We start from the raw sequence: 70,075 nt of genomic DNA on the forward strand, positions 1-70,075 counted from the left end.
AAATCGTTCCAGTACTTAAAGAGGTCGACTCCTGCCCAAGTCACAACTCTCCTACGACTGCAATCGGCCATATCATTTCCACTTGCCACTTACGAGGCTTGAGAACCTTCAGCAGAGATGCAGGTTTCAGCTGGTCTGGTCAAGGCCTGCACAGTGTGTACGGGGCATTCTGGGGGCTCAATCCTGCAGCACAGCCTACTTGCCTGATCAAAGGAGGTTCAGTAGTTGGGTACCATGGTGGTGAATTCATTTTATTAAAGGAGGATTCAACTCCTTTATGTTCCCCATGTAATCTGTATATAGGACAAAGTATTTCTTACTATTATAAATTTGCAATATAAACACCAAGACTGGTGTGGTGATATGTTACTTAAAAAAGTCATGTCTTTCAATTTTTCAAGTTTTTATGTAAAAGCACTTTGTGGTGACAATCACATGGATCACCTTCCAGGTTATCAGCATCAGCCTGGAGGCTTAGCACTCATGGCACTGCATTTTTGAGTGACTAGAGTTAAAAGGTTATTATCCCTGTCTTCTATAATCAACAATAACGCTGTCACTCTGCAAGAATTTAGATAAGCAACAGCTGATGTAAAATAGTATTTCTTAAAAACTTGAGTCTACAAGTCATTGATCATATTCTAGCCAAGCAACCAGCATGGATTTCATATGGTCTCTTTTCCTTCTTTCTTTCTTTCTTTTCCAGTCAGTAGCTCAAAGGAAAGATGGAATGACTGAGTTTTAAAATCCTGCCAGATTTTTTTATGGTAACCATTGTAGATGAACCATGGTAGGGTCCTACTGAAGTATTAGAATCTCATGCAAAACTCTAACAAATGCCTCATTACAGAAGGCTATTCTGTTATTTTCTGTACTGTAAAAGTTCTAACAAGAAAGTGGCAGTGGTTACTTTTCATTGACTTCAGCATGTGATCTCAGGGACTTAGATATAAGTCTAAGTTCTATTCTGAGTTTTAGCAACAGAGCAGTGACAGATATTCCTGAATATGCAATCTTTAGGTGTTTTTAGCCATTTGAAAAGTATTGCTAACACACTATTTGGTGTCAGCTCAACAGTCACTTTGTGCTGAGAATTAAAGAACCCTAAAGTCTATAAACATCTGACTTCACCAAGACTAGAGGGGTTTACTACTTGTCCAATAAAAAATGACACAGCAACTTTTATCCAAACAGCAACTACTACAAAAGGAATGGCAAGAAAAAAAATATGACTTCACAAAAATACACTGAAAAATCTGACAATTTTATGCAGGAACCGCCAAAGTTTTAGTGTTTAATAATGAACAGCACAACTGACCAAGGTCCAAGATGTGAAGATACCATGTTCAAGAAACTGGGGGGCAAATCGCTCTATAAACTAAGTATATAGAATGTGATAAGAATGCACACATTATAATATAAAACCTGTCTACACATAGTAGTTAGCTGCAGAAAGCCATTCAGTTTTCTCTTGGCTTGGAAAAATGGTGTTCCAGATTCCGGTATAAATTATTAGCAACCTTCAGCTCTTTTGTGTGGCAGGTATCTTGTTTTCACCTTCCAGTTCTTCCACCCCAGCCTGTGTCATGAGGTCTGCAATGTTCTTCTCCAGATCATCAATGCCACTACTCATGTCATCGATTCTCCCAATGATCTGGTCAGACATGGTCTGAAATTTATCTTGCATCTGCTGCAGCAGTGTCTGCACCACCGAGGTGAGATCCTGCACAGTCTTGGGGTCAGTCTCGGCCATCTCCCCGACGCCCAGCTTGGCGGTGATTTCTAGAGATCTCACTTTTATTGTAAGATAGCTTCTTACATGGAAACATTTACCACTTGTGCCCATATATATATACACACACACACACACACATGCACACACACACCCTGTGTATTAAACTGCCTGATAAACTGTATCATAAACTATGTTGAGTAAACTCATAAATGAATCTTTTACTTATCTCCCAGGGTAAACTGCCAACTTTCAAATATTCTTTGGTTTTCCCACGTGAGTCATACACCTTCCAGCATTTGTAGCCCCAGAGCTGCCTATGCATGTGACTGCGTCTTAGCTCTCGACCTAGAGAAGGTATACTTAAGTCTTTGCTGGAGCCAGCATCTTTGCCAGGTGCCCTCATTGTGTTTTTGTCATACACACCTGAAGGGAACTGCAGGATGCTGTGTCCAGATGTGCACACCGGTTTACAGACCACCCACATCCGGTAGAGCGATCCCACTGAGGGGCCGTGGCAGACGTGAGGGGCTTCCTGCCTCCATTCCAACCTTCCTCCGAAACGCTGGTGTGTGGTGGCTACTTTGTTCTGAAGCTTGAGCCTCCCAATCAATGAAGCACGAGAAGGCGCAGCCTACCCTAGTTACAGGCAGCTACGTGCAGGTTACTAACGGCAGGTAAATTAGCCACAGGCACCTTTGGAACCAGTGGCAGGTGTGGCACATCACAGCCTCCTTGGACTCAGGAGCAAGTGCAGGAGCGTCGCACGGCAGGCCGGGACTGCTGCCTCCCAGAAGGCCTGCTCCGGGGTTGGCCCTTGGCTGCTGTCCCGGGACTTGGATTTCAGGAGGGTTCCTTCTACTCTAGCTGGTAACAGTGGCTCACTGTATCTAAATAATGTGTGCAAACAGTGTGGTTTATGCTGAACACGTGCTTTCCTCTTCTGGGAGTCTGGAATTTTTCAGAACATGCCAGGCAGAAGGTGCCTACATGGCCAGTGCCCGCCATAAAAACCCGGGCTCTGAATGTCTAGTGAGCTTCCCTGGTTGACAACATGTCAAATGTATTGTTGCAATTCACTGATGGAGGGATTCTGTGCTTCCTTTGGGATTCCACTGGAGAGGACTCTGGGAGCTCGGGCCTGGCTTCCTCCAGACCTCAAGCATGCATTTTTCCCTGTGCTGATTTTGCTCTGCATCTTTTTTGCTGCAGAAAATGAACGCAATTGTATGGCAAGTCCTGTGGTCCCTTCTGCTGCGCAATCACTGAGCCTGGGGTGTTATTGGGGCCCCAACTCAGAAAGGGATAGAAATTAACGCACCTCTTAGAGCACACAGATGAGCAATGTTCTTCCAGCTTTCTTTCCCTGAGATTTTCTCTTCCAATAAACTCATACTGTGTCTATTTAAGGCATTTCTAACTGAGTGCTGGGATAAGGAGGGCACTGCAGCAGCATACGATTTCCCCCTTACCTCAAGAAAAATTCAGTGAAATAACTCAGAATATAGAGCAAGTACCAAATGATGCTATAAAGGTTTCAGCATAACTGGAGTCCAGTGTTTTTAAAATGTGGGTCAGTGAAGGCCGGAGTAGGAAAGAGGGTAAGATTGAAGGTGGATCTTAAGGATGATGTGGCTGGCAGAATAATGGCCCGCAGAGAGGTCCAAATCACAGCCCACCGAAGCTGGGATTGTGTGAAGCTACATGGCAAAGGGAAATCAGGTAGTAGATGGAATGAAGGTTACTAATCAGCTGACCTTACCATAGGGAGATCATCCAGGTGGACTCAATATAATGATTACATGGTCCTTACATGTGGAAAAGGGTGGTGTGCCTGCAGTCCCAGCTTCTCAGGAGGCTGTGGTGGCAGGATTGCTTGAGCCCACTCCAGCCTGGGAGACAGAGCAAGACTCTGTCTCTTAAAAAACATAAATAAGTGTAAGATGGGGGCAGGAGAGAAGGAAAGAGTGATGTAACATGAGAAGGACTCACCCGGTATTGTGGGCTTTCAATATGGAAGAAGAGGCCGAGAGCCAGGGCGGGCAGCTGGGGAGAAGCTGAAAAGACAGGGAGCAGATTCTCCGTTGCAGCCTCCAGGAGGAGTCTGCTCTGTGACACCTTCATTTTGTCCAGTGACACCGTGTTGCACTTCTGACCTGCAGAACTGTAAGACTGTAAACCTGTGCTGTGGTAAGCCATTAGGCTTGTGATAATTTGTGACAGCCACCCTAGGAAATGAGATTTATAGTTATTTTTGGAGGTGAAGAGGAGACCAGCAAAAGGAATGGATGAGCCTGTCTAGGCCCCGATGGAGATTTAATGAAGATTCGGAGACTTCGGATGCCATCGAGAGCCCTGCGTCCCCAGTGCCCTGCAGACACCAGTGAGATGAGGTGCTGGGAGAGTTTGCACATGGCTGGTGGTTCTGTGCCCCCCAGGCCTACACAGTATGTAATGTTGTCATCAACAATTCAATGTCCACAACCCTAAGAGGCAGGAACCATTGGGTTAAGCCATAGTAACAGGAAGAAGGATGGTTAAAGCAGCTTCACTCAGGGCAGTCTCGGGGCTCCCCCGACTTTCCCCACTGGGAGCCTGTTTTCTGCCTTCACTCCAACTGAGGCATCTTTTTCCAGTCGCTACTTGTGATACAGCCCCCAGTGCCTGAGGACACGCCTTCAGCCTCTCTCTTCTGAGGATCCCCTGCCTTTCCAGGAGGCCCTGGAGGGCAGGACCCCCTGCTGGCTCTCTGAAGCGTGGCCCAGCTCTGGCCTGTGGGAAACACATGTGTGCCCCTTGCCCAGCACATGCTGGGGGTGCCACTACTCCCAGAGCAGATGGCACTTGATGCTACCACCCAAGGGCCTTTCTAATTTCCAGGACAGCAGTCAGAGCCCCATCTGCAGGTGAATCTGGCGTTCTCAGGAGTGAGCTGACACCTGTGCTCTCAGTAAACCTGTTGCAAGCACCCTTGAACTCCTTGCTAAGCTTGGCTTGGAAAGCGTCAAGGGAGGGTGGGGCCCGCAGCTGGAAAGGCTCTCACCTCCTCTCTCACCTGAACCCATTTTATGTCTCTGCTCTGGCCAAGGGGCAAATCTGCACATGTGTCTCATACACTTTGGCTCTTCATGGACTTGGTCTCTGTAGAAGCCGGGCCAAGAAGAGTGTAACATCTTTCACTATAATTTACTGAGCTTTTACTTTGTGTCAGGCACCATTCTAAGGAGTTTATATGTGACAGTGGATGGATTTCCACCATTCTTGTTTCCATCTTGAGAAAGAGCACCCTTTCCCCAGGATCAGGAAAAACAGCCAGGGCCACAGAGGAGGGCCTTTTGTGAGGCTGTCAGACATGAAGAAGGGGTGCCGGCATTCCATTAGCAACACGCAGCGGAAGAGTCATGCTGGGTTCACTGCTCCCTGCGGGCGTTATCTTCCTCAGCCTGGCTGCCACTGCACGACCTCATGGCTTGTGTGGCTTAAGCAGCAGACATATTTTCTCACTGTTCTGGAGGCTGGGAGTGTGAGATCAGAATGCCAGCATGGTCCGTGAGGACTCCCTTCCTGGCTTACAGGCAGCTGCGTTCTCGCTGTTTCTTCATACTGGCAAAGAGTGAGTGACAGCAAGCTCCCTGGTGTCCCTAGTCCCTCATGGAAACTTCATTACCTTCCGAAGGTCCCATCTCCAGATACCATCACATTGGGGGTTAGGGCTCAACACATGTATTTGGGGGACATTGTCTGGTCCATAGCAGGCGCTGTCTGAGTCAGAAGGCCTCCCAGGGATTTGGTCCTGAGGTGGGTGTGGCAGGAGCCCTTCCTTCATCACTTCTGCACCTGCTCCATCGAAAGAACTAGACAGACAGATTGGCAGCTCAGGCCAAGCAAGACAGATGGGAAGGAGGGTGAACAGGGAGGTTTCTGGAGATCAGGAAGGTAGGAATTAAGGAGGTTGGAGAGAAAGAAAAAGGGACCCCGTGAAGAGGAGAGGGTCTCTAAAAGCCAGGAAAACAAGTGAGGAGGTGAGAGCCAGTGTTTAGCACGCACCTGTGACCTGGTGGTGGGAGCCAGGGAGCTGACCAGATCGGAGGAACCCTTCCTATCCTTCATAGAGGCAGATTATTACTGGTCTGCAATTGTCACTCCTAGAGTAAGAAATCACTGTGTCCATTTTCTAGACTTCTCTCACGGGTGACGATTTGACCTCTTCCTCTTGCTCAAATGAGCAAGGTGGAGGAAAGAGGTCTCCCTCTCACACACACATATACTGTCCCATTCAATGCCCACCAATCCTAAGAGGCAGGAATGATTGGGTCAAGCCATAGTAAACTGCCCTTCTGTAGGTCAAGAAGTGGAACATAGGTGATGTCACAGAATTTAACCTAATACTTCCATCAATGCCATTACACAGACGGGGGGACCGAGGCTTTGGAAGGTTAAGTCATCTGCTCAAGCTCACGCATTTGGTGACTCAGGGAGCTTGGATTTGAACTGGGGCCTAACTCCCAAACCTGCTGTGGCAGGCTGCCAGCCATGGAAATGGGTTCCTGTGGGAATGTGTAAGAGACGAGGTTGCTGACTATGACTTTGAGATGCCAGGAGGAGACCTGTGCAGGTGCCACTGGGAAGCCCTGAAGACAGAAAGGCAGAGTGGCCAAGTGGAATCAACGGGGAAAGGGCGAGGAGGCAGGAGGGCAGGCAAGCCACTGCGAGACTGGAGGAAATTTACCGGGATCGTGAGGTGCTGGAAGGAGTGATCAGAGAACCTGGGACCATGCTCTGCATGTTTTTGCTGCAATAAATGGTATTGCATGAGATACCATTTATTGCCAGGTGTCCTCATTGTGGTCATTTTTGGCATTTTATATGACAAAAAAAGTGATGGGGTGATTTTTCCGTATGTGCACACCTATTTACACACTACCCAGACCAGGAGTGCTGATCTGAGCTCACTCGATATGCTCATTAGGTAATAATCAATTTAGGTGGTCAAATTGGTCACCCAAAGCAATTTTGGTAATTGACATAAATTAAGGCAAATATATACAACAAAATATACGCAGCTGTTAGAATGGGCTAGATTCCAGTGGACTAAAATGGAAACGAAGCTCTTCGAAACCTAAGAAAACTGTGTTTCCATTACATAAGCAGAAATCTGGTGTACACAGAAAAATGGCCTTCCTTTCCTTTCCTGGAGTCCTGCTGTGGTGCCCAGGCTGGAGTGCAGTGGTGCCATCTCTGCTCACTGCAACCTCAGCCTCCCGGGTTCAAGTGATTCTCCTGCCTCAGCCTCCCGAGTAGCTGGGACTACAGGCATGCGCCACCACACCCAGCTACATTTTTTGTATGTTTAGTAGAGACGGGGTTTCATCATGTTGGCCAGGCTGGTCTCCAACTCCTCACCTCAGGTGATCCGCCTGCCTCAGCCTCCCAAAGTGCTGGGATTACAGGCATGAACCACCCTGCCCAGCCAGAAAAATGGTCTTTCAATGGGAAATATAATTCCACGGAATAAAGAATAGAACCACACTGTAATATAACAAGTAATAACATACACATGCACTAAAGGATTTTTTTTTCCTCCTAATATCCGAGGGGCAGGCTCCATGAAGTCTCCAGGCTGAGACTGCAGTGCAGGCTGGGTTCTGGATTCTAATATTCCCGGGCAAGAGTGTCTTAAAGGATGAGCCATCACATTCATTCTTTGGGTCTCCTGTTCTTGGCACCCTACCTAGCACATAGTAGCTGCTTCATAAGTGCCCATTAAATAAGAGCAGAGCTAAACAGAAATTGTTCCTAGGCAGTGAGAAACCACCACGTGGAAAATACGGGGTTTCTGGAGCAGTTTTAATGCAAGCCAGTTCCTGTAATGTACATAGTGACACCTACTGCCAGTGACACGTGCTGGAGCCCTTCCACTGTCACTTTCCTATATCCACTTACCCTTGTCTTTATCTAAGTGGAGGCATCTTTGTGCAGTGGCAGCATTTGTAAGCAAATCTGTGTAGGCTTAACGGCAGATTGCTAACAATATATGAGAGTAAACATATACTGAGTCTGTTTCAACACCTTCTGAGGCCCTAGGTCCTCCGATTTTTGGAAGCTCCATCTCACATCATAGCAAATACATTAAAAACACTCACACTCTCTAAATACTCTTAAATAGTGTGAGCGTTAAAACAATAGTTTTATTTGAAATATGTGATAATGGGGAACTTGCTTTGTAATGACTTATGACTTCCAGCCAATGATGGCATTAGGGAATTCATACCAAGTAACATATAGTTTCAAAAAATAATGACACGCTGATCAATACCCTAGAATTATAACGTTAACATGTTTTGAGGACCTTCATTTAAACATTTACTAATTTCAAATTTGCAGTGTACTTTTGTATTGTGCAGCCAATAACATTTTCACTCTCAAACATGATTTTCATAGGTCCCTGAAAAGCTCAACGCAAAAAACAGCCCCGATGTGCGATTCTCCACTGGGCGAAAAAAGCCAACTGCGACCCTCATTCCGCCCCCCATCCCGATTCCAGGGCTCCGCTGGGATGGAACACGGAAACGCCTCTTCTTCCGTTTCCAGGGCTGGCTTGCTTTTTTCCAGTATTGTTCTCCCCACCCCACTTCGTTTTACAATAAACGTCAGTTCACACCCAGGAGCAGCTGGTCCCACAGGGGACCTCGTCTTAACGCTGCCACTTTCTGGGGAAAAGGAGGTATGCTGAAGATGTCCCGGGGGACCTTCCACCGGCTAGCGCGTTCGATACTCCCGTTTCCTTCGTGGCCTCAGCGGGCCGTGGCTTCATTTGGAGCCGGGGTTCTCCGGCCACGGGTGACACGGGACAGTCTGGAAACGGCCTTCGCGTCCCGGTCCCCGTCCCCGCGGAATAACGCGCGCGCGGCAGGCGCCGCCCCCCCACACCCAGCGCTCGCGGAGGCGGAGACTGGCGGGGCAGCTGGGTTCTGGTTCCGGATTCGGATTCACGAGCCGCCCCGCACGGGCTGCCCGGTCCTGCCCACCGCGGGGGGCTCGCTCCGGACTGCCGAACTCCCCGCGCTGTCTGCCTCCAGGTCATTCCGCGGGCCCCCCGGAATTCCCGGGAAAGCCCCCCTGCAGCGCCGTCCCGGGACCCCAGGTGTGAAGAGCCAGGCTCCACCCGCGGCTCCAGACGGGCCCGAACCCCCGGGCACGGCCGCTCGGGAAAGGGATTTCTCGGAAAGCCGGGCACTTCGAAGAAGGCGGGCCGCGCCAGCCCAGCTGATTGGGCGGCGTCCGTTCCCTCCCTCACGCCACTGGTCGGTGCGGCCGTCGCTCTGCGCTCCGGGCCCGCCCCCTGCACTTTTTAAAGTCGCGCGCCCGCTGGCGCATCGCCTGGAGCTCTGCAGCGAGCGTGGGAACGCGGGCCGTGAGCGCGGAACGCAGGCGGCTAGGCGGAGGCAGGTAGGCACGCTGGGTGGGCAGGGCGCCCCCGTCCCGCGCGGTCCCTTCCCGCGGGGTCCCCTACGCCAGCCCAGCGGGGCATCGGGGTGGAACTGCCATCATGTCCCCAGGCGCAGCTCGGTGGCCGCCCGTGCCCTTCTGCTTTTTGCTTATTTTCCAGCCACCTAAGTCCAATCTGAACGCCCAAGTCGGTGATTATTGTTTGCCTGCTTCCAAAGATTGGTAGACAGATGCCTTTTTAAAAATCTCATTTTTCTTAAAATCTGGTTTACGTGGAAAACGTTAGGAGAACTCATATAGGAAGGGCAATAGGGACCCCTATCTTGAACCCGGTCTGTCATCCCACTGAAATTCTACCACGTGGAAGAACGCTTGCAGGGTCGGAACTGTGGAACTGCCCAATAACCAGTCGTTATTGAGGGTCGAGATTGTGGAGGAGGGGACACACTGGTTCAAAAATTCTGATTAATGACAGCCAGTTAAGATTTCTGAGTTGCGCTTGAAGTCCTTTGCTTCAATCTCAGCCAAATCATCCTTGGCAAGAGAGTCTGTATACGGGCCACAGCTCACAAAAACAGTTTGAAAAAATGTATTTCAAGAACACTGTTTGTAAAATGAATCCCAAGACCCAGGACAGACTTTCCTAAGGTGAGATGTGTTACTTACCCGGAGCTGTGAAGGGCTTTATGGATGGAAACTAGACGCTGAATTTTCCAAAATGTTAAGAAGTCCCCCCAGCTGATGGCCCCCTACTTTCTTTTTTAAACCAAAGGTAAGAGCTAGTAGTTAAACGACAGTTCTAAGCTTGTCCTTTTGGGTTATGGCAGCTTCTGCTATGAAAAGATTTGGGAGTGATTCAGTCACTTGGGGAAGGTTGGGGCTGGAGAGAGAAATGGTTTTGGTGCTTTCTGGTCTAATGAGGAGGATATGCTGGGCCAAAGCAGGTGCCCTGGGGCTCTCCCAGGCGGGGGAGAAGGTGGGTTCTGCTCCTGCAATCTGGATTAGGTGGGCCCGGGACAGCCTCTTATGTCCCAGCTGGAAAGCCTGACTGCTGGGTACGTTTATAGGGCTGCAGATAGGGCTTGGCTAATGGATTACCTCAAAATCAACAAGAGGAAGTTATAAACATGTGACTGGACTTATTAATTTTTCCTGGCTGGGCATTTGGTGGACTTAATTTGTTAATGTTTAATAAATCCTCATGGATCATAATTGTAATAGAATCTCTCAGACGTTTGATGTTACTTAGAATCTCTGGAGGGGACCATGAAGGACACTCAGACGGGGCTGCACATGTGCAGAGATCTTGTAAGGTGACCATAACTTTCCCCTGTACCATGTGTGAAATAAGCTGCTGGTGGGCTGTGGCAGTGGCATGGGTTCCAACACAGCCTCCTGGCTGCCTTGGTATTCGCTGTGCCTCTCTGGGCCTCAGCTTTTCCTCTCTTGAATAAAGAGGGGACTGGATTAGATTATTTCTAAAGTGTTTTCCAGCTTTCAGATGCTATAATTCACTCTTCTCTTTTACCTTTTAAAATTTCTTTTTCCTGTGAATCACCAGGACAGTTGTCCTGAACAGTTTAGAGATTATGAATCCGTTAGGAATCTTGATGAGAAAGTGTTGACCCTCTTTCTAGAAAAATGCCTGTATTAACGAAATTTCGCTTTTGGTTGCAGGAGGCTCAGGGACTGTGGATTCTAGTTGAAGAACCTTGTAGCAAGGAGATGAAGGGAAATGTCTCATTTAATTGAGATTCTCGGATGCCAACCCCTCTCTTGTGTTCTGGCCAGCTCATCTTCCTCTATGCAGCTCATTCCTCAAGCTAGCAGAAATTTTTCTAACTTGTCCCAGGAGACACCTGCTAAGTTGTTTTCTGGGGGGTCCTGGCTAGCGGGGTTCCATTGCTCTTCTCAGGTACCCTCTCCCAAGTCTGTCCCTTCTTTATGATAAACATAATGGCCTGCTTTAGAATTCTGGGTTTCTTGAGATACATTCTCTCAACTTACAGCTGAGGAAGCCTCCGAGAGAGGTTCAAGCGACTTCCCAAGGTCTAGTTAGAGAAAAGCCTTTGCCAGGGTTCAGAGTTTTCAAACCAAGGTCTAATTTGGATGGGCACAGTGGCTCACATCTGTAATCCCAGCACTTTGGGAAGCTGAGGTGGGAGGATCACTTGAGGTCAAAAGTTCAAGACCAGCCTGGGCAACATATTGAGACCCTGTCTCTAAAAAATAAAAAAAAAAAATCTGAGTGTGGTGGCACATGTCTGTAGTCCCAGCTACTCAAGGGGCTGAGGCAGGAGGACCTAGTAGTTTCAGGCTGCCACGAGCTATGATGGCACCGCTGCACTCCTGCCTGGGTGACAGAGCAAGACCTTGTCTCTAAAATAAAAAAAAATAAAAATAAATTCACCTTCTTTTAAATCCATAAATGCACAACTGAGGTTGTTGGATGGAGAATTTAAGGGATCCTGCCTCCTCCCTGAGACCTGGCCCCTCTTCCCATCTCACAGCCACCTGCAGAGTGGCTGGAGTTTCCAGAATGTGTTCTTCTTGCAAAGGTTCTGTTTGATATTTTGCTTTCTGGACCAGCAGGGTTCTACCGTATTTTGAAAGTTATGTGTTGTCACTGCCAATGGTTTCAAATTCACTTGCCCAAAGAGGTCACATTTTCATCAGAAGAATAGAAATGCTATTTTTTTCTTGGGTGGGCGTCTATCCAGCTGTCTGGGGATTTCCAGCACTGTTCTTGTAAATGCTGGCTCTGAGTCGCTAGGTCATGTTAGTTCTCTCTCTCTTTCTCTGTGCTGTGAGGAAGCTGTCTGCCTGGGTAAGAATGACCTTCCAAAGGATGTCTTTGGGTGCCCTGGGGTGGTTGGGTCCCTAGAGCGTGACATCTTCTGGAAAAGGACCCCAGTGAACTTTGTCCTATTCTGTAGCTGAAGTTCATTTTCTCACTCTTGTCCCCATCTCTCAGTTGGTCTTAGGAGTTGTCCAGGAAGGAAGTTTAGATGGTAATGACCTATGGCATGGAAGGTCCGGGGTCTGTCTCAGTTGCCTTCTGTGTACCATCTGAATTCTCGCTGCACCCAGTACCAGTAGTTTCCTGAGTTTCTTCTGGGACCAGTAGCTGATGCCCCGAGGTTAAATGAGATCCGAGATCTCCCAGCTGAGCAGTGGTGAGACTTGAATAAGATCGGAGTTCTATCTCATTCTCAAACCCCTGCTCTTATCACTGGGAAGGGACAGCTGTTTAGACGGGCTAGCCCGAGGGCCTCCTCTTTCTTAGATGGCACAGATACTGTATTCTGTCAGGGAATATGGGGCCAGCTGGGCATCTGATAACCCAGTTGGTTCCCAGGATAATGGGCTGCTCAGTGAAGGAATCTGATGCTGTAAAAGTGATTCTCCCGGCCGGGCGCGGTGGCTCACACGTGTAATCCTAGCACTTTGGGAGGCAGAGGTGGGCAGACCACGAGGTCAAGAGATCGAGACCATCCTGGCCAATGTGGTGAAACCCCGTCTCTACTAAAAATACAAAAAGTTAGCTGGACGTGGTGGTATACGCCTGTAGTCCCAGCTGCTCTGCAGGCTGAGGCAGGAGAATCGCTTGAACCTGGTAGGCAGAGGTTTCAGTGAGCTGAGATCCTGCCACTGCCCTCCAGCCTGGTGACAGGGTAAGACTCCATTAAAAAAAAAAAAAAGGCGATTCCCCCTTCCCTCCCAGTCTCATGCTAAAACTGGAGCTGTTTACTGTGGCCGTGTCTGCCTGAAAGGAAAGGTCCGTGAACGCTGGAAGGGGCACAGGCAGCATGGTGGGAGGGGCCTGCATGGGGCTGCTGGTGGCTTCAGGTTTCCCATGAAGCTTTCAGTTTTCATTTAGGGCTGTGAGGTCATGGAGACCAGCATTGCTTTCTCATGGCAGGTAGCCCAGAGTCCCTGGATGTGTGGGTTTCCCCCAAGCCATCACCTTTGCTGCAAACCTCTGAGTTTCCTGTGAGCAGTTCTTAGGTTGCTATGATGAATGAGACAGTGTCCGTAACATCACAGTGTGTGTTTCTGTCTTTCCAAGGATGTGTGACCGGAATGGCGGTCGGCGGCTCCGACAGTGGCTGATCGAGCAGATTGACAGTAGCATGTATCCAGGACTGATTTGGGAGAATGACGAGAAGAGCATGTTCCGGATCCCTTGGAAACACGCTGGCAAGCAAGATTATAATCAGGAGGTGGATGCTTCCATTTTCAAGGTGAAGACCCCAGCTTCCCCCGCCCCCGCCTGGGGGCACGGTGTCCCTTTTCCCTCGTGGACTGCTGGAGATGTTGAGTGATGTCTTTGTCATTTACTTAAAAATTAAGCCACTTTTTAAAAAGCAAACATTGGTTCAGGAGTGCTGAATGTGTCTCAAAAATGTACATGAGCTGATTTCATGTGTCTGGAATTAGGGAGTCGTTCTGTGGTCACTTGAATTCTGACGATGAGATTGAAGGCTCTTTTCTTACCTTTTCTGCCTCTTCCTTTTCCTCATGAGCCCAGTGGGAGAAAAGACTGGAGACCTTCACGCTAAGACTTTTCCCCGTGGGCTTCTTTTAGAGGTGATACATCTACCAGGGAAGGTTTCAGCCCTTGTTCCTTCAAAGCTGGGACTTCTACCTGGAGTTGTAGGGCCAGCTCAGGAGGCTGAGATGCCACCTGTCATTCCTTTGGGGGCTGGGTCATGTGGGGGGCTGTGAACCTGCAGCAGATGTCTAAAATTAGTCTCAGCTCCCTTGAGAGTAACCGGTCTCCCATGTGTGGAGAGACGTGATGGAGCGTTTGTTCTGTGCCAGGCCTGGCCCATGGCTTGTTTTCCACCTCGTTCTATAGAAGCAGTGAGAGGAGAAGTGACTTGAGGTCTCACAGCTCTTGTCTGATGGAGCCAGCATTCAAATGCAGATGGCCCAACTGTGAGCCTTTGGTCCTAACCCCAGAATAGCTGATAAACAGAGATTTCTTGCCATTTACACCTAGATTCAGACACAGAAATCAGGAGTGGGGGGAGCCCGGCTCTGCAGACCAGCTGGGCTGTCAAGTCCCTTGTGGCTCATCAGAGTCCTGTGTGGGCATCTCTAAGTCTCCAGATGTCCAGGTTTTACCTCTGAGAGATTCAGAGCCCTAGGTCAAGGTCAGCCTAGACCTCCACATTTGCAAATGTGACACCACACGTAGTCCGAGTCATAGCCGCAGTTATAAGCCATTGCCCTGTGAGCTTATTCTCTTGCATTTGGGGCCCAGGGATGGGGAGGGGAGAGTGAGTGTGGGAGACGAGCAAAGGGCACTGGGTTGTGAGGGGCCAGAATCAGACCTGAGGCCGCAGAGAAGTTGTAGGGGTCAAGGCTGCAGAGCCCCGCGACAGCGCTGGACGCCAGCCACAGATGACTGTCTCTGACACCAGAGAACACAAATGACAAAAGATCACACCTTTACCCCAGAGTGGACCATAAATAGGTCAAAGGTAGCTTAAGATGCATTTTGTCCTTCACGTCTTTGCCCTGACCGATGTTTGCAGTAGGACTGTGCATTTCTGCAATTCTGTTAAATCTGCAGTTTGGGGTTGCTATCTTCTAGAGAATCTGATGCCCATTACTGACCACTCCAAGGAAAATGGGCCCAAGGGAATGCTTTGCACTCACCTTCGAGGGTTCCCTTGGTGCCCCCACACCCTCCAGACTCTTTCTAATTGAGGACCCCAGGTCAGGGAGCCTGGGCACCAAGAAGCTTTGCAATGCCAGTGTCTGCTTCTGCTCCCTCACAGCCATTGTGGATTTCTCTCTTGTTTGACTGTAGCTTTCTTTCTTTCTTTTTCTTTTTTTGCCTTTGACATCATGGTGAGCTTCTCTTGGCAAGAACTGCAAATTTAAACAATGTGAAAGTCCCATCCAGTTGGTTGGGAATTCTGTGTTAGAGATAACCCCAAAGCTGGAGTTTCTCTACCTCATCACTGTTGATGCCTGGGTCTGGGCAATTCTTTGTTGTCGGGGTTCCCTATGCCTTGCGGGATGTTTAGGGGCAACCCTGGCCTCTATCCACCAGATGCCAGTAGCATGCCCTCCTCTACTGTCACAATAAAAAATGTCTTGGACATTGCCAAGTGTTTCCTGGGGGGCAGAGTCTTCCCCTCCCCACTGAGAACCCTGATAAGAGCTGGCCACTACCAGGACCAACAGACTTAACTGGACATGTTGGGTGCCGAGGGCACAGTTGCAGGTTGGACATCATAAAACATCTTTAAGGCATGACCGAGGGTGTGGACTAGGCTGTGTAGCCCTGGCATGTGGCTTGCTGACAGGGATCAAGCTTTTCCCTTCACCCCATTCCCTGCTTCAACTTATGCTGTGGGGGTAATGAAATAAAGCCCCAGATTTATACATCTTATGCAATGTTCTTCATGGCCGTTTCAACAGCATTGAGAAAAATGTGCAAGATTCCCAATGTTTCCGTTGGTTACGCAGTCGCCCGATGTGGCAATCTGAAATGAGTCTACAATCTCAGCAGGAATGGGGCCAGGAGGGAGATGCGGGTGCCGGCTGGAGCAGGGAGGCCATCGGGATGGCCATCAGTGCCCGTGGAGACATGGTGCCAGCAGGAGCCCCTCCGGTGTGCCCCTGAGCTGTGCTTGTTCCCATCCACTCTGAGAGTTTTGCCTGTGTGACGTTGGCCGGATACATCTTTGGCTGTTGGATGGTCAACCTCGGTCAGATAGAGCCATCTCAGGGGTTTTCTGGTTATGTAGACACTTATTTCAAATGTTCAATGAAAACCTTTCAACGATTTAGGAGTTGAGAGAAATCTATGAGTTTGGTTTCTTCCGTGATAAGTGGATGATAAAAGAGGCCACTTATACCAGGAAATCTCTCGTCTGCAGGCGTCATCCTGAGGCCGGCCTCATGGTGTAGATCACGGGTGAGAAATTGAAAACACATTGAGCTCATTTTGTGCCAGCCCTGAGTACACTGATACCAACTCATTCAGCTTTTAAAAAGTACTTTATCTCCTTGACACGATGATGACCGATGACGGGGAAAGTCTGGTTATGTGGAGGTTAAGATTCACGGTCTTTCCAGGAACTCTAACAGGCCTGAGTGAGTTAAACTCACTTAGTAGCACAAATATTTCAAATTCAGCAGGCCTTGAAGGGAAAAAAAATAGCATTTAATTTAAAAAACACAGTAGGAAACAATGATGTTAAATTAGGAAGACCTCCTGGTCCGAGTTTAATGCTGTCAGCACGAGCCGTGCGTCCACAGGAGAAAGAAGTGATGGTGGGGGCTGAATCAGCCATACTGACTGTTGCTGGCAGTGGGGCGGGGTGGTGGGGTTCCTGAGATCACTTTCATGTCTAGTTTTTGCTGTAGCTCCAGAAGGATCTCAAGAGATCATCTGGCTAAGTTGCCTTTTAGTGCTGGCCAGAGAGGCCAGGAGAGAACCAGGTGCCTGCGTGTGTCACAGGGCTCCGGGCAGGCTGCAAGCCAGGTACTTGATGGCGGCCCTGGATGCTTCCTGGCCATGAGCCCTGCTGTGATTGGACGATGTACCCCAGCTATGCTCGCGGGGTGAGTGTAAGCTTGGCATGAACGAGTGAATATGGCAGTGCCTCGCAGGCCCCGCAGTTGTGTATGTGTACCAGCTGATCACAACATTGCCATGAAATTTGTGCCTTTCAAGGCCCATTTGGGATGTGGGTTAACCCCGTGGTTCTCAGATGGGGGAGGTGTCATGAGTTTACCCCCCAGGGAGCACTTGGCCGTGTTTGGAGACATTTTTGGTTGTCACAGCTGGGGGAGGGTTGCTATTGGCATCTGGTGGGTCAAGACTAGGGAGGCCGCTGAATGTTCTGCAATCTACAGGACCCCCCTTCACAAAGAAGGGTCCCAGCTGACATGTCAGGCTTGCCAAGGTGGGGAACCCCGATTTGAAGTAATAAAAATTTGAAACTGCGGTTCATTTAGTAAACGGTTTGCATGTACTAAAGCAACAGCAACACAACTCAGATTAATGCGTGGTCAGTGATGCAGTTAACGAAGGAGAGAATGGAAGACCGCGGATTTAAGGAGCATTTTTTGAGGGGAATTTTACGTCAATGTCATGTAAGGAAACTACCACTTATGCTCACTAATAGGAATGTTCTTCCAGTTTCTTTACCCCAGGTAGAGGTGCGACATTTTGCATCAACAGAACAGACTGCCTTGTCCTTGAGCAATAAGCATTCTTGTTTTGGAGAGGAAAAGCAGCCGGGCTAAAGGAGCCGTGACTCACGGGGGGATGATGGGGTTTCTGGAAGTGTGGTCTCCTGGCCAGCTAAATCCGAATCTGTGGGATACTGGCTAAAGACAGTTTCCTAGACCCAACCCCCCTTCCCCAATGGGAATTTTGAGGGGCAAGGCCCAGGAATCTGCATTTTCACAAGCTTCCCAGGGGCAGGGGTTGGTATACGCATTAAGCCTGAGAACACTTGCTGTGATGGAAAAACTGTTGGGTTGGAAGTGGATATAGTGACATTTAATCCCAGACTGGATGACCTTGGGAAAGTTATTTACCTCTTGGAGTTGCATTTGCCTGAATGGGATTGGGAGTTCCCTACAGATCTCCTGTTACTGCAGGCTGGAGGACACTGTCTGATTTTTCCTGACACCAAAGATACTTCTCACCTGACTGTGGTTACCTCCCAGTTGGTCTGTCTGTATTCCAATGTTGCCATCTTAAAATCTGCCCGTTCGCTTGTCTTATTATTTTTTAAGAATCCATACTGCTCCATTCTACATTATGACCTTAAGATTTCCGCTTTGAGTTTCTGTCCCAGTTCAGATTCTAAGGTTTGGAGAAGTCTGAAAACAGATCTATTTTAAAAAAGAAACAATGAAGGGAAAATATCTCGTTATATTTTAAATAGCACCTGGGGGGAAAGTCTAGCATAAGCACGAAAATGTAAAACAAAATTTCTATTAGAAGTAACAGGGTGACGGATGACCATTTTGACTTTTCGCAAATGTTCCCTTTTCATGCCAAATTTTAGAGGTTGATCTGAATAAGACTTGTTCCTTGTTTTCAATGCTCTGGTGAAACCACATGCAACTTCCTCTTTGTGCTGTATAAACTTCAGGTGTCTCTTCATCCCGGGACGGGCTTGGCTGAAAGGTACACTTGAGGGGTGTGTGTTGGAGGAACCTTGGGCCTGGGTTCCACTTCTGACTCAGCTGTGTGAACCTGGGGGACCCCCACCCTGGCCTAAGACATCTGACTGGAGTCTCTTTGGGTCCTGAAATTGAATGAGAGTTGACGGTCAACAAAGACTCATGGGAAGCGAAGTATGTGTGGGGTCCTGGTCATGGTTACGAATATTTGTGATTTTAATCGGCCACGAATTTAACATGTTTCTGTTTCTTTCTTCAGGCCTGGGCAGTTTTTAAAGGGAAGTTTAAAGAAGGAGACAAAGCTGAACCAGCCACTTGGAAGACGAGGTTACGCTGTGCTTTGAATAAGAGCCCAGATTTTGAGGAAGTGACGGACCGGTCCCAGCTGGACATTTCCGAGCCTTACAAAGTTTACCGAATCGTCCCTGAGGAAGAGCAAAAATGTAACTATCCTTTATGGGCACGAAACCTTCCAGAAGTTGCTCTGGCCTGCAGCCACAGAACTTGGGTCTGGGGTAGACACAGGGTCTGGGGCACATGGTTTTAGTTAAACAAAGTAGCGCTCTTCTTTGCGTAAGCAGAGATTGAGAGCTCTTTTCAGTGACTTCATACACTGTCTGCCGTCCAAGTGGTGGCTGCAGGTGAAGGTGCGGCAGTGAGGTTGGAGGGAACGGCGCAGGAGATTGGGCGCAGTCCAGCCTGCACCTCACTTGCTGCCAGACCACAGACACAAGTAGGGCCTTCCTGGACAGACGGAAGCACATTCCAGCAGTTTCATTTTCCAGCAGCTCACAGAGGAGAGTAGGAGAAAATATGGTGGCCACAGAAGGGCTGGTTCATGAGGGTTGAAGTAGAAGATGGTTCCGCGGGCTTCCTTGCTGGAGATGGGATATGCGTCATTGTGCTGTTAGATCCCGATGGTTATTCGGGAACCCTGGGACGCAATCATTCCCGAGGTCTCTTCCAGCTCTCCAATCCCAGGAAAGCATTAGTGATGGATTAAAGCAGGACAGCAAAAACATGTGGTTCCCTGGTCCTATATCACTAATCAATCTCAAAGTACTGAGCTGGGATCTGGCCTCAGGATCCTTCTCCAAGCCCTGTGCTGTGCAGCCGCTATGAACCGTAGCCGATTTACAGGATAAAACCTAATTACCAGCACTGGTTTAGAACACGCTTCTAACACATTGATTTTCTTAGCCACTCGATGGGTACTTCAGAATATTGGCATGCCCTTTCTCCTTTTTCAGCTTCTGAGTAGTCGACGGATGCCTGTAAGAAACAGACCCCCCCAAAACTTCTTGGGGCTGTGCAGAAGTTTGAAGTTTGCACCCTTCCCACTGTGAGGGTGTTGACTTAGAATTAAAAAAGATTTGAAATTGTGACTCAAATGTCAGAGAGCTGTTTGATCCTTATGAGGGAGGCAGCATGATGGTTAAGACGCCGGACAGGGAATCCGAGGTGCTGGTGGACGCGGCCCAAGAACGAGAAAGCTGAGCCGAAGCACATGACCGGCCCAGACAGCCCAACTGTGGTTTGGGATGTTCATAGCCCAATCATCTGCAGTTAGCACCCGACTCTTCTGAGCCTGAACCCCAATCAATGCTAAACAGTAAGGCCAACAAACTGATCTTCCCTTGGAGAATCAGGTGCCCTTTAGGAGGAAACGTCTATATAATATTCTGGCCCTTACAAGCTAAGTAGTCATCTTTCTACCTCATTTCCCAGTTTTGGACAATTTTTGACACCAAAAAGTACATTGTGATTTGAAGGAATAGAGAAGTTTCTTTTGGTCCCCACCCCCCAAGATTAGTCAGGCTTGAAGCGGCAGGTGACCCCGACTTGTTTATAGCCCGGGGTGCAGCCAGCATCACCTGCTAGTGACATTCAAGAAGCCGCAGGAGGTTCTCAGGGGCAAAGCAAGGTGGCATTTGCATAATTGCCTGCATGGGCCCAGTCTCCTCTGAACTTCAGTGGTTTGCAAGCTCCATGGCGGGCGCCCCACCTGCTCCCTACTTCCCCATCAGTGGCATCTCAGTGAATTCTTCAATCTATTGAAATGGAATCAAAATTCAGCCAGGAGGAAACAGTGGGTAAATTCTGTAGGTCACTGGGAATAAGGAATTTTCATAAGTGTTTGTTGGTTGTGACATGTCTCACACTCATTAACTTCGTAAGGTAAGTTGTTCACTGAGGAAGAGACAGGAGATGGGAAAGAGCAGGGGCTGGCCCAGTCTGCCTCTGTGGGTGCTGCGTACTTTTAGGCGGTCTGTGATTATGGCTGGTGCCCACCGGGCAGCAGTGAGTGTCTGTGATGTGGTGTGTGTGTACATGGCTGTGTGCACTGATGCACACGTGTATATTTGGAAAGGCCAAAAAGAGATTTCCTGCCAACTGGCGATACAAAAAAAGACCGCAACCTGCCAACAACACATTTTGGCAGGAAATCTGAGTGTTTTCAAATGCCCTGGCTTGTAAAGGTAACCTTTATAGGTTAGCAAACGCTTGGCGTAAAGCATATCTGATACAGATTCATTTTGGATCTCAGAAAATAGAAGAAAGAGACCGAAGTGCTGTCTTTATTGTTTCAGCGTTAGCAGAAACAACCAGCGCCACCACCAACTTCTCTCTTTTGACTTTGCTGATCAGATGACTGAAGCATGGGAAAAAAAAAAAAATCTGTGCCTTCCCAAACCAACAAAGACACTAACTTAATGTTTCCTTAAACTCAGCATTTACAATGTGGATCGTGACTGCAGCGAAGGTTGTGATGCCTCATGTCATGGTGTTTGTCTGGTTTTCTGCAGGCAAACTAGGCGTGGCAGCTGCCGGCTGCATGAATGAAGTCACAGAGATGGAGTGTGGTCGCTCTGACATCGAAGAGCTGATCAAGGAGGTAAGCAGAGGCAGCATTTCAGGGGTCTAGCCCTGCCGGTAGGAGTCTCATGTCTACTGGCAGGGAGGGGGAACATTCTTGCTGTGTGATTGCAGCCAGAGCCTCGGGCTTTCCCAGGAAGCAGCACCTTCACCTGTGCAGAGCTGGCATGGAAGGACTGGAGGCCCCCTCCCCAGGCCGGCTTCTGCTAACTGGTCACGCCCCCACATCGGATCCCTCCTTACCCTTAGCGCTGGGCCTGACCTGTCTGTTATGAGTCAGTGAAGTGCCTTCCAGCTCCAAACTGTTCAAACAATTCGAATGTTTTGGATGGCAGTCTTGTAAATGGCATCATGAATTCCTGTGCCTTCCCAGCGGGCCATGGAGAACAAAACGTACACCTTCCTTGCTGCCCGTGCTTGTCACGATGGCGTGCATCATTGTACCAGCTCTTGTGGCTATTTGATTGCTTCCTTTTTAATGTGCAGGTTTTATTCCTTAATGGGTTGGAAAACTGGATAACCAAGCATGTTTGGATTGCACATAAACTCTCAGTAGGTTACAAGTGGGGGTGTCACTGGGGTCTCCTTAGGCAGGGACGCATGGCCTTTGTATACCCATTTCAGCTACTGGGATGCCATTGTCTTCCGTCTTTGGCCTCTTAACTGTGCTTTTTATGGGCATTACAAGGTGGACATTTGCATAGCTAAAATAATCTCACCCAGCCTTTGCAAAAGGCGGTGTGAGTACTGCAGAAATTCTTATTAATAACGTAACAATAATGGAATCCTTAGGAGTAGCTTGGCTGCCGCAGAATGAAGGTAGCAGAATGTAACCCACTCAAAATGGCCTTGCTCTTCTGCAGAGGCAGTGGCCAAGTTTCTGGGTGGTCTTTGGCAGCCGACCGAGTGAATTCTTGGCTTCGTGTCCCTCCACCAATGTCCTGTTTTCTGTAGAAGGCTTTTCTGCTGACTCAGCTGGGAGAGTGAGCTAATCAGATTGCCACACCAGGGTCACAAGAAAAGCAATTTCAAAACATGTCATAATTGGATTTATCAGCCTCCTTTAAGAAACAGGCCAGAGATTGAACATCTCTGTGTGGCCTGTTGGGCGAGAGTGCTGAAAGCATGGCAGCCTTTGGCCAGCATCCCCATTCACTGGAGTCTCAGAGCTTGTCTGCGTGCGCAGAGCGTTGGGGCAGTTGGATAACCTGGAACGCTGGGTCTGCAACAGGCAGGTCCTGGAAAGGGCCAAGAAACTGATTATGGCCCCCAAAGAACCTCGTAATTTGGCCACATGGTTTGAATGCTAAACCTGGTAGATTTACGGTCTAGGGCCTTTCAGGTTGCAAAGTGAAGCTTGACTTTTGTCTCCTGAGATAAAGGTGACAATATGGTTTTAGTTACACACCAACTGTTCATTTTTACGAACACCGGAGCCCCAGGTGCGAGTTCAGTAACTGAGCTGCTCTCCTCTCCTCCCCGACTCTGCAGCCTACTGTGGACGATTACATGGGGATGATCAAAAGGAGCCCTTCCCCACCAGAGGCCTGTCGGAGCCAGCTCCTTCCAGACTGGTGGGCGCAGCAGCCCAGCACAGGTGAGGGTGGGCGCCCCAGAACTGTCAGCAGGCACAGCCTGAATGGTTTACGGCATTCCACCAGCAAGGGACGGAGTGGGGGGGAGGTTGTTGCTATGGTGATCCGTGTCTCATTGAAGGTGGCTGAGCCAGCACAGATGAAGAACCATGGCCCTGGTGTTCCACCATGAGGGCAGAGCCCAGCTGTGCCCTTGGCCCTGTTCTCTGCTGCCTCCCAGGAGGGTGTGAGCTGCTTGTTCCCTAGGTGATGTCCATGCCAGCTCTCCCCATGCTCTTGGGACAGTCCAGGGGAGAGGGTCTGGTGAACTTGTGTAAGAGCAGAGGGAAGATGCAGCTGTCGGCCACACTGGCTTCCCCTCCCTGGGTGCTCCCTTAGGTCAGCTGGTCTGTTACGACATGAAGGACCCCCTCAGAACCAAAGATAGCCCACAGCATTTGGAGGAGAGGAGAACTCAGACCAGGAATAGGAAGTTGCACAGAGCCCTGGGTTTGAATCCCACGCTGGGAAGTTGCATATCTTATTTCAGCCTCAGTTTATTCATCCATAAAATGGAGAAACCAGGACTTGTGCCATGGGTCGTGAGGGTTAAATGGGGCATTCGTCCTTCGATGAGCCACTCAGAGCCCCCAGCTGCTAGAAATGCCCCACCCTCGCCAGGGCAGGCTTCTGCAGCCTGTGAATATGCTTCCTCCCTCAGTATCCTCCCCCAGCCCCACATCCCCTGTGGGAGTCTGGGAGGTGGCAGCTGGCCCTGCAGTCCTCAAAGGTTGCCAGGCTGTGGGTGTCGAGTAAGAGGCCCCTGGAAAGGCGCCTCTGTCTGGGCTGCAGGAACACCTTCGGGAAAGCTAGTGTGGACCCGCTGGCTCTGCCCCAGAGATAAGCCCTGGGTGGTGGGCATGCAGTACAATGATATTTTGGGGGCAGGTGCTTGAGGTGGGAAGGAAATGTGGCCCCACAGTGTCACATTGACACATGGCCAGAAATCCCACAGCATAGAGGAAGCTTGCCCCTCTGGTTTTCCGTGTTTGTGAAACAATGGCTGTCTGCTCTGGTGGGGAAAAGCACCGAGTCCTGCGGAAGCCTGTCCTCCCTGGAGCCTCTGCTGCGCCGTGTGCAGCCTTTTAAGGGACTTTTGGAGAAAGAGCGATCGGGGTGATTCCCTGCATACCACACCTGGGTGGCTCTGAGCTTGCTTTTCTGTTTCTCCCACAGGTGTGCCACTGGTGACGGGGTACACTGCCTATGACGCGCACCATTCAGGTATGGGGTGCTCCGGGCTGAGCACAGGGCATGGGCACTGTTTGAAGACAAAGCCCAGGTGACCCACACAGGGTCTTGGGGTTCTCAGGACAGGCAGGACCTGAAGTCGAGGGCCTATTCCTCCTCCTCACTGTTTGGTCGGGAGCAGGCGGGTGGCCTCTTTTGAGCCTTTTCTGGGACTGGACCAGCAAGTAGAAGCAAAGTGCTCTTTGAGGCCATGCAGGAGAGTGAGGGACAGGCTGGTGTCTGTCCCAGTGCTGCCTCTCTTGAGGGGCTGCAGGTGGAAGGATGGAGCCTCTCAGAGCCTTATCTCAGGCCCCCGTGCCGGCCACCTCTAGCTGGGCGTGGCTGTTCCAGTTGCATGGACTCAGGAGCCCTGATCACGTAGCTTGTGTGCCACAGAGCGGGGAGCCTTCCCCCAGTGGTCCCATCCCCATGCCTGCCTGCAGTGGGCAGAGGTGGCCTTCGTGTGCAGTCTCAGTGGCTAAGGACCCTGGCTGCACTTCTGCCAGCTGCTTCAGAAAGTGATGCTCGGCATGGTGACAGCATCTTCTGAGCAAGGAAGCCGGGGTCTTCCACCATTGGCTGGTTCTGTGGGAGGCGAGCAGCTGGTCTCATCAGACGGGCCTCTGGGCAGAGGAGGAAATGCGGCCTGGATAGAAGCTTGCCGGCCGAGGTCTGCATGGCACAGCGCTTTTTGGGTTGTGGAGGCTGGTTCTCACCCAGGCAGGGCAACTGTCAAGATGACAACACCCTGTCCATGGAGTTCTTGTTTATTTCCTGGCAGCCCTGTGAGCTGGGGGTTGTTCTCAATCTGCTTCACAGGTGAGGAGACTGAGGCTGGGGAGTTCAGGGGCTCGCCCAGTTCATGTGGCCTCTGGCTGGAGCCTGTTCTTGAGGCTTCCTTGTGCTTGGCAGCTGCCATGCTCGCAGGAGCCCGTTCTGGGTGGCCCGAGTCATGGGGCCAAGCTTTGGCTCATCAGCACTGGGCTGTGGCCTGAGAGTCTGCTGACCAATGCTGTCCGAGGGCCGCAGAGTAGCCGGGCACAGAGCGGGGGCCATCTCCGCGAGATGCAGAGACACAATTTGGGGAGAGCATGTCCTTGAATTAGTCCAGCAGGGTCACAGCCACTGCCCATGCACAGAACAACCTCAACGTCCTTCTAGAAGCTGTGGGCTTTGGCACCTCTGTCCAGCCCTGCCCCAACCTCTATGTAAATCCATGCCTCAGTTTCCATACCTGGAAAATGGGCGTAATAACTAAGAATCCACCTTACAGGGCTAAATGTGCTGGTAGGTTCCAAGCCCTGGGCACAGTACCTGGTGTGTGCTATATGGACCACGGGCTATGGTTTATAACTTCAGGGGTCTCGTCTGTGTAGATAAGCATTTGTCCTGTTACCCAGTTGATTTAACTGGCACTGACCCATGCCAAGCACACACACATGCTCCGATCATCCTCACCGCAGCCCAGTGAGGTGGATGCAGCTTTCATCTCCACTTTGCCAATGCAAAGCTGAGGCACAGAGTGGGGAAGCTGCTTGCCCCAGATTGTCCATCTGGGCAGTGGCTGCGTGGGGACTGCACATCAGACGTGATGCAGGCGGGCTGCAGAGTCTCTGCCGTGGGTGTCTTTGCTGCTGCCTCTCTGGCCAGGCCGTTCCCCAGCAAGGCTGTCCTTGCTGGTGAGTGGCTCTGTAAGGGCGGGGCTGGGTTGCAGTGGGGTCCTTAGAGCTGCAGGAGGCCCACCGGCCTCCCCTGGGCAGCCCTTGGTGAGTCGCTTCTCACTGTCAGGCATGAGCCCGACAGCTGGAACCTTCTCTCAACATAAGACGTTCTGTGGCATGTGGTCATTAAGACACTCCTGCTTAGGCGTCTCTGAAGCGCTTAGCTGTTCCTGGTGAAGCTGTCAGTTCACATGACTGAGAGGTGCTGGTACCGAGATAAGGCCCCAGAAATGACAGGGCAAGGGGCCAAAGGGGTGACAGAGTGGCCTGAAGCATTTCATTCTTTTGGAACAAAGTTCGAAAGTTGCTCCAGGGTAAAGGAAGGGGAGGGCGTGGAGTCAGCAGGCAGCACAGATGCTGCAGACTTGGCGTGGGAGGAAGACGGTGAGCGGGAAGAGCGACACCAGCACGGCCGTTTCCTCCTGGGGGACCGTATCTAGGCCTCCATTTCAAGTGTCAGTCAGTGAGTTGGACCAGAGCTCCTGCAGCTCTGGCCCCCTACCCTGCATGATTCTAGCACCTGTGTAACTGCAGCGTGGCTGGAAATGGGACCTGTGAACAGATGTCAAACAGTAAGGCCGGGAGCAGAGCCCACTGGGAGGGTCCAGGGAGTTCTGAGTGGCCAGCAGCATCAGCAGGGAATGCAGATGGCCTCAGGGCGTTCCCAGATGTGGCGCCTTGCACAGCTCTAAGGGACGCCATGGAGTTGGGCACCTCCCAACTTGTGTGGCTCCGCAAGGCAGCCCTGAGCTAGTCTGGGGTGCTTAGAAGGTGCTCTGAACCCACTAAGGTCATGGCTAGCATGTGTAATTCTTTTGGTTTAAAGTGATTAAAATGCAGATACCCCCTGCATTTACATGTTATCTGCATTCCTACCCTAGTTTAGTGTTTTCCAAGCCTTGGTCACTTGAGGTCCACTGTCACGATGGGTTTTCACAGCCTGGACTGTTACTAGCATCATGTTTTCCCTCAAATCTCCTTATTTTTTAAAACGTAAGTTTATTTTAAATGAGAAGCCACTATCATTGCCTGTAAAGAAAGACCTGTGCCGCTTGGTATAAATAGGTAATACTGTCTGGCTGGCATTGACTAAGATTGTATTTGGCTTTCACTGAATTTTTTTTGACCTCTGACAAAGCCCTGAATTTAGAGCCCTAAGTTGAGTGCCATTATTCACAAGGGAGGTGACAGGTTTTAGGTGTCAGAGAACGGGCAGCAGATGGAGCCTTACTTTTGGAGGTGATCAGAAGCTGGGAGAATATCGAAGATGGAATAATCGTTGGATTACACGTCTCACCCCTGCCCCGTCATTCTGTGTGTGCCACATCTGGGGAAGCCCCGCTTTAGTTTCAGTGTTTTTCAGACTCTTTCCTGAGAACAGATTTGGATGAAGTGTTTTGCAGAGATTCTTAATCTGAAACCCAGGAACTCCAAGGACACTGAATTTGTTGAGGAAAAGATTATGTCTTCATTTTCTTTAACTTCAGGTTTAAATTTAGCATCTCCTTTTGTTATGAATGTAGGCAGCAGACCACAGTGTCCTCAGCAGTGCCTCTGAAGTATTGTCATAAGAAATTACAGTTGTGGAAACATCATTTGCCCTCAGCCTGACTTGTAAATTGCAACAGTTACCAAACCTTCCCTAGCCTTTGTATGTAAAGAGTCACTGAAGAAGCACAGAGAACCCTGTTGCAGTTCATACTTTGAGTCATTGGTTTCCTTACTTCTTCTGTGTATTTTTTCATGCTTATAAAAACATTACATCTACAAGCAGTACGTGGATTTGCCCAGAATATCAAAGTGGTTCAAGACACACAGAGTTACGCGTGTGGGTGTGAGGCCTGCGCACTTGGGCAGGAGGGACCCTGTGCGTCTCCCCCAGCCCCCTCATTGTGCCCCTCTTGTCCGCAGCGTTCTCCCAGATGGTGATCAGCTTCTACTACGGGGGCAAGCTGGTGGGCCACGCCACCACCACCTGCCCCGAGGGCTGCCTCCTGTCCCTGAGCCAGCCGGTGCTGCCCAATGCCAAGCTGTGCGGGCCCGAGGGCCTGGAGCTGGTGCGCTTCCCACCGGCCGATGCCATCCCCAGCGAGCGACAGAGGCAGGTGACCCGGAAGCTGTTCGGGCACCTGGAGCGCGGGGTGGAGCTGTACAGCAGGCGGCAGGGTGTGTTCGTCAGGCGGCTGTGCCAGGGCCGGGTGTTCTGCAGCGGCAATGCCGTGGTGTGCAAGGGCAGACCCAACAAGCTGGAGCGTGACGAGATGGTCCAGGTCTTCGACACCAGCCAGTTCTTCCGAGGTCTGTGCCATCTTACGTCTTAGAGATCATGCCTCCTGTCTGTGTGCCGTTTGCAGCTCAGGGCAGCCCTGTGGTCTCATGGAGGGATGGGGAGGAGCGAGGGGCACAGGTACAGGAAGGAGATGCTCCTTTAATCGCACTCTGCTGTCTCTCGCTGAGCAATCCTGGGGTGCTCCTCTGTCCAGCTTCCCTGTGTGTACAGTGGGGGTGTAGAGTCAGCACCCGCCTCGGGTGATTGTCGGGAGGGTTAAGGAACTTAACCCATGCACGCTGGAGTATGTTCTGAGGACGGCCCCCTGCCCTGGGAGCTGGCTAGAGATATAGAGTCTGAGGCCCTGCTCCAGTCACAGGACCCGAACCTGCACCTGAGCAAGGTCTCTGGAGATCTAGGTGCAGGTTTTGAGATGAGCTGACTTTCTGCATGGTGAGTGCTCAGCGTGGCAGCCGCACGCACGACATGCTGCCCATCAGCTCTTGTTATTCTGCGAGGAGGATGCGTAGGACCACAGCCTGGGTGTCTCCTGGAGGGTCAGGATGCCTGCTTTCTTCTCCATGTCCACATGCTCTCTGCTCCTCTCCCTGCAGCAGCACGGGCCTGAGCTAATGTCAGGTCTCAGCCGCCTCCCAGCTTCACAGCTCCCAGAGGAGGGGCCTGGAAGGATGGGTGCGGTCCGGTATGTGAGCTCAGGTGCATAAGCCCTGAGGAGTCCCCCTAGTGAGGAGGTGTGAGGCTGGGGCTGTCACCCCTGAGCAGGCAGCAGCAGCAGCATGGAAAGGTGTCCTACAATGCAGATTCCTGGGCCTGCCTCACCTCTGATTCCGTGGGTCTGAGGCGGGGGCCAAGATTCTACATTTCTAATGAGCTCCCAGGAGAGGCTACTATTGCTGGTCCCCGGACCCCACTTTGAGACCCTTTGAGTTGGCCGTCAGAGAATCAGGTGAGGACCGCAGCCCTCCCTGGGTGCCTTCAGGTAGGGGCTGCACACTCAGGTGCCAGGCAGGTAAGAGTAATGCACACATAGAAAGATAAGAGGGAGCCTCAGGCGGCTGTGCTCAGGGAGTTGTTCAGCCCTGGCAACAACCAGGAATGGCCACACCAGTAGCTCCTTGCTTGGAATTTGGCCCAAGGGCGACCAGTTTGAGACCCCTAGTGCCCTGGCCTGAATGCTGCATCAGCCCCGCTGAGGCCCGGGCCTCCTGGTCCGCAGCCCTGCTGCTGCGGGAGTCGGAGGTCATCTGGCCTCGCTTGCAAACCCCCTCTGCCCCTGTCATTCCAGAGCTGCAGCAGTTCTACAACAGCCAGAGCCGGCTTCCCGACAGCAGGGTGGTGCTGTGCTTTGGGGAAGAGTTTCCGGATATGGCCCCCTTGCGCTCCAAACTCATTCTTGTGCAGGTAAGTGTGGGCAGCTGTGAGCCCTGCGGCCTGGTCTCCTGGCCCCCTCATGTCAGGATCAAGTTTTGGGCTGAAGAAGAGGCCACAAGGATGGGGTTTCCACCTGTGTGGGAGTCAGGCCTTCAATATGGGGGAAGTGGATTCCTGCCACCTCCGAGCTATCTTCTGGTGTCTGGGATGCACATAATCTCTGTATGTGTTTTCTTTTTCTTTTTTCTTTTTGAAATCTGAATCTCTTCTCCAGAAAGATTCTACCTGTTCCATTGCCTTAAGGTCTAAGTGACAGATTAGGCCATTGCTGGCCCTTATTTAATGTAGCCCAAGGAATGAATCTCTAATGGTGGGATTCTGGGTGCTAGCTGTCCCAGCTGGGACAGGACTGGGGAGTATGGGACAGTCTTGGCAGGAGTACTGCCTGCCCTTTCTCGGCGTTCTGGCTCATTCACTTGGGACTCATGTGGCACTGGGGTAATCAGAGGACCTGGCTGGGGTCAAAGACAGGGCCCACCCCCCTTTGGAGCCTCCGCCTCCGACTTTCTGCACCTTCTGTCTAGATCGAGCAGCTCTACATCCGGCAGCTGGCAGAAGAGGCCGGGAAGAGCTGCGGTGCCGGCTCCGTCCTACAGGCCCCCGAGGAGTCCCTGCCAGACCAGGTCTTCCGGATGTTTCCAGATATCTGTGCCTCACACCAGAGACCGTTTTTCAGAGAAAACCAGCAGATCACCGTTTAAGTGCGTCGCTTGGGCGCCCTGCCCCGCCCGCGTCCGGCACCCATCTCCCTATTCCTGTGGCCCTCATCATCGTTCAAGGCTGTGGATCCCTCTGGCCGGGGCGGGATGCCTTCCTTTGCACTTAATTCAGTAAGCGCATGCTTGGAGGAGCTGACGTTTAACAGTTGGCGGCACAGCCCTGCCGATCAGATGTCGATGGTGGGATCTGACTCTGAATGTCCCGGATGCTATAGCCACGACCTGTGGCTACAAATGGTGTTTTCTACATTTCCCCTTCATTATCATTAGTTGCTATGATTCTTTCTGCATTTTCGGCTAACTCTCATTTCCAAAGACTTGTCATTCAGTAACATTAGTGGAAAGCTGCTTCGAGTCAAGGAATTTGGGGTTGAAAATCAACTTTTGAAAACAAGGTTGTTTTTGTCTTTATCTTTTGTTAGTTATAGATTTATGATTTCATAGGCTTGATTCTATGTGAAATATCTTTTTACTTTTAAGCATTTTAATAAGATTTAAAATTATTTAGATACAAGCCCTCCCCCCCCCTCTTTAAAGAGTGCAAGAAAAACTCTTGGGTTGTTAGAAGAAAGGGTATTCTTTCTAGAATTCAGTGCAGGAACGTGTTCATATCCAGGCGAACGGGTGTGTTCTTATCTTCAGACAATGAAACCTTCTCCTCTGGGTCTTTGCTGCCAGGAAGCTCAGAACTAAATTTATTTTTTCATTTTTGTCATTAAATCATTCCAGATACCTCTTTTCTTCTTTCCAAATGGGTTTCACATATGTTTAAAATATTTGTACTAGATGGTTCATGCCTGTAATCCCAACACTTTGGGAGTCCGAGGCAGGCGGATCATGAGGCCAAGAGATCAAGACCATCCTGGCCAACATGGTGAAACCCCATCTCTATTAAAAATACAGAAAAATTGGCTGGGCGTGGTGGCACGTGCCTGTAGTCCCAGCTACTCAGGAGGCTGAGTCAGGAGAATTCCTTGAACCCGGGAGGTGGAGATTGCAGTGAGCCGAGGTCACGCCACTGCACTCCAGCCTGGTGCCTGGTGACGGAGTGAGACTCTGTCTCAAAAAAAAAAAAAAAAAAAAAAAAACCAAATATACATATTTGTACTAGAAACATTTTACTTTCCATGTCCCTCTTTCCCCATTAGCCCAGCCTGAGTCAGCATCACCCCACATTCAGAACCGCCCAGTGAGAGGGCAGGCAGGGGCCTCACCTAGCAGCCTTCATTCTGAGAAGGTGGAAGGTGGTGTGGCTTGGGGGACAGCTCATCCAATCTCCCAAGTCTCATGGTGACAAGTCTCATGGCAGATTTGTGATCATGAGAGTTGCTGGTTTAAAATCTGAAAAGCCAGAGAATGCCCATTTCCTTCTTCCAGCACCACACCTGCGAGGGTGACAGTCACCACACCTGCGAGGGCGACAGTCACACCTGCGAGGGCGACAGTCAGACCCAGAGGTCATTTAGATGTGGATGAGTTCACACGTGAACACACGACAAGACCAGGGAACATGGCTTTTCCTTTTCGTCCCACAAAGTGAGCATTATATTTTTAAGAATAACAGACCTGTTTGCTGAAGTGTTCGCAAGATGACAATACTTGGATCTCCAATTTGAATGAATGTTAAAGCACGTATCTTTAATATGCTGAATGAATATTTATTTTTGTATCCATTAAAACAGTATATTGATCTCAATTCTTTATTAAAATAAAATGCTCTTTTTTTAAAGCTGATGTGTACTGTATTTTTTAGTCACTGTCAAATACGATGTAATTCTCACCAGATTCTAGGTTCTTTAAAGGGGGAGTTCGTATTGCAATATGCTGTGTTAATTCAGTGCACTGAATTCAAACACTATTGCACTGAGATTTTAAGGATTTTTTTGGAGACAAGATCTTGCTCTCTCACTCAGGCTGGAGTGCAGCAGCATGATCTTGGCTCACCGCAACTTCTGCCTCCCAGGTTCAAGCGATTCTTGTGCCTCAGCCTCCCGAGTCGCTGGATTACAGCATGTGCTACCACATCTGCCTGTTTTTGTTTTTTTTTTTTTTTTTTTTTCGTAGATATGGTATTTCACCATGTTGCCCAAGTTGGTTTCAAATTCCTGGCGTCATATGATCTGCCCCCTGTTGGCCTCCCAAAGTGCTGGGGTTACGGGTGTGAGCCACCTCCTGCAGGTCCTATTGTAAGGATTTTTTTCCACCTATCCCCAAAACAACAGCAAAGAGATAATGGAGACTTGGACTGATCCTATGGACTAGAAACATTGGAGAATGTCTTTATTCCGAATGGGGGCCTGTTTGGGTTCTGCGAGCTGAGCGATGAGTGTGCGGAAGGGCGTGAGGAGGTGGGATCCTCTGCCGATCGCTCTCCGGAGCGCGGCTGCGGGCGATGTGCAGGAGGCCTCCCTGGTCAAACGTGGCTGGCACGTGTGTCCTTCCAGGGAAGCACATCTCCCTGTGCTAGGCCCTCAGGAGATAGCAAGGACATGAGGGACCCAGCCTGGTCACCACAGAGATGACTTCAGTCTAGGGGGACATTCCCACCCATCAGCACAGAACCAAACCCATCAATTCCGGGAGGCGCAGGGCCGGCCAACCCAGGTGGAGAGACGTTCCCCAGCATGCTTCATCCACAAGGCCAGGCCTGTTCTGACTCTCCTCTGCCCTCCTACGAGCCTGGTGAGACTGGCCCTGTTCCTATTCCTAGCTTGCAGATGAGGAAACTGAGGCACAGGCTCGTGTGGCTGGCTGAGAGCCATTTGGGTCTCAGGAGTACAGCTTAGCCTGGGAGGCTTCATGACGAGACCCCGCTGCCGTCCTTGAGCTGGTGGGCTTGCTAACACCCCACGCAAAAGGTCGGCGGCTGGGCCCGTGGCTCGCTTTCTTGGGCATCTTCGCCATGAGTCACACTAACGTCCTTACACTGCAAGTAGGAGTTTTGTTTACAAGCAAGCTCTTCTCCATGCTGTGGATTCAGGGCCAAATGTGGAAAGCTGATGTCGTCTGTCATCTTCCCAGATTCCGCACTCATGCAGACAGGCGACAGATCCTTCTTACTCAGCTTCCTGCAGCAAGCTTGGGGAGAGGCGGGGAGTGGGGAGGGTTTTCATTGGCAGAGGATGGAATTTGAGGACAGGTTGTGTCTGTAAGAACTGGGGGTTCTAGAGAATGCTGGGGGGCCCTGGATGTGAACTGACTTCTGAGATACTGACCCCACACTGACCAGTTAGCTCTGGGCCCTGAAGGGAAGTCAGTAGGGACTGGCTGAGGGGACATCCTGAAAAACAAGTCACTGGTGCCTTTCGTATTTCAAACACGCCTTAAGAAGTTAAGGTATTTCAACAATCCCTTTCTGAGCAATTGCCACTTAGTCCATTAATTTTGCAATTTCCACTTTGGGAGGCCAAGGCGGGTGTATCACTTGAGGTCAGCAGTTTACAACCAGCCTGTCCAACATGATGAATCCCCATCTCTACTAAAAAAAAAAAATTTACAAAAATTAGCTGGGCATGGTGGTGGGCAGCTGTAATCTCAGCTACTTGGGAGGCTGAGACACGAATTGCTTGAACCCAGTGGGGTGGAGGTTGCAGTGAGCCGAGATTGCGCCACTGCACTCTAGCCTGGGTGACAGGGTGAGACTCCATCTCAAAACAAACAAAAAAGCCACACACAAAACAAAACCATATGCAAAATCCATCTGGGATGCAATATTTTTGCTTGCCCTCGTAATATCCAGAAGGCTGGAGATGATGACCCCTGGGTCTAAGCATCCTCAGGATCCGGTGGGTCCTAGAAAGCCTGGGAAAATCCTCATGAAAGGGCTTCACCGGGCAGCCATCCATGTCCGCTGCAGGGAGACTTTCTCCCCACAAAGCAGCAGCTGCGGGCATCAGGAAGAAATGACTCCTGTGCGTGATTCAGACTCTCCGTAATAGAAAGTTTTGCACCCAATTACTCAGAAATGTTTAGAAATTCTAAAGAATAATCTGTAATTGATGACTGTCATTTTAGCAACCCAGAGGGCTGAGAGCAGGGGTGGTGGTTTCTCAGTGGAAAATCTGGCTGCTCTTCCTACAAGTAGGAGGAGAATCACAAACGTCCTGACCCCAGGGCACATGTGATTTCAAGCTTTCCCTTCCAGCGCTTCCTTCCATTGGCCTGTGGAAAGGTCTCACTCATGGTAAGAAGCTCATTGAATCCAGCGTTGCCCAAACTTATTTGACTTGTTGTTTTGCCTTGCGGTGTGTCTGTGGATGAGAGGTGCCCACAAGAGTTCAGTCTTTTATCAGAATCCAACTGGAACATCTTAGAGGTTGAGGAGAGTGTGTACCTTGTTTCTTTCCTATTTTTGTTCAGCTACCTGAATTTCAGTCTGGATGGAGTCTACCAGGGATGGGTATGGCTTCAGTCTCCTCTTTTTATGTAACAAACTATTTCTAAAGTTAGTGGTATAAAAAACACTTTATTTTGTGTGTCAGAATTTAGATGGGGTACAGTGGTTTAGGCTTTTCTTTGCTCTGCAGTGTCTGGAATCTTAGCTGGGAATAGTTGAGAGTGACTCGAAGGCCTACAGAAAGAACCACCTGGAAGCTTCTGCATTCACATGTCTGGTGCTTGGGCTGGGCAGAGGTGAGGCTGGGCACAGCTGGGATACTGATGAGAATGTTGATTTGTGGCCTCTCCATGGAGCTTAGGCTTCCTCACAATATGGCAGTGTCAGGGCAGTCCCGTGGACAAAGGGAAAGCTGAATGGTTATTTGTGACCCAGCCATCACTCAACTGGACAAACAAGCCCTCCTAGTTTCAAGAGGAATGGGCCGAAACTCCACTTCTTGAGGAACAGGTGTCCAGGAATTTGCAGCCATGCTTTAAACCTGCCATGGGGGCCCCGGAGCCTCTCCTTTGCTTCCATCCCACCTGCCTGCTATCCCCCTGCCTTCTCCTTGGGCATCCTGGCTCCTTTCTGCTCCTCTTCCTTCAGTCCCAGGCAGGTGAGCGTTTTCCTCACTTTGTCTTCGGAGTATGACAGTCGACTCTGCCTACTTCAGAACGTAGCCTTTTCTTGTCCATTTTGAAGACCTCTCGGAGCAGGACTCTGACATGTCACCGTGTTACAAAGACACCTCCCTGCCAGGGCCGGCACAGGGCGCTTTTTAGTTCTAGTGAACTGGCTACTCTGGTGAGAGCCCAGTGGGGAGTTTGCCCCTATCTGCCCATGCCTCAGGGCATACAATGTCACCTTTCCTTGCCTCCTCATCTCCATCTCTAAGCCTCGGCCAGTTTCTTGGTAAGAGCAAGAAAGATAACCACAGAGCCCGCCGTGGGTTAGGGGGCCAGGCATGCCTGGCTTGAACTTCCAGTTCCACCACCTGTAGCCAGGTGAAAGAGGCTGGGTTATTCATACCCCCCAAGCCTCAGTTTCACCACTTGTTGTGAGGCTTGAGTGCACTAACACATCAAGGCAGTCCAGAACAGTGGTTGGCAGAGACTCCTAGCTCATCAGTGTGAGCTGTGGTTATTGGAAAGTGGGGTAGAGTCGAGTTTGGATTCCCCCAGAAGCAGAGACAGAGCAAAAGGATTCAAGGTAAGCAACATGCATGGGAGGTGATCTCGGAAACGCTGGGAAGGGAAGGGGATCTATGGCTCTCACAGTGACCCTGGGCTACTGGAGGCCTGGGATCTCTGAGGAATGCTGAGACCTAAGCTCTGCAGAGCCAGCCCCGAGTTGTTAATTAGTTGACACTTTCCACTTGCCTGGGTGCAGGGGTGGGCTCAGGGGATTGGAGAAGGCTCAGCACTGCTGCATGTGCTGGCAGAGGAGGCACGGCTGCATACACTGGAATGGGGCTGGTGGGGCGGGGTGGGTGAGGGGTTGCATTTGCTGTGGAGAGCCTTTGTCACAACTTTCAAGGGAAGTGTGTGTAGTGGCCGGAATCATAGATGACCCAGGGTTTGCATTCCAGCTCAGGGATCATTAGCTGTGTGTGTCACTTAAACTTTCTGTTCCTCCAGTGAGAACACATGGACACAGGGAGGGAAGCACTACACACTGGGGTCTGTTGGGGGGAAATAGGGGAGGGACGGTGTGGGGGGAGTTGGGGAGAGATAGCAAGGGGAGAGATGCCAGATGTAGGTGATGGGGAGGAAGGCAGCAAATCACACTGCCATGTGTGTACCTATGCAACAATCTTGCATGTTCTTCACATGTACCCCAAAACCTAAAATGCAATAAAATAAATGGAAAAAAAATAACAAAACAAAAAAAATTTCTGTTCCTCAGTTTCTTCATCTGTAAAAAGGGGGAAATTATGTTACCTACTGGAGGATTAAACGACTGAAGGATGGGAGCTTAGAACAGTGCCTGGTACACAGCACGTACTAAGAAAGGGGATTTGCACGTGTCATTAATGCCTCCCTCCCTCCCTTCATTATTAAACATTTATAAGTATTATAAATAATTACAGTAATTTATGTCAATAAACTGTCAATTAACTATAGGCAATTATTTAATAATTAGTAATTAAATAATGTGATAACTATAGAATTATATAGTTACAGAGTTGTTTGGTTACCTCTAATTATACATACAATTATTTAATTTCACAGTTATATGAATTATGAAAGCGATGGTATAATTATATAGTTATTAGATAACATACTGGCATACGTATTTATCACACAGTTATTAAATAATTACAATGGATTGACTTATTTGCTCTTGTGCTTGTGCAAGGGTAAGGATGGCCATGTCCCAGCTCTGTCCAGCCCCTGGCCCCGTGCCTGGGGTTCGGTGTCACTTGGTTCACACTTGCAGGTGAGCGTCACTGAGTAGACATGGTGGGGTTGGGGTCTGCTGGTGAAGGTGGCCATGAACAAGAGGCCACTGGAGCACAGACATGAAAAACACGGGGCTCCAGGAGAGGCAGGCATGGCTGCAGAAGCAGCAACCCCAAAGCTGCCTGGCGAGCAGGAGGTGCTGCAGACATGGGACTTCCCTTCTCATCCCCTTCTCCTGATGAAAAACTGAAAACCTAAGAGCGAGATTATGTGCTGTCTGTGAGTTTAAATGAACGAACAAAAGTCTTGTGGTAGAAATCACGATGAGCATCTCCCTTCCGCTCTCTTCAAAGGAGAAAATGATTGTGAGCTTGATGTCTGCCTGCGCCTCCTCTCCTGGGGGGGTTGGTTCCTGCTGTGGAGAGGCTAAGTTGAACTCTAGGATCAAGAAACAGAAGGAGGCAGAGAAAGGTGCTCTCATGGAGTCCCAGTTCGGCGCCGGACTGGCCCGAAGGAGGTGCAGAGGGCAGGAAACGCTGTTCCCAGATATGGTGGCTTCTCTGTGTGCATTCACCTCGTGGGTCTCAACTCGTGCAGATGGAGGGTCTGAGTTAATCTGAGGTTCCATTTGTTTGCTGAGCTATGCTTTTTTAAGAGGCCATTCCTCTGAGGCTCCTTGCTTTATGTGGGTTACATGCATATACCCAAGGCCTGGTACACAAAAGTTACCTCCTCCTCCTCTTTTCTAAATAATAAGGGGCCAGATAAGGTGGCTTACGCCTGTAATCCCAGCACTTTGGGAGGTGGAGGCAGGCAGATCATAAGGTTAAGAGATCAAGTCCATCCTGGCCAACATGGTGAAACCCTGTCTCTACTAAAAATACAAAAATTAGCTGGGCATGGTGGTGTACACTTGTAGTCCCAGCGACTCAGGAGGCTGAGGCAGGAGAATGGCTTGACACTGGGAGGTGGAGGTCACAGTGAGCTGAGATTGCGCCACTGCACTCCAGTCTGGTGACAGAGCGAGACTCCACCTTAAAAATAATAAGGGCGAGTTAGAAAAAGGAAACTTGAAAACAAAAATCTCTCAGAGGGGACTCTGGCTGTTTTTTTTTAAAAAAGTTTCTAATGTTTTATTCATGCTCATCTTCCCTGAAGAGCCCGGGCTGTTTTCTTGACCAGCTTCTGGGGAGAAAAATCACAGTGCATTTGAGCAGCTCCAGATGTGACCTCCCCATTCAGCATTTCCCTTCCTGTAGCATCTGCAGAGCCTTCCTCTGGCCTCTCTGCTCTGTGTCTGAAAGGAGACATTGAGCAATCCAGGCCAGTTCGAAATCCTGAGCCCAGAAATAAAGTGACTGTTGCTTTTGTGTCCTTGCACGTTTGCCGCAGCTCCCAGCAGAGGCAGAAGGTGATGTTTGGAGGAAGCAGATGGCCTGGTCTACTGTACATTTCAGAACATTTCAACTGCAAGGCTGGCTGGGGCTATTGCATCACTGGACCAGATAGGGCTGCAGGGCAGAGGCAGACACTCCTGGGGGTGGAAGTTCAGGGTGGCACGATGAGGTGGGGGACTGAGGGTGGTGTCTGAAGAGGAGGGGGAGACAGTTTGGGAAATGTGCCCGAATTCCTACCAGGTCCAGTGTGGGCTGATGCAAAGGTACACACGGGCTCAGAAGTCAGCTGGACCTGGGTTCCAATCCCGACTCCTGGCTGATGAGTCGTGTGATGTTGGAAAACGACGTCTTCTCTTTGAATTTCAGTATCCTTGGCGATACGTGATGGATTCTTCCCACGTCACACAGATGTTGTGGGGATTCGTTGTCCTGACCTCCTGGGGTGTTTGTGGGGATGAGATGAAACCATGCATGTGAAGTGCTTAGAAAGCGCCCCGCACCTCAGAAGCCCTGGGTGCGTGTTTGCTGGGGGGAGGATTCTCCCGACGGCAATGATGGGAGAACTCAGCGCAGCCCTGGAGGAAGCGCGTTGCTTCTCAACAACTGTGGCTGTTTGGGGGTTGTTGGCGTGCACCCCCTCTTCACAGAAGACCCTGGCTGCTGGTTTAGGGCTGCTCCTGGGTGCAGTTTCTGTGGCAAGGCATTCAATCGTGTGCGCTGACTCAGGCGTGGTGAAAGCCAGCTGGCTCTTTGGCCCTGGGCCTTGGTCCTCAGCCCTACGTGTTGCCCCCTGCTGCCCCGGGGTTGGCTGGCCCATGGGGAGGGGCCCACTGCCTAACGATGGTCTCCCTGGCTCAGTGACAGAAGGATGCTTAAACTTCCAGTACACCCCAGTGTTTGAGTCAGCCTCTCCCTGTGGCCCAGCGACATAGGCGGCCATGTGGGAGGCTGCCTAGTGCGTGGGGAGTGGATCAGGCGGAGCGAAGAGATTTCAGTTTCCCTGCTTTGCTTCTGTGCCCAGGTCCCCCTTGATTGACACACGCCCTGTCATCTATTCTGGTCTCCCAAGGGCCTTTGCGCGCCTCTTCTGTGCTGCACGAGGTGTTGATTTTTACGTAGCTTTGACCGAGCTGGAGCGCCTAACCGAGCAGCCGTGCTCTAAGCTTCTTTTGCTAAACACCATCCTTTTGTCCCCAACATCCGCCTGCTCTCCCAGGGAGACTGACCTCTCCCAGGGACCGTGAGCAGCTTCCCCAGCAGGTGCCCCAGCAGGAGGCCAGAGGGAGGGAGGGAGGGAGGAGAGAGAGGTCAGAGCGCTTACTCCCCTACTTTCTTCCAGAGTCACGGCCCCCCCACCGCTCTCCTCCAGGGCTCCAGCACCATGCTCTCTCCTGGCCCCTCTGGGTCCCCTGCCTTTGGTGACAGCTCTGCTGCTGCTCATCCTGGTTCCTGCCCTCTCTCCTTTGGCTCCCTTAGACCAGGAATCAGCAAATCTGCCTTGCAGACCGAAGCTGGCCACGGAGCTGCAAGGACAGAATTCAGCGACTGCAGCAGAGGCCGTGTGGCCCCCAGGCCTGAAATATTCACTACCTGACTCTTTCCAGCTTTCCAGAGAAAGTCTGTGGCCTCTACGTGAGACCCACCCACACCCATGAGATTAGTCCCTTTGCAAGCCGCTTCCTTGAATTAACGTCGGGTGAGTATGCCAAGGGCTGTCCCGGGACCCACCAGCACGCATTCCATCACCCCGACGTCCTGTGAGCCTGGCAACATTCTCATTCTCTCCGTTCTGCAGATGGGGAAGTGGAGGCACAGAGTGGCTAAGTAACTTCGAGGAGATGAGCCGCACAATCAGTAGAGGACGGCCAGCTCCAGAGTCTAAGGCATGTGCCACCAGCACCCTCACGGCACCTCCTGGCCTGAGCTGCTCTGGTTCACTCTCAGGACGACCACGCCAAGGATGTCCCCTGCCCACAGCCAGGACACTCTAGATGGTGCTCACGGTGGCAGGGCCGGCACTTGAATCAGTTTCCCTGCTTTGCTTCTGTGCCCAGGTCCCCCTTGATTGACACACGCCCTGTCATCTATTCTGGTCTCTGAAGGGCCTTTGTGCGCCTCTTCTGTGCTGCACGAGGTGCCGATTTTTACAGCCTGTCCTTCGTAGAGGAAGCTTCTTTCTTAGATTTGTCAATTTTTGTGGCAAGGAGGGTCCCCGAAGCCTGCACGTGTCAATAACACTCCTCTTTTCCCAACCTCTCTGTGCATTGCCACCAGGAAGCGGGACAGAGGGCTGTGGCTGGGACCCTCTTTCTGCCCCTTTATAATGTGAGCAAGGGAAAGTCCTAGAGCAGGCACACCGGGCCCTTTGCTCATCTGTGAAAGAGCTCCTCCCTCCCAGGGCCAGAGGAGCTGGCTGGCCACAAGTCTTTAGCAGGTGTAGTGATACAGTCCTCTTGTGGTCATTTACTCAGCGCCCTCACTAAGGATGCGGTGCAGCTGTGTCTGCCAATCAGTTGGTGGTTCTCAACCAGGGGTTGGGACATCTAGCCATGTCTGGAGACCTTTTTGGTTGCCGTGACGGAAAGCAGCAGGTGCTACTGGCATCTAGTGGGTCGAGGCCAGGGATGATGCTTAACACCCCATAGTGCAAAGGACGGCCCTCGCCTGCCCAGCTAGAGTGATCCCACCGCGGGTGTCAGTAGTGCTGGGATGGAGAAAGGCCAGAGCGGCATCTATCTCTGGAGGGAGGGCCTGCGTCTGTCTTGCTCACCATTACTTCAACAGGTAGTGCGAGTTCCATAAATGGTTCTTGCCACATGGGCGTGTGCTGGCTGCCTGCAGGAGCTGGTCAACATGCTTCCCACTTCTAAGGCAAGCAGTGACCTGGGCTGGACCTGACAGGGGCTTCAGGGGCCCAGAGGATGGGGACAAGGGCTCCATAGAGGTGGGATCAGCTGGTCCCTGATGGATGAGGATGGGGGTGGCCGCTTCGGGGTGGGGCTGAGACTGGGTTTGGGGTAGAGGGGAGATGGGAGTGTTCGGTGTCTTCAGGGTGGCAGATGGGGCAACCTGAAGGTCTCCAGATGCTAACGGGGCCTTTGAACACGGATGGCTTTTGTTCAGTCACTAGGAAAACAGTGATTCCAGACAGCTGTGCCTGCTCAGCCTGGGGAAGGCTATGGGACTCAGCCAAGGAGCAGCTTCACTGAGGGCGAGCCTGCTCTTAGGAGGACCTGGGTGAAGGTGGGGACTTAGGCCTTTCTGAAACCTGAGGTCGTTCTTTCAAGGCTTCCTTTCATTTCCTGATTCTGATGTCAGCCGAGATCCTTTCTCTTCCTCTCAAGCAGGAAAACCTGTAGAAGCCAGAGACCCCAGCCTGGAGCGGGAAGGGCAGCAGCGCGGGAAGCCCGGAGCAGGCAATGGGGGCGGGTGGGGTGGGGAGGCTCTGTCTGCCTTTGCTGTGTCTGTGCCACTTCAGGCAAGTCCCTTCACCTCCCTGAGCCTCAGTTTCCTCACCTGGCAAATGGGGTGGGAAGACACAGTGTGATGTGTTCTTGCTAAAGGGCCTTAGCTGCTGCAGAATGGGCCTGGGGGAAACTCCTCCTCGCCATCTTCTGCTTGGCGGAGCTGGCCCCTAATGCTTGCTTCTCCCTCCGCCCCCCGAGGGGAGATGCTGGTGTGAAGGCATTCTCATGTGCTGAATCTTGACTTCTAGGGTAAGCACCTGGCTGTTCTCCATACTCTTGACTGCCAGCTAGTCCCCAAACACATTCACGTTATTTTGAATGTTATATCAATGGAAGTAGACAGTGCACGTTCCTTTGTGTCTGATTTTTGCTTAGCCCTATGCGGGGAGAGCCCCCATTGCTGTCTGTAGCTGGCACTCCTTCAGTGTCACCACTGCATTCTATGGTGTGACTATGCCATGACCGCCCACTCTCCCATCGAGAGGCACCTGCTTGGTTTCCAGGTTTTGGCTGTCACTGTGGAAGCTGCAGTGAGTGGTCATGCACAGGTGCACCTGTTTCAGAGAGGGATTTCCGAGTCACAGGTGCGTGCACATTCAGCTGACGACCTGCTGACCCGCGGCTGGCCAGTCTCCCCTTGGTTGCTCGGGTGCACGTGGCCATGGGCAGCATGAGCTTTTCCGTGGCTCCATATCCTCAGGAGCACTTGCTACTTTCCGCTGCTCGTATTTTAGCCATCCTGGCGGGGCAGCGGTGCTCATTCTGGTTTTAATTGGCGCTTCTCCCATGACTGGTGGCGTTGGGCTGTCGTCTGTGCCTTGGTTCAAGTGTCACTTTAGGCCATCCTGCTTCTCCACTGCCCTTCATCTTCCCCTCTAGGACACTTGGGTGTTCTGGGCATCAGGAAGGTGGCATCTGCTCGGAGTGGCTGATGCCTGCAGCTAAGTATTTGGAATATGCCCCTGCCTACTCTGCATGGGCCCTCTTGGTAAATAGAAGCTGTGGTGGAAACCTGGAGAAGGTCTAAGTCTCAGACACGACAGCAGGTCCCACGTGGGGCTCCGAGGGATTCCACGAGGGAGCCCGGTCATCACAGCCTGGGGCTGATTCCTGCTGCTCAGCCAGCTCTTCCTGGTGGTTTCTAACAACAGCCCCGGGCTCCTCACCACAGCAGCCCGCCCCTGCCCAGCCTGGACTGACGTTCCTGCCATCCCTTCCTGATCCAGCTTCCATCGTGGTTAGCCACATCTATGCTTCCCAGATGAGGGAGCCTTGTTTTAGGGGCTGGGCAGTGCTGATCCCAGAGCTGTACTCTTCCCAGGGTGAATGCATCACAGAAACATGGTATTTAAACTGGGCCTTGAGGTAAAAAAAAAAAAAAAAAAAAAAAGAGGAGAATGTCAGATGAGGAAGAGGAGCGTGACCTCTGAGGCCCCCGTGGCAGGCCGTGTCTGGGAGACGGCTGTGCTGTGCAGGCATGGTGAGGGGTGGGATGATGAGGTCTGGGTGTGAGCCACAGTGGGAAATGGCCTTGAATGAATGCCACATTGTGTGTTAGGTTTATTGTTTGGCAATGGGGTGCCATCAGAGGTGTAAGATGTGCAAGGGCACGGGAGTGGTGTGTGTGAGCTTCGGCTCTGGGACTTTCTAGCAAGCTGAGCATGCACGGGTCCCCTGGCTCTCCTGAGCCTCAGTTTTCTGATTTGCACAACAGGGATGGTGGTAGTAGTTTCCGGGGGTCCACATGCTTGTGTGGGGCTCCTGGCCAAGTGCCTGTACCTGGCTCGCACGTGGCTATTGATGAATTCTCAGTAATTTCTATGACTACGTCAGGGCGGGGGTAGAGGCCCAGGGGTGTGTTCTGCAGATGTCTAGGCAGTGTGTGGCTGACAGGTGACAGAAAGGAGAGGCTGAGGATGGGAACCCACGTGGGAACCCTGAGTGTCCAGACCACCTGCTGAAGATCAGGGAGCCAAGGCTGAGAGCTGGGATTCGGGGCCCACAGAGGGTGCTCCTGCATTTGCCCTCCCCAGCTTATGGTCTAGAAAAAGCAAACGGGGGAGATCTCCTTATCCAATCTCAAGGCCACAGAGGGATTGGATGGAGGGCAAGTAGGGTTTGATCCAGGACCTGAAGAACTAGAGGAGTTAGGATGACAGGGAGGGAGAGGTCATGGCAGAGTGAGAAGGACGAAGGTCAGAGGGCATGTGGTGTGAGGGGAATGGTGAGTGGGGGGAGGATGCCATGCCTGGAGGGCAGTGAGAAACAGGCCAGGCCACTGTGGTGATGGGATTGGTCTTTCCTTCCTGGACTTTGTCTTAATTCAGCAACTCAGATGGCATCACATAGCTCACTGGTGGCATCTCAGTAAGCTCCGCGTCACTTGGCAGTCATGAATAAAGGTGCTGTGAACAGCTGTGCGTAGGTTTTGGTGTAGACATACACTTTCAGCTCATTTGGGTAAGCACTTGGGAGCACGGTTGCTGGACCGTATGGGAACAGTGTTTAGTTTTGCAAGAAACTGACAGACTGTCTTTTAAGGTGGCGGTGCCAGCCTGCATCCTCATCCCAGAGCCGTGGATGACAGCTCCTGGTGCCGAGAAGCTTTACGTTCAGCCCTTGGGTCCATATTGATTCAGCTGGTGAGGCCGTTCTTGCCTCTGACACCAGAGTGGCAGGATGTTGATGTGGTGGAGAGCACGTGCTTTGCCATGTGCTGCCGTGGGAATGGACACAAGTAATTTGGTGTGCCCACCCCAAGCCTCGCTTTCCCATCTGTGGATGGGACATGAGGATGGGATCTAACCCATGGGGATGCTGGTAGATGACATGGGTCACGGAGTGGCAGCTGGGGGAAAGGAAGCCCTGGATAGACATTGGCCACCATTGTAAGTGACAGTGAGTTTCACAGGAGGGTCATCGTCTTATAGAGACTTTTGGAGAATTCAACAAACAACCTGTGAATATGTGCCCTTTCATGGCATGAAGGATCTTACAGATGTGACCTTCAGATGGGGAGAGCAGCCTAGTTATCTGGGTTGGCCCTGTCAATCGAGGAAAATGACAAGTCTCAATCATTTGACAAAGTGAAGGATGCGTGCCCGTGACCCGGCCTCGGGAAGTCCTGACAACATGTGCCCAAGGTGGCCATGGCACAGCACGGTTTTGTACCCTTTAGGGAGACAGGAGGCATCAATCAGTCTATGTGAGAAGTACACCGGTTACGATCAGAAAGGCGGAAAGCTGGGGACAACTTGAAGCTGGAAGGGGGCTTCCAGGTCACAGGTAGGTAAAGAGTTGCATTCTTCGAGTTTCTGATGAGGTAATGCATCAGAATATGCATCTATCTCAGTGAGCAGAGAGATGACTTCGAACAGTATGGGAGGGAGATTTGCCCTGAGCAGTTCCCAGCTCGAAGCGACCCAAGAGATTTTCCTTTCAGTCCCATGTCATCTTAGGGGTCCTTATGGGAGGGAGGCAGCAGGGTCAGCATCAGCAAGGAGACGGTTGATGGAGGCGACCACTGGCTTTGAAGACGGCCGTGAGCCAGGCACTGCAGGTGGCCTCTAAAGGCTGGAGAAGCGGGGAAACAGATTCTCCTCCAAAGCCTCCGGGAAGGAACTGTTCCGCCCACACTTTGACGTCTCAAAACCATAAAAGAATAAATGTGTGTTGTTTCAAGTCACAAAATTTGTGGTCATTTGTTACAGTCGCAGTAGGAATCTCACACAGAACCTCAGTGAGCAGGTGAGGAAACTGAGGCCCACAGCGTGGGTGTCCGGAGCCCAAGACTCCACTGAGGGCATGTGCCACCCCCACACCCTCCTGACTCTCCTTCCTCTCACCTGGCTTCTCTTTTGTCCTTTGCAGTCAGCCTAGAGCCCCAACTTTCTCACAGGGGAGCTGTACTCTGCCCCAAACACTTTGGGGACCCTGGGGTAAAAACCCCAAGGCTGAAAATAGCCCTGCACCTTGCTTGGTTACGTTTCTGCTTCTCCCCTGCGAGGTCGATGGCTCACAAAGCCACTTCCTCCCGACTCCCTTCTGCCACCTCGTCTTGGCTGGCATTTGCCTTCCTCCCAGAGCTGCCTCTTGGGTTCTCTGCTATCCCAAGCTCTCCACCTTCCCGGGGTTGGCCTTGAAGCCCTCTCTTTCCTTGAAAACTTCCCAACATGTTCCCGCGTTGGGCAGTGGCGAGGGATTTCTGGGGTAGGCGTTTTTTGTCTTTCTCTTTTTCTTTTCACTATTCTGATCTTCCTCGTTTTGAGGTTAAAGTCGGCATTTCCTTTCTCTGGGTGTGAGATTCGACCATGATGCTGTCACAGTCAAGACGATATTTCCTCTCAAACCGCGGTTAGTGCAGAGGTTTCACAAGAAATTTTCCTTCCCATCCGTCGTGTTCTTGGGCTTGAATGAAAGGTGATTTGTAGTTGGAAAGTCTCAACGACATCACCAGACATGTTGTCTTAGGTTGTGTGGGAGGAAAAGAATTTTTTTTTTTTTGAGACAGTTTCGCTCATGCCACCCAGGCTGGAGTGCAATGGCATCATCTCAGCTCACTGCAACCTCCGCTTCCTGGGCTCAAGCGATTCTCCTGCCTCAGCCTCCCGAGTAGCTGGGATGACAGGCACATGCCACCACGCCTGGCTAATTTTGTAGTTTTAGTAGAGACAGGGTTTCTCCATGTTGGTCAGGCTGGTCTTGAACTCTTGACTTCATGTGATCCGCTCACCTCAGCCTCTCAAAGTGCTGGGATTGCACGCATGAGCCACTGCACCCAGCCAGAAAAGAATTATTTCTAAATGAGGCTTACAATTTCTGTTGCATTTCTAACGGGATTGCTTTAAAAATGCTGAGGGCATAGGAAGAGCCTGTGCATAGAGACTCAAGCAGTCTAGTCCTGGGCACAGCGCTGGCACCCAAGGGATGGCTGTCGGATGAACGACCAAATGGATGAAGGCATGAGTGGGTTAGCAACAAATTCTGAAATGACTGGAATGTTCTGGAACTGATCACCATCTTCTGCTAATGCTGACCTGTGTTCTGACTTTGAACCGTTCATCAGGTGAGAGCTAATTACCTCCAGGGGCTCCTGGTGACCATAACTCTTGCTGCATGGGGACCAAGAGGCACTTCCGGGTCAATAGTTCAGTTCCGTGACCCAAAGGGCCCCGGGCGGCAGCACGCTTCCAACACAGGCCCTGCTCCAGGTCTGGAAGAAATAGACACAGGCACCATAATGCATTGATGACAGCCATTAAAAGGCTCTGTGGAGGACCTGGTGTGCAGGGAAGATACATGTGTTTATTTGGTCCCATGCCCCTTGTTGAGCCAATCACTGTCAAGGGGGATGGGGGACTTTCGAGAGTGATGGGGATTCATAGCTGGGCATGAGGATGGGGACCCCTCCCCCTCAAGTCATATAAAGGGGGACTGGACATGTGCACAAAGTCAGGGTTCCATGAGCCAGGAAGAAAGCAGGAATGTCCTAGTGACAACTGAGCATCTTCCTAATTGGGACAAGGACTCAAGGTCACCGAGAACCTGTGAGCATACCATGCCATCTCACCTCCCATTGTCTTGCAAGAACATTGTTCCCACTGTTTAGGCAGAGAAACGGGGGCCAGGCACAGTGGATCACGCCTGTCATCCCAGCACTTTGGGGGCCAAGGTGGGTGGATCACTTGAGCCCAGAAGTTCAAGACCAGCCTGGGAAACCTAGGGAGACCTCATCTCCACAAAAAAAGAAAAAAAGAAAAAAATCAGCCAGGCATGGTGGCAGGCACCTATAGTTCCCACTACTTGGGAGGCTGAGGTCGGCGACTGCTTGAGTCCAGGAGTTTGAAGCTGCAGTGAGTGACTGCACCACTGCACTTCAGCCTGGGTGGCAGAGGGAGATCCTGTCTCAAAACAAAAACAAAAACAAAACAAACAAAAACAGACTCAGGGATGGCTGTCCAGGATTCTCATAGAAGATGGCACTGAAGAACACTGTTGCTTCCCCTCCACTGTGCATTCTCCCTTTCCTCCTTGCTCAGAGAGCCCTAATCCTGTTCAGCTATTTAGTCCTCCTCTGCATGGTTCAGGGGGAGGGTCCCCATTCTCACTACTAGCTATGAATCTTGATCCCTCTCTAAGGTCCCCACCCTCTTGACAGTGATTGGCTCAGGAAGGGGCATGGGACCGAATAATGGCCAATGAGTTGAGAGGAAAAAGACCTGCTGGGGCTTCTGGGAAGGTCCCTCCTTCCTTGCCATGTGACATGTCCTGAGGATGGGATGGAAATGGGGCCGCCATCTTGCTACCAGCTGAGGAGGGTGCTGACACATGCAGATGGGAGTGGCAGAGCCTGAAGGGTCAGGCCCAGGCGGCCCTGATTTAGGACTCTGTTTGTGGGGCAGACGTTCCCTTGAGTTGGAGTCAAGGAAACTGACTCTGCTCCTTGCAGCCCGAGGCATCCTGAGGGACATTATCTGACTCATCTTCCACACCTCTTCCCCACCCCTTCTTTGGCCAATTAGAACAGCTTGAGGACTCTAGAGCCTTCTGTTCTCATGCTGGCCCCATCATTTACGGAAATGGCCCCACCCCTCTGGGCCTCCACTTGCTCAGCTGTAAAATGGGACTCTCCTGCCTTGCCCACTTGGCTGTGTTTCTGGAGTGAAAACAAGGTATCATATGCAAAGTCAGGCACTTTCAGAATGCCACTGGGCTAGACAGAGGGAGAGAGGGTGAGCCACCTTTCCTATCGTGCCATTTCTGGCATTGCCACGGAACCCAGCGCCCCGCAGAGATGGCTGGGCAGTGCTGTTTGCTTTCGGGTGTCTTTTCCTAATTCTCCTTTGACTAGTCTGTGCAGTTTTTGTGCTGGTTAATTGTATTTGGTGATGATAATACCAAGCCTTCCTTAACCCTCCTGAGGAGAGGGATGACCGAAGAGCCGGTGGGCCATTTGCAGACCTTTCCTTTGACAACAGCATTGCAGGGCCATGCGTGGTCCCAGCCCTGAATCAGTTACAAGTGTTTGTGGTAAACAGCAAAGGCCAACTGTGGCTAAGGTACACAGGACCTCATAGAAGGATGCTGGGTGGGTAGGCGCCAGGCCCTGCTCCCTTGCTTCTTGGGTACTGGTTACAGAGTCGACACCAGGTATGGGGGCACTTGGAGAGCTTGGGTCACATGGCTGCAGTCTAGCTGCAAAGGAGCCTGGGCACGTGAGTGTCTGGCATATCCTACTCTCCTCTCGTGGGAGGGGAAATCCTTTAAACAGCAGATGGGCTCTGTGGCTGGGGTGTCCAGATTAGTGACAAGTATCCACTACCGCGTAGGGATGGACACAGACTGAGTATATGAAAGGGGCCGTAATTCACCTCCCAGATATCTGTTCAGTTGTTTTGATGGCCTCTCTGGTGTCTGAGAGTGTACAGGTCGGAAGGCAACTGAGAGCAAGGATTTTCAGCATTTTTCTCTTGGTAACCTGCTTTTAAACACTGAAGTTTGTGGCCAGTCATCTGAAAGATTAAAAACCTGAAAATAACAGCAAATAAAGCGGTCAGAAGAGCGTCGAGTGACAACCAGTTTACCAGTCTCTCCCTGTATCCAAAAAATGCCTACAGCCCTTGTCCCCCTTTCGTCCCTGTCACTGGCTGAGCAGATATCTCTGGCCCTCTCTGTAGACTCTCGCACACTCCTTGTATGGTTCACTCCGTGAACCACACAAACTTAGCCTCTTTCACTGCCAGAGGCCAGACGTGCAATGTCAGTCCCAGTGGGCTCAGATCAAGGTGTGGGCTTTGTTCCTCCTGGTTACTCCACGGGAGAATCTGTGTCCTTGTGTCTTTCACCTTCTGCAAGCTGCCTGCACTCCTTGGCTTGTGGGCCCTCCCCTCTACTTTCAAAGCCAGGGATGCCAGGTGACTCCCTCCCACATCCCACCTCTCTCTCTTCTGCCTCTTCACCACTTATAAGGACCCTCTGATGACAGTGAGTCCACCCAGATAATCCAGGATAAACTCCCGCTTTTAAGGTCATTTGATTAGCAACCTTGATTCTGTCCGCAACCTTAATGCCCCACTGCTGTGTATCCTAACCTGTCTATAAGTTCCAGGGTTAGGACATGGAGGTCTTGGGGATGGGACACCATTATTCTACCTGCCACACTCCACAAGGCAAATATTTCCCAAGTTCTAGGAAATAGAGTCTTTCCATCTATCCTGTGTCCTGTAGTTACCTATGAATTGTTCCACTACAGAACCTTCAGCTCAGTGTTTTTTCTTATAATACTTGGTTAATTACTTAACAATTCTGCGGCTGTTTGCTCACCACCTACATGCCAAGCCTGGATCCGGATCAATGAGCAAAACATGGAGTTTCTGTCCAGCACTGCTGTGTCTCCCGGATAACACTGACCATCTTTGGAGCACTGCCTGGATCATCTCTTTTAGTTGCAAACAGCACTGTGAGGTCCTCATTATTGTCATGCCCATTTTACAGATGAGGAAGCAGAGGCAGAGAGGTCTGTGATGATGCTGACCGTTTTGAGGATTGCTCGGGTAGACTATTTTGCAGAAGATCCCTCAGTTTGTGCTTTTCTGATGTTTTTCTGTGGGTTAAACTGGGGTCGTGGGCTTTTGGGAGGAAGACCCTAGGTTGAAGTGCTGTTCTCGCGGCTTCCTCCCATGGTCCACACTGTCCGTGTGACTTATCACAGTGCTAAGTACCACAGGTGACCGTGGCCACCTGGCTGGCTGTTGGGTTCTCCACTGGAAGTTTACTCTCTTCCCCCTTCCCATACTGCACTCTGGAAGAAAACCGAGGCCCAGACTCATTAATGTCATGAAAGGGCTTTCCCGAGGTAAAGAACCGGGGAGCAGTGAGCAGGTCATATCACTTCTACCTACACTGCTGGTCAAAGCAGGCACAGAGCCCACTGGATTGAAGAAAGAGACAGAGACCCCCACCTTTAATGGGATGGGTGTCAGAGAATTTGTGGCCAACATTAATCCACCACGATTGGCCATTCGTGGGTTTGAACCCTTGAAGGGTTGGGGAGCTCTAGTGTACACAAAGCTGCTTTTTCCATTGCAGAGAGACTTGGATGGTGAAAAGTGGATCTTTCCTGTTGAGTGGTTTTCTGCCTCCTTATGAGTCCACAAATTTGTCTGGGTCTGAACAGCTATTTGGAGTCTGGCCTCCCTCAAGAGCTCTGTTGGCAAACTACAATCTCGTGTTGAACGCAGGGCCCCTGTGCTCTTAGGTCGCACGCTTTAGCTCCACTTTGGGCTGCTAGGATCAGCGTATCCATTCTATGGGTAAGCCCCTTCCAAAGGTCCCCAGCCAGCCAGGGCAGAGCCAGGACTCAAAGCTGGCTGTGAGTCTGAGTCCCACAACTGTGATTATAAGAATTTGGCTGCATTTCCTCTCAGGCTGGTTTCTGTTAGCTGTTAAGTGATGTGGTTTTCAGAAACAGTTTATCCACTCACTCACTCTCATTCACCCACCTACCCATTCATCATCCATTCGTCCACCTACCCACCCAACCATCCACTCATCGACAATTCATCACCTCCCCACCTCCCCACCCATCCTCCATCCACGTACTGAGCCAAGCACCTGCAGGCTCGGAGCACACAGTCAAAGGAGCCCACCGCCTTGCTGACCTCTCATGGTTCTCCCCCGTCTCCCATTTGGATTCCCCTCACGATTCTCTCCTCTGGTCTTTAGCAATCAGCTGGCCCTCTCCCGATCTCTCTGTGGCTACCTGTGCTGGAGGCATTTGATGGCTTAAGGTTGGATCCTCACATTTGCATTTTCTACCCTTTTGGTCTCAGTTTTGCAGTGGAAACTTTTCTGGAAGTCTTAAAAAAAACTGAAGAAAAAAAACCATACAGGAAATTGTGTCTTGTGTTCTTTGTAGCGAATCTTGTGCTAATTTTGAACCCAGCTTTATTTTTCTTTATTTTTTAATGCCAAATCTAGAGTGTGAAGAGAGAAGCTTCCTCCAGCGAAGCAGCGGCCGCAGCGCGGGTCCTGTAGTGGAGACCGAGATGAGAGAAGCCCCAGGCAGGGGCTGGCGAGGATGCCATGCCCAGAGAGCACCTGGGACAGGGCCAGTGCCAGCGGCATAACACATGCTGCTATTCCTGTCCCTGGGGGCCCTCGGAGATGGCTGGGAGCAGCCCAATGTCAGGGCAGGTGAATGGCGTGAGCACCCATGCTGGGCATAGCTGGGTACAACTGTGAGGAGGCGTGACCGGCTATCAGTGCTGCCTGGTGACAGGCGGCCTAGCTGGAGTCCTGGCTCCGCCACCTACCAGCTGTGTGACTGTGGGCCAGTGGCCCCATGTCTCTGTGCCCCACCTTCTTCATCTGTACAGCAGGGTGGTACTGAGAGTACCTACTTCTCAGGACTGGGCACATCCAAGTGTCGTTCCCAGAGGGTGTGAATTCCTTGCTTTGTCTTCTGCCCAGGCAGCACAGCAGATGCAGGTGGTCGGAGAAGGCTGCCAGGTGAGAACAGGCAGGGTACCCAGCTGGCACTGGGGAGGGGTAGGATGGGCAGCCCGCAGCAACTGAGCTAGCACCCCCAAGTCCAAGAGTGCCTGTGCCGTCTCAGATGTGTTGGTGGCATTGCCGGGAGGGAATTTCAGGTCACTTTCTGCCATGTCCGTGGGCTGTGCAGGCCTGCCCTGGGCCTTCTCATGGGACCACATCTACTCCCACGATGCAGCTGCCACTCTTGGCTGACAACTTACAAGTCCATTTCTTTAGCATCAGTAAAATGGATTCGAGAACTGTCTAAGAGATACCCTCTGAACTGCTCTGCTCAGACAGCCTGTAGGCACCTCATACTCAAAATGTCTTAACCCAAATTTGTCCTCGCAACCCTCTCCCGTCACCCCAAAGCTCCTCCTCCTCCTGGCTCCTATATCTCGGATGAGGACAGCTATGAAGTTAGAAACCCACACGCCACCCCCTGGCTGCCCTGCTCCCTCTGGGCCACCACCATCTCTCACTGGGGTGATTGCCATAGCGGGATACCTGGTTTCCCTGCAAACACCTCAATGTTGCATAATATTGTTTGATTGATAGAGATAAAACAGGTATTCGGTACATCCTAGTTATTAGAATTACTAATATCAGTTGATGGGCATGCTGACTTCACCTTCTGTAACCTGGTGAGGTGGGCATTCCTGGTGCCCCATTTTACAGATGAGGAAACTGAGGCTGACAGATAAGTGATTTTGTGTGTCAGGTAGCTGCTGCCCACAGGCGGACCCACGTCCAGGTGGCTCAGGAGACTGGGTCCATTTCTGGGATGGTGCTGTCCCCAAGTGAGGCCATCGAGAGTGCACTCTGGGTGTAGAACATTCCAGTCCCGCGCTGAGACCCAGAGCCCGTGACCCGCTCTGGCTCCCGTCCCTGGCTCTTCTCGTTTCTGTTTCAGCCCTTATCATTCTGACTTGTTTCACCTCAGATCCCTACCTCGACGGTCACATAAGAGAAGAGCGAAGTTTCGGGGACGCCGCACCTCAAGGTAGTTCCACCGCGCGAGGTGCCGCGCTTGCGGTATTACTCATGCACCTTTCTGATAAGAAAAGTGAAAACGCGAAGTTGAAAACTGAAGACGCCCAGCAACTTCCTGAATCCAGCTCTCCACGTCCTGCTCTATGGGACGGGCGACTCCCAAAGAGGAATCGTTGGTGGGAGTCCCATGTTTCGTTGGCGTGGGAAGGGGAACTGGTCGGGGCAGGTTCGGTTTCAGGGTCTCCCCTCACCTGGCAGCGGGGAGGTGAGGACCCCGCAGGCCGGCCACGCCACCCTGGCCTCGAGGCCCGACTCCACGCTGCGCCTGGCCAGGGTGGTCCGTCCGTCCCTCTCTCGGCTGCCTGTGTCGGGCAGCCTGACACCGCACCTTCCTGAGCAGCTGTCCGCGTTGCCGTGTGGCAGGGGCAGCCACACTGTTGCGACACCCGTGGCTGAGGTTTCTGAGGCCCCTCTGGCCAGAAGCTGGCCCAGGTGCTGTGGGCAAGACATGTGCGAGCGGCTGAATTAGACCCCCTTGGAAAACACACGCACACAAACACCCTCCTGCCTCTTCTTTTCAGGGTTCATCTCCGGACCCACACCCCATAACCAGCATGGAAGCCTGAATGTGGCTCTGGGTCAGGCTGGCCCATAGGGAAGCGTCCCGTCTCTCTGGCAAGACATCCCGACTTCAGGTCCTGCTTTCTCTACTGTGAGTGGAGGCCAGCCATGCCCCTCAGGGGGCCTCGGTTTCCCCACCTGTACAGTGGAGAAATCCACAGGACCTACTTCCCAGGAGGGCACTGAGGACCGAGGGAATGAATGCCTATCCAGCGCTCACCGTCGTGACAAGCACGGCCTGGAATAAATCCGGAATAAATGTTTACTGGGTGAGGGATGGCAGGCAAGATTTCTAAAATCCCACGGACTCAAAGTGGTGTCCGATCTACCCACTTAAAAAGCCTTATTGGGAAATAATTTTACATGTACAGGAACGCTATAAGAATTATACAAAGAATACTCTCAAATGTTTTGCCCAGATTCACCTGTTTTTTTTTGTGACAACTGGGAGCTAGAATTCATACACCATACAGTTGGCGCATCTCATATTCAGGGTTGTGCAACCGTTTCACCAGAGTCAATTTTAGAATGTTTTCATCACTCTCGTCCCACAAAAACCCCTCACATCCCTTAGCTGTCACTCCGCACCTATTAATATTTTTTTAAGTGTTAAGACTTTTATGCATCTTCTCGACCTGTGGTTTTCAGCATTTGAGTCTTAGGGACCCTTTAAAATATTAAGAGAGCCCGGGTGCAGTGGCTCATGCCTATAATCCCAGAACTTTAAGAGACTGAAGGGAGAGTATTGATTGAGGACAGAAGTTTGGGACCAGCCTGGGCAACATAGCGAGACCCACATCTCTGCAAAAATGTAAAAATAAAAAATACTAGCTGGGCATAGTGGCGAGCATCTGTAGTTCTAGCTACTTGGAAGCGTGACGCGGGAGGATCCCTCGAGCCCAAGAGTTCAAGGATGCAGTGAGCTATGATCACGCCACTGCACTCCAGCCTAGGTGACAGAGTGAAGCCCTGTCTCTAAAAAATAAAATCCATATTAAAATACTCTGAAGAGGCCTCATATTCATTTATTCATTTCACAAATGTTTGTTGAGCACCTGTTATATGCCAAGTCCAATACTAGGAGCTGTGGTTGCAACAGAGAGCAAAACAGACATGGTCCTGCCAGTCACCTGGGCAGGGAACCCCCCACCCACTCCCTGCAATAATCAATTGTAGAGAAGAATATGCCAATCACTGCAGGGAAGGGGCTGCTGGAAAACACAGCAGGGGCCTTGACTTCACCCAGTGAGTGGAGGGGGGCTTCCTGGCAGAGGGGCATCTATGGGTGAGGGAGGAAGTAGGTCTGCCTGGTCAGAGGCACACAGGAAGTGGCTGAGCCGGCAGGCGTGTGCTCCATGGAGGAGCTAGGATGGGGTGAGTTCCTAGCTGGAGGGTGGAGAAGGAGGACCACAGGGAACACACAGAGGCCAAGGGGCGTGCAGCACCGGTCAGAGCACATGGGGCTTTTCCTTCCTCCCCGTGGGTGGGGAACCTCCATGGTTGTCACATGCTGTGCTGAATTCTGTCACAGTTTGGCCAACAATGTGTCCCTAATCCCAGTGGCTTCCCATTGATCTGAACCACATCCAGGTATCCGGGTTCATGTCTCTGTAATGTGAACTCCATGTGAGGACTCCCTGGGTTCTTTAGGATCCCATGCCTACCAGTCAGACTTCCTTGTTTCAGACCCCTTATTTCATCATTTTATAAACTCTGTCCTGTAGGATACTGACCCTCATTTGTAACTCAGCCAAAAAAAATGGAAGTTATATAGCCAAACAAGCTTTGAAAAGACCCCAGTTCTTTCCAGATGTTTCACAACGCACAGGAGCATGTCAAATGCTCTGGTAAGTCCTGCAGCAAAGCGCTCAGTGCTTCTCAAATTCAGCAGTTCAGGAAACCTTTTTGTTCCGTTACTCCCATGAGGTTTACAAAACAAGTGCTATGTGGAAAATGCTTTGAAAAACATGGGTAATTCTGCAAGTGATCCGCCTGAGTGTGGAATGCAGAAATCCAGCCAGAGTCTGTAACGTCAGACATGGAGTGGAAGGCCAGTGCGAAAAGCAGGAAGGGTGGAATGGCCTCATTACTCTGGAGGAGGAAAGTAGGAACCGCCGACACCTGGGAACTGTTCAGGGCCCCCAGCCGGGCTGCATCGCTCTCCTGTTTGACATGAAACATCTCCCAGAACACCAGCTGCACACAGGCCACTCTGAGATCACAGTGAGACAAAGCCAGGTCACTGTGTCACCCACAAACACTAATTATTCTGCCTTTCCCACTAAAAATGAGGAATGGCTGATTCTTGACCAATCTCAACTTTATGTAGGTGCGGTCTCCCCTCTATGGAGGTGACCGTGATTGAGGCCCCCATCCAGAGAACCACCCCCTTTCTGTCGGCTCCTGGTCTATTGAGCCCCACTTCCCTAGACCCTCTCCTTCCCACCACTCCCCCAAACCCGTAACGCTACAGGGGCTCTTCCCAACACCCTCTTAGGCCTGTGTTCCTGTGGGGAGTGTCCACCCTCGTTGCAGGGAGGAATAAACTTGGCTCTTTGAGCACAGGCTTCCAGGGGGGCTTGGCTGGAGGCATGACCCTCTCAAAAATATAGAATTCTCTCAACAAGATGTACCTTTGTTCCTTTACAAATGAACCATCTTTTTGAAAATGTGTGGAACTTATTTTGCAAAGATATTCATTGTGGTAAGGCTCGATTCCAGATGACTCCTTTCGAAGTGAGTCACAGACCAAGAAGTCAAATGTAATGAGTGATGGAAAGATGTGTTTGATACCTCGCCCCTTGAGTCCAAATTTGAACCCAGGTCTCTTGAAACCGGAGCAGTGCTTCCTTCCACTGTAGCCCCATATCTGCAGTCAGGGCGCTGCACACCGTGTGTTACTGGGCGAGGATTCACATGTTTGTGGCTGAAGGGAAGATGTCTGCATGGATCGTTGCAATTTTCAATCCAGACCCCACCCCTCTATCACTGAGTGACTGTGGGTGAGTTTCTCCACATTCCTGAATCTCAGTTTTCTCATCTTTGAAGTGCGGGTGCTAGTAGGTGCCCACAAATCCGGCTGAAGGATTTGGGTAGCTAACATAGGTAAAGTGTTTAGCCAGTACCCTGTCAGCAAATGGTGGCCACCACTGTCACTGTTGTCGCTGGTATTATCTAGTGGTCAAGGTCAGAGCATCAGCCTTTGGTCAGTATTCTTTCTAGGCTAGAGGACTTTCCAACCCCGGATGTCCCTTAGGATCACCTGGGGAACTGTAAAAACAAAGGACGCCTGGGCTGGCACGGAGATTAAGGAGGACCTGGTGCTGGCTGGTGGGTGCTGGGGGAAGGGAAGCGCTTCTCCACTGATGAACTACACCTCTGCCCGGTGAGCAGGGGAGAAATGGCTCTGAGGACTCCCTGTGGGCCCCAAGCCCAGTCTTACTGACCAGGGCCGTCGAGAGAGGTACACCAGGCCGGCTGCTCCCATGGCTGCTCGACTGGACATTAGGAAAGCAGTTGGTCAGCACCAACCCCCACATCACTCCCTCGGAGACAAAAGTAGCTGCCATCTGCAGGGAGCTTCCAATGTGCCAAACGCTGCTGAGCGCTGCATCTGCGTGTGCTCATTTAATACCTACAACCCCGGCAGGCAGACAAGCAGCTCCCAGCTGCTGCAGCAACAAATTGCTGAAATTCAGTGTCTTTGATTTATTTATTTGTTTATTTAGAGACAGATTCTTACTCTTGCTCAGGCTGGAGGGCAGTGGCACAATCTTGGCTCACTGCAACCTCCACCTCTTGGGTTCAAGTGGTTCTCCTGTGTCAGCCACCAGAGTAGCTGGGATTACAGGCATGTGCCACCATGCCCAGCTAAATTTTTTATTTTTAGGAGAAACAGGGTTTCACCATGTTGCCCAGTCTGTTCTCAAACTCCTGATCTCAAGTGATCCGCCTACCTTGGCCTCCTAAAGTGCTGGGATTACAGGCCACTGCAAGTGAGCCACTATGCCTGGCCCAAACTGTGTGTCCTGGAACAACACAAAGGCGTCTTCCAGTGCAGGAGGTCACGTCTAACGTGGGTCTCTCTGGGCTAAAATCAAAGTGTGGGCAGAGCTGGTTCCTTCTGGAGGCTCCAGGGGAGAACACGCTTTCTTGGCTTTTTCAGCTTCCAGAGGCAACCTGCACTGTTTGGCTCCCGGCCCCTTCTTCTGTGTGTCAGGCGGTTGAGCCCTGACGTCGCACCCCTCTGGTCCTCTCCTCTATTACTTTAAAGGGGCTTTGTGATGACATTGGGTCCACTTGAAAAGCCCGGGATAACTTATTTAAAAATCAGCTGAGTAGTGGCCTTCCCATCCTCCACTGTCATTCCCCATTGCCAAGTCACCCGACATAGTCACAGGCTCTGGGGATTGGGCTGTGGACATTTGGGGGACTCTTGCCTACACATCTGTTCTGTTTCCATTTCACAGAGGAAGACACCGAGGCTCAGGGTGGTGAAATGGTGGCTTGACTAAGACCCCACGGTGAGCAAGGGCTCCCCTGAGATCCAGGCTCCCTTCGAGGCGGGTCTGAGGACCACCCTCGCCTTCCTCTGCTCGTCTCTGCAGGCCCCCCTCCGGCTCTCCACTTCCACATTCTCATTCTCCACGACACCAGGGTTCATCCTATTCCTGGAGCCTGAGCAGATGCAGAAACCACACCCGAAGCTGAGGTGGGGGCCCACCCGCTCCTCACCAGACTCCCAGGCCCTGGCCTCGCAGATGGGCTCCGGCCTCACCCCTCACCGCACCCTTTCCCAGCAAGTTTCTGTTCATTTAATTGGACCTGTTGTGTGTTGAGCTGAGCGCAGCTGGGAACACAGCAGGAGAGAGAGATCAGAAACTGTTCCGACTCCGGAGCCCAACTGGAATGGTTCCTGGGGTCTTTCATTTTTAATAAAAGGGATTGCCTAAATGAGATGCCCTCACTTTCTTGACGGCTGGTTTTCTGCCTGTAGGTCCATGAAGGGTGGGTTTTTTGAGTGAATTTTAAGGGAAGGAACAGTGATTTTGTTATATGATATAATCTTTAGGCCAGGCCTGGTGGCTCACACCAATTATCCCAGCACTTTGGGAGGCTGAGGCAGGAGGATCACTTGAGGCCAGGAATTTGAGACCAGCCTGGGCAACATACTGAGACCCTGTCCCTGCAAAGAAATTAATTAGCTGGCTGAGGTAACACAAGCCTGTAGTCCTAGCCACTCAGGAGGCTGAGGCAGGAGGATCGCCTGAGCCCAGGGAGCTCTCACTGCACCAGTGCACTCTGGCCTGGGTGACAGAGTAAGACCTTATCTAAAGAAAAAGTACAAACTTTAATCAGGTGTTGTTTTCATTGAAGGCACCATGTCTTTGGATGAGCCCAGCTTGGAATCAGGAAAATACTAACTAGAATAGAATCTCCAGTGCCTGCCCACATCTGTACTCAGGACACAGAGGCCATACCTACCCAGGCCACAGAAAGGGACTGGAACCAGGCCTCTGAGGCTGTCCAGGGCTTTCAGAGGGAAAGGGGAGCCAGGAGGAAGTCTTTTGGTTTGGTTTGAACACGTTTTCTCTCTTAAGTTTTTTAAATCATAAAAACAATACAACAACCGCATTATGTTGTAGGGATGGTCACTCTTGTGAAGCCATGCTTCCCCTCCCTCTGAAGATTCTAGCAAACACATGGAGGTGGGGACAACTGGCTTGTTGGGAATGCTGGGTGCCTGTCCCCTTCTCTCCCTTTTCAAGAGCCTTTGAGGCCTCACTGGGAAGGCAGAGCTCATTGGAAACGCCCAACCTTCTCCTCCCAGAGCGCAGGGATCAGTTCCTTTAAAGTCGCCTGCCTGGGCCAAACTTGAATCCTATTGTCTGCAGGAGCTAGGGTGTCATAAACAGCCCCCCCAGGCAATTCAAATGTGCAGGCATGGCTGGGAATCTCCTAAAAGTTGCCAAATTTCCAGATCCTTCTAAGTTGGAGATAGGATGAATGCCGTGGTGGGTGGGGTGTAGTGAGGTTCAGGAAGGCTGCTTGGAGGAGGTGACTTCTGCGTTGAGCATCAAGGGCTCAGCCCAGCAGAGCCCAACAGAGCAGGCGGGAAGCTTGGAGCCCAGGGAGCAGTGTGGGTGAAGGCACAGAGGCCAGAGTGAGCCCAGCATTGTTGAAGAAACAGCAACCTGCTTGCCCTACTGGCACCTAGGGAAGGAGAGTGGGTTGGGGAGACAGGGCAGGTAGACCGAGAAGGGGGCAGGGCCACATGCAGCTCCCTGTGAGTGCTTTGTGCTTCACACTGAGGGGCGGTGGGAGCCACGGAAGGTGCATAGCCGTGGCAGCCTCTGCTTTGCCTGCCAGCTGTGGCGTCAGGCTTAGGGCTGTTGGGAGGGTGGCCTGAGCCTGTTCGCTCTACCCGGGCGGAGGCAGTGGGGACTGGCCTTGACTGGGGCAGGAGCCTTGCACAGACTGAACACAGGGCATGAGAGGGAGACAGGAGCCCCTGGTGAACCGAATGCATCTCAGATGGTGGAATTTTAAGCAGAGGCTAGGGATGGATTTTGGGGTGAGGCATTTTTCAGGCGTCCTGCGAGAACGTCTTCCGCCCAACACTCCTGACTCCACTGCCTACTCTAGATGTCCAGCAAGGCTTTGGGTAAGAAGGATGTTTAGGGAGGAGTCTCCCGTTCCTGAGAGTCCATTCGGCCCCTCTGGGGCTGCACAGGAGTAGCGGGACCCTCCTGGCCCCGGGCGGAGCACTCTCTGGGCTGGCTGGGTTCCAGCAGGCAGTGGTGAGAAAACCCGAAACCCTGGTGGGAGGTTGTATCATGAGGAAGGGAAACAGATCTGTTTCGTTGCCTCCCTTCACTCAGCCATTGGTCTGGTTTGAACATGTTTTCTCTCTTAATTTTTTTTAAATCATAAAAATAATACAACAACCGCATTATGTAAAATTTGAAGAAGGAAAAAAAGAACTGCTCCCCACATTCCTCCCACCCAACCCAACAGCTCTCCGTCTCCATTCAGGTGCCAGACCATAGTTTGAACTTATTATATCATGCCCGTTTTCCACACTGCTACAAAATCTCCTGTCATTCAGAGCGCTTGGCAAGCCTGTGAAACACCCGCTGTGGGTGGCCATCCAGGCCCCTTGTCAATGTCTGGCTTCAGGGCCAGTGCTGTCAGTGCCTGCGTGTGGATCTCTGCTTCTGTTTAATCTGTCTCTTAGGATGCCCAGGAGTGGCCAATACGATCTGGTCCCTGGTCACCTCTCCAGTGCCTCCCCCATCCCTGGCACCCCCACTTCACTGCAACCATAGGGCTCCTTGGTGTCCACCAACACGCTCAGTGCGGTCCTGCCTCAGGGCTTTGCACCACCCCCGCTCCTCCCAGAACACTGCGCTGTCATTCACACGCTTTCCCTTCGCTTTGCCCAGGGACCTGCTCAAACATCAGCTCCTCACGGAGGGCTCCCCTCACTTTCTCTGCTATCTGACTTTATTTTTCTTGGGATTACTTGTCATCACCTGACACTGATATAGCTCAGGGCCCCCCGCAGGTGGTGAGCCCCATGTGGGCAGGTTCTATGTTTTACACACAAGGTACGTCTCCAGCTCCCGTGTGTGCTGGGCACAGAGGACATGTTCAGTACTTTCATGTGCCCAGCACAGAGGGCACGCTAAATACTTGCATGTGCCTGGCACAGAGGGCGTGCTAAGTACCTGCATGTATCCAGCACACATAATGTGCTTAGTTAGTGCTTGCCGAGCACTTGACTATTCAAATGCATGGGGTGTTATGGCCATTTCAGGTTTCTGTATATGGATCACTAACTTGCTGATGGGAGCTGTGGCCATGTCCCAACTTTCATCAATGCCTGGCTCCTGTAAAGGTGTCAGGGATCCAGGGCGATTTCAGTTGGGGATACATTTAACTGCAATTGGATTTTCCAGTTTAAAAAACAGAGCCCTGGGGGTGGAGGGATGAACAGGCAAGCAGAGGGGATTTGGAGGGCCGTGAAACCCTTCTGCCCGAGACTGATGGGATAATGGATGAGTGCCATGACATATTCATCCAAATCTACAGAGTGTCCAACACCAAGAGTGAACCCTAAAGTCCACTGTGGATGCTGGGTGATAATCAAGAGTGGTTTGCACGCATTCCTGCCTCCCAAATCACCCCTATGAGCACCTCTGTACGTACAGGGTGATGGGATGGCCAGGCAAAGGGGATTTCCTTTATCCCTGCCAGCAACTGACTCAGTCTCTTAGAGACAGTGGGCCTGTTTCTGCCTCTGCTGACCAAGGATAAAATTGCCTGTCCTGACTGGTGTCTCAGGTGGGCGAGAGACTCCGACGAAAGACTCATGTGTGAAGGGCACAAGGGCGGCAGAAATGCAAGGTGCGGGGGGGCTACTGCCATTTGCAGGGCTCATGGTGGACCGAATGCTTTCCAAGCAGGAGCGTCTGATGTAATTCATGTACCACTCCCAGGGAGTTGGTGAACATCATTATCCCCATTTTACAGCTGGGGAAACTGGGGCTCAAAGGGGTGGAGGGCCTTGCACAGTCAGGCCATGGTGAGTGGTGGAACAGATGACAGGGAACGCCCTTGCATTCTCCTGATGCGCTTGGGACAGCCCACCCACCGCTGCTTGGCTAGGGCTGTGGAATGGTCACCCACGCAGAGGTCAGGGCCTTGTCCCCTGGGCTTCTAGCTCTGTGGGTCTCAGCCAGGGCCTAGAGTCTGTGTCTTCATAAACTCAACAGGTGATCCTGACACACATGGCCAGAAGAGCCTTGGAGAAACCACCGTGCTAGAAAAAAATCAAACCTCCCCTTGGCCTCATCTTCCCTAAATTCTAACCACACGGTGAAGACATCTGATGGTGAATGTGCTGGCACCTGTGCAGGCTGCAGCTTCTTCCCCACAGGAGCAGGAACCGGTACCAGGAAATCCTACTTTCACTGTTGCTAATTAAAGAAAGGAGACAAGACCCTACGGAATCTTAGTTCTGGAGGGACACCTGGAAATCATGCTGTGCTTTTTAAACAAATATTTAAAATAGATTTTATTTTTTCGGATCAGTTTCAGCTTCACAGCAAGACTGAACGGAAAGCAGACAGTTCCCACTCACCCACACGTGCAGCCCCCGCCCCACCCGCACAGCCTCCCCCGCCATCCACGTCCCACACTGGAGTGGGACATTTATTACAGTGTATGAACTTACATAGACACGTCATTATCACCCAGGCTCCATAGTCGACATTAGGTCCACTCTGGGCGTTGGACACTCTGTAGGTTTGGATGAACGTGTCATGACACTCATCCGCCATCACAGTCTCATGTGGAAGAGTTTCACTGTCCTCCAAATCCTGTGCTGGCCTGTTCATCCCTCCCTTCCCAAGGCTCTGTTTTGTAACCTGGAAAGTCCAGTTGCAGTTATATGTATCCAAGTCACAGGGTAAACATGGCAGCCTCTCGAAGCATCCATTTTAACAAAAGATTGTGGTAATTGGTCATGAATTTTTTTTTTTTTAACTAAAAATCAAAAGTCAAGTTTTGCCAAGTGCAGAATATACAAGAATTTTATTTTTTTAAACTTTGGCCAAAAAATGTGATTTGAAATATACAGGTATAACCGTGGCAAAATATACTGTCTTTAAGGATTTTTGGATGAACAATTGGGAAAATTTTTACCATTAATTATTAGAAGATCTTAAGGATTATTGTCATTTTTTAATCTCTTAAGTTCAGGGAAACCTGTGTCGGTTTGTTACATGGGCAAACTTCTGTCATGGGGGTTTGTTGTACAGATTAAATTGTCACCCAGGTGCTAAGCCAAGTACCCACTACTTTTCCTGATCCTCCACCCGAGGCCCTAGTGTGCCTTGTTTCCCTCTATGTGTCCATGTGTCCTCATCAGTTAGCTCCCACTTATAGGTAAGAACATGGGATATTTGGTTTTCTGTTCCTGCATTAATTTGCTAAGGATGATGGCCTCCAGCTCCATCCGTATTCCTACAAAAAAATGATCTCGTTCGGTTTAAGGCTGCATAGTATTCCATGGTACATGTTGGGATTTTTAACAGAAGACCAGATACTTCATAGAAATCTGGGCCTTTTAGAGGGGTATGCTGGTAGAAATGTAACAACTGGCTCTCCAGAAAAAAAAAAAAAAGCACTAGCCGATTTCTGTCGTGTGAATACTCCCACAGCAGCTGATTTCAAGCCACTGTCGTGATGACCGTGAGTGTGGAAGGTGCCCTGGGAAGGTGTGGGCACAGTCAGCTCTCATGGCTGGTGAAGCTGCCTCTAGCGCATCACTGGCCTTAACTTCTGGGGCCAGTAATTTTAGATTTCTCTCTAGAATGTAAAAAGCTTGGTTCTGGAGAGTTCTGGAGAGGCGTGGACATCAGTTATAAGCCTCAGGGAATTGGTAATAAGCCAGTATTAGAATCTGGCTCCGAGTCTGCAGACAAGTGAGTTCTTTGGCCACATGCTGAGTCCTAAACTGTAAGTAGTGACAAAAACTTCCTGTCCACATAACAGTTAGCAAAAAAGGTCATAAATGAAATGACACTGTGGGCTTGATGGTCACACAGATCCTAACAGGAAGCATGCTCTCTTCCTGTGATTTGACCTGGTAATTAATCCCCTCATTCATTCACTCATTCACTTATTTGTGAGCTAATTAAGAAAATGTTTACCGAGCACCAACTTTAGGTCAGGCATTGCTTTAGGCACTGGGGATGCAGAAGTGAGTGAGAGGTTCCTGAGTGGGGATCCCATGTGCTCACGGCTTCAAGAGAACATTAAAAGAAGCTGCAATGCAAAGGGAGACCTGAGTTCCACTTTCTGGACCTTTCTGCAGGCCTTTCTCAGGCCTTTCTTTCGCTGTACCAGCTGTCAGTGACTCTGCCCAGGCAGCCAGCATCCTGGGCAGGCCTGGGCTTTGTTCCCTAACTGCACACTCAGTGCAGGAATCTGCACACAACAGCGCAGTCGATGCTGGAACCAGTCAGAGGGTGGTGCCGGCCCCCTTGCCGGGGGGATTCTGATTTGCTTTCTCTGCAGTGATGATAGATTTACATGAACACATTTACCCTTGGGTCAGTTTTCTTTCTGTCAACACATCACACAGTTCCAAGTTGAATGACCAATGGCAAAGTCTAAGGGTAAAGCCTGGTTACTGGCACAGAAGCTAAGCTGGCCACTGGAGGGTCTGAATCAAAGGCAACACCAGGGTACAGTGTGGCATTTGCAATTTGACCAACGTGGGTTCAAATCCCATCGCTACCACTAACTCACTGTGTGGCTTTGTGGCAATCCCCCCTCCGAGCCTCAGTGTCCCCATCTGTATAATGGGGATAAAATGGCTTACCTCCCAAGGCTGCTGTGAGGATTGGATATGAGGTATTTAAGTACCTAGCATCCGTCTGGCACTGAGGGGCACGTAGTAAGTATTAAACAGGTAATTAAGGCTGTAGACATCAACTCTAGCAGGAAATCTCAGCATGCTGCAGGAAAAGGGATCCTGGAGATGAGGAAACTGGGATGAAAAGCAGAAACTCACCCAGCACGGGAGCATCAACACTGACACCTAACCTGGGGTGGTGACCATTGTTTTCAAGGAGCTGTGCTGGGAGGCGCTGAGGGCATTACCTGAACTTCTGCTTCAGGACGGTTTACTTTATCTTCACAGCGAGCACAACGGCCTTGCAGGGTGATGAGCTAACAGCCAAGAGAGTGCTTGACTAAACATCCAGTACTGTGCATTCCTAGCAATCGCTAGACATATTTCCATGCCTGGGAGCATGCTCTGTGCTTTGCCTGCTTGTCTCATTTGATCCTGCCAAAAGTCCTAAGAGGGACCTACTGTTAACCCCATTTTGTAGACAGGACCAGAGAGGTGAAGTCATTTGCCAAAGGACACTCAGTTGGAAAGAGTCAGAGCTGATGCCTGAACCTGGACCCAGCTGTCCCCAAGTTGAGAGCTTTGGAGTTGATCTGAGCTGCCTCTTTGAAGTGTCCTGGCTCTGGGAGGTCAGCAAATGTTTGTGGCTGGATAAGGTGTCTGGTGGGTGTGTTCACCAAGGCTGCCTGCTGTTCCTGGCTGCCATACTGAGTGGTCCAACCACCTGGGTCTTCTGGAAGTTTCAGCAGGGCTCTCCACAACTCACTGTGCTCTGGCTGTGCAAGTCAGCTTAGGTCAGAAGATGAAACTGGTCGGCCTCCCTTTCAAATGTGAGAGAGAAGTTGAGTGCAGGCAGCCTCTTGCACAGATCCCAAGGCATCAGTCAAGAGCAAAATACTCTCCTGGCTCTTGAACTCCATCCTGTCCCACACCCTCTGGGCCCCACCAACGCCCCTCACTTCCCAAATCATCGAGCTTGAGCAGTCCTGTGGGAGACAGCAGGGCAGAGATTTGGATCCACTTTGGAAACATCTGGGCTCTGAGGGCATTTTGTGGAAAACTCATATCCACCCACCTTCGGGTCTTCGGCAGAGCCAAGAGCAGGCAGGGTCTCTTAGACCCTTAATTTTCCTCCCAGCACCCTTGGGTTGGGGGCTGATGGGCAGAGGAGCAGGTCAGAGGGGCTCACGCTGCAGCCCCATCTTCAGGATTTCCATCAAGGGGTACTCAGGGGTCATTCTGGTGGAAAAGGAAGAGGGCGTGGGTTGACGTTGCATTTAAATTGCACTTTAAGAATCAAGGAAATGTGAATTAGCTTTTGTGAAGTACACAGAGGGGGCTGATCCAGGTGGAGGGTGGGGACTACACCCACCCCTTAGCATCACCCTGAGCTTCTCAAAGGCCGGAATCATCCAGAAAAGTAGGGACTGAGCTCTCTTTTTCTCTGTAGACGCACCAGCCTGGCAGGTGCAACCTGAGGGTTTTGCCAGATGCCCTGCGTGACGTGGCCGTGCGGGACGTTCACCACAAGGGGTTCCTGGTGTGGGGAGTTGGAAGCCAGCTGTGTTGCTCTTCCAGACATGGGTGTTGTCCCGGAGGAAGGGCCACCCTTCCTAAGTCAGGCATAGGCAATACATGGGCTTTAGCTTCTGTCTCTTGTGCCAGAGACAGAAATAGGATCAAACAGGTTTCCAGGATGAGGGCGTTTATTATTTCACACAACAGGAAGTTTGGGCAGGCTTCCTGGTTCCCGGCTCCATGGCTCAGAGATGTCCTCCAGGACCCAGGTTCTTGCCGTCTCTCTGCTCTGCCATCCTTGATTTTAGCCTTGTCCTCGCCCTGGCCACAAGGTGGTCACAGCAGCTCCAGGGGTCATATCCGGGACAGAGCCTGGAGGAAGAAGAGAGACCACCTCTCCCACGCATCCTTCGGTGACAAGTGATATCCCAGAAGCACCCGCCCCCCAACCCCTGGGCTTCTCTCACATTTCATTGGTCAGAACTGGGTCACATGTTCATTCCTGAACCAATCACATGCAAAGAATGGGATCACATGATTGGTTCAGCTTAATGGTACAGAGTAGACTGGAAGCTGAGGGTCCGGCTCCATGTCCTCTGGCCTAAAAGACCAGGATTTTTTTTTTTTTGAGACGGAGTTTCGCTCTTGTTACCCAGGCTGGAGTGCAATGGCGCAATCTCGGCTCACCGCAACCTCCTCCTCCTGGGTTCAGGCAATTCTCCTGCCTCAGCCTCCTGAGTAGCTGGGACTACAGGCACGCACCACCATGCCCAGCTAATTTTTGTATTTTTAGTAGAGACGGGGTTTCACCATGTTGACCAGGATGGTCTTGATCTCTTGACCTTGTGATCCACCCGCCTCGGCCTCCCAAAGTGCTGGAATTACAGGCATGAGCCACCACGCCTGGCTAAGACCAGGATTCTATATAGGCCTTGCCGGGCTCTTCTTCCAGAAACCCAGGCCTCCAAATTCTCCCCAGAAACAGCTGCATTGGAGACCCCGAGTCTCAGGAGCCCACCCCTGCTCCCTGCCCTGTGACTGGCCAGCCTTTAACTTGTGCCTTGGCGGGCGCTGGCTTTGTGGTGCTTCCTCCTCAGGGACTACCCGGAACACCCAGCTTCTCATTGCCCCGGGAGCGTCCTGGCTTTGGTTCCGTTAACACCTCAGTGCGGAGAAGGCACCTCAGTCCCTGGCTTTCTCTCCCTGTCCCGTTCTCGCTCTTGGACCCCCGCCCCCTCCCTCGAGACCCAGGTTATACGTATTTGTTCCTGTAAACCTCTGGTCCCTGAAGCTTTCCTCTCAACCTCAGCGGCTCCCCTCCTTCCATCGAGTTGAGTCTTGGGGAAATGGTAAGTAGAACTCTTCGTTTCCTATAACCATCTGTCCTTTCTCCTGACCCCACCACTTTTTCTTATGAAAACTTTTCCAAGTTGGAGAAGAATGACACTGAAGAATTTACTCACTACCCACGTTTGACAGCTGTTACCATTTCACTGTATTTGCATTTCATATCTGTGTTGAAATACTTGTTGGCCACTCACAGTGGCTCACACCTGCCTATAATCCCAACACTTTGGGAGGCTGAGGCTGGCAGATTGCTTGAGCTCAGGAGTTCAAGTCCAGCCTGGGCAACATAATGAGAACCTGTCTCTATTTTTTAAATAAGCAGGCATGGTGGCTCGCACCTGTGGTTTCAGCTATTTGGGAAGCCAAGGAAGGATGATACCTTGAGCCCAGGAGGTCAAGGCAGTAGTGAGCCATGATCGTGCCACTGCATTCTACCTGGGGCACAGAGCAAAAATCCATCTCCAAAAAAATTAATATTTGCCAACTCATTTGAAGGTAAGTGGCAGGCATGTCAATAGACCACATACAGACCTTAGCAGTGTCTGCTAAGAATGAAAGCTCTCTCCATCATCCCAATGCCATTACCACACCAAAGAAATGGAATATCACCTTTAATATCCAGTCCCTGTGAAAATCCCCCAATGATACATCCATCATTGGGATTAGTTTGCATCTGAAAACAAAGCAAATCTCTTGCAGCCTCTGAGGGGTTAATAAGGTTACTCTTAAGTGACCAAAAAATACACTGACAAACACACGCAGCTGTCCCAGCCAGAAGCCTTCCTTTTTCTCGTCTCTCTCCCCACTTGTATCTCTCAAAGTGATTTTTTCCCCCTTAGGTCATACACAGGGCAGAAACAAGATGACATTTTCATCTGCAACTCAAGTGCCTTGTCCTGGGAAGGCTCCCCGTTCTTGGCAGGGGGTTTTGTGTCTCTGGGCGCTCAGCAGCTTGAGAGTGGGTTCTGCTCCTCCTCCTTCATGTTAACTGCTTCAGCTTCTCTTGACTTTTAATAACAGCATGACGCCTGGCTGCTTTCTGCTTTGTCTGTGCACTGACGCTGGAGCCAGAGTTCCTCTGAGCTAGGCTTCTTGGTGAATCGTGTGGACTGACCCCTTTCGGGAAAGTGGTTGCTGGGTCCGTGGCTACAAACAAGTGGGGGCCTCAGTCAGATGGCAGACAGGTCTGTTTCGAAGCCAATGTTTGAGGGAGTGACCGTTCTCCTTTCTAGGCTCATAAACTAAGCAACAACAGTGACAGCAACAACAATTTTCTTTATCTTCTGCTCACCAGGGTTTGTGGTACAAGGTTGAATAATTGTTGTTAATGTAGCTAATATTGATTGGGCACTTGCTATGTACCAGGTGTCATTTAATCTGCCTCGATGTGGTCATGTGGTAGACTGACTCATGGCTCCCGATTCCCCGATGTTCTGATCCTTGGAGCCTGTGAATGCTACCTTATGTGGAAAACAAAACAAAAGATCTTTGCGAGTGTGGTTAAATGTAGGATTTTGGCATGGAGAGATTCTCTTGGATTATCTGTGTAGGCCCTACATACAATCTCAAGTGGCAACATAGTGAGACCCTGTCTCTACAAAAAATTACCTGGGTGTGGGGGCACACCCTGTAGTCCCATCCACCTGGGAGGCCGAGGTGGGAGGATTACCTGAGCCCAGGAGGTGGAGGCTACAGTGAACTGTGATCATACCCTGCACGCCAGCCTGGGCGACAGAACAAGACCTT

The 70,075-nt window shown here is 51.0% G+C and overlaps 1 protein-coding gene, 1 long non-coding RNA gene and 1 pseudogene across 4 annotated transcripts in view; 1 reads left to right on the forward strand and 2 right to left on the reverse strand.

The window, feature by feature from the left end:
- Positions 1 to 1,788, reverse strand: part of LOC116555723 — a 1,848-nt pseudogene extending 60 nt beyond the window's left edge. The window contains exon 1 of the transcript XR_004270639.1: positions 1 to 1,788. This exon is cut by the window's left edge and continues 60 nt beyond it. The product of XR_004270639.1 is annotated as a heat shock factor-binding protein 1 pseudogene (transcript).
- Positions 1,789 to 9,087: 7,299 nt separating this feature from the next.
- IRF8 (interferon regulatory factor 8) lies at positions 9,088 to 30,857 on the forward strand. Of its 2 annotated transcripts, none has more exons than XM_032284614.1 (9): positions 9,088 to 9,181; positions 13,251 to 13,425; positions 18,606 to 18,789; positions 21,154 to 21,242; positions 22,715 to 22,820; positions 24,034 to 24,081; positions 27,720 to 28,106; positions 29,384 to 29,499; positions 30,054 to 30,857. In XM_032284614.1, exons 2-9 carry the CDS (start codon positions 13,252 to 13,254, stop codon positions 30,228 to 30,230), a joined length of 1,281 nt encoding a protein of 426 aa, XP_032140505.1. In that variant the 5' UTR covers positions 9,088 to 9,181; position 13,251; the 3' UTR covers positions 30,231 to 30,857. The 2 variants fall into 2 exon arrangements, with proteins under 2 accessions (XP_032140505.1, XP_032140504.1); XM_032284613.1 differs by lacking the exon at positions 9,088 to 9,181 and adding an exon at positions 9,224 to 10,538.
- A 456-nt stretch (positions 30,858 to 31,313) lies between these two features.
- On the reverse strand, positions 31,314 to 31,972 carry LOC116555725. The gene is made up of 2 exons (XR_004270640.1): positions 31,679 to 31,972; positions 31,314 to 31,633 (listed from the first exon to the last, which is right to left on the reverse strand). It is a non-coding gene; the product is annotated as an uncharacterized LOC116555725 (long non-coding RNA).
- Positions 31,973 to 70,075: the final 38,103 nt, after the last annotated feature.

The sequence above is a fragment of the Sapajus apella genome, unplaced genomic scaffold, assembly GCF_009761245.1.
Source record: "Sapajus apella isolate SASKATOON/1434 unplaced genomic scaffold, GSC_monkey_1.0 scaffold15, whole genome shotgun sequence".
NCBI classification, from domain to species: Eukaryota; Metazoa; Chordata; class Mammalia; order Primates; family Cebidae; genus Sapajus; species Sapajus apella.

What these genes read in the sequence shown, in the direction of transcription:
- IRF8 (XM_032284613.1), top strand. Translation starts at nt 10,366, where the DNA reads ATGTTTAATAAATCCTCATGGATCATAATTGTAATAGAATCTCTCAGA. An exon ending in GGCGCAGCAGCCCAGCACAG is followed by an intron (nt 22,821 to 24,033) that starts GTGAGGGTGGGC and finishes TTTCTCCCACAG; the next exon opens with GTGTGCCACTGGTGACGGGG. An exon ending in CACCAGCCAGTTCTTCCGAG is followed by an intron (nt 28,107 to 29,383) that starts GTCTGTGCCATC and finishes CTGTCATTCCAG; the next exon opens with AGCTGCAGCAGTTCTACAAC.